General features: G+C 45.1%; 1 protein-coding gene across 1 annotated transcript; it reads right to left on the reverse strand.

Moving 5' to 3' along the window:
- Positions 1 to 4,166: 4,166 nt before the first annotated feature.
- WASF3 (WASP family member 3) lies at positions 4,167 to 55,360 on the reverse strand. The gene is made up of 10 exons (XM_040979909.1): positions 55,290 to 55,360; positions 41,251 to 41,393; positions 28,165 to 28,299; positions 25,784 to 25,937; positions 23,377 to 23,494; positions 18,721 to 18,896; positions 14,113 to 14,379; positions 6,393 to 6,763; positions 4,557 to 4,715; positions 4,167 to 4,518 (listed from the first exon to the last, which is right to left on the reverse strand). The coding sequence occupies exons 2-9, from the start codon at positions 41,381 to 41,383 to the stop codon at positions 4,558 to 4,560; spliced, it is 1,512 nt and encodes a 503-aa protein (XP_040835843.1). The 5' UTR covers positions 41,384 to 41,393; positions 55,290 to 55,360; the 3' UTR covers positions 4,167 to 4,518; position 4,557.
- Between the last annotated feature and the right edge of the window lie 16,729 nt (positions 55,361 to 72,089).

Raw genomic sequence — 72,089 nt, forward strand, 5'->3', positions numbered from 1 at the left:
TCCCTGGTTCTTGAGCGTCCGATGTGGACAAGAAGAAGCTATGCTTGAAAATTCATAACTTTGAGTCTCCAGCAATGTAAGACATGGCCTTTCCCCTGTCTTCCGTGTTAGGCAATCAACTTTCTAAACTGAAATAAATATATGAAAACAAAAACATGCAAAAGGCATACGTAAAAACATATGAAAAAAAAAACATGCAAAACGTATTTCCGATTCCTTCGGAGGACCAGCCTTGGGGCTGCCCCAGGCAGGAGGCCGTTGAGCTCAGCAGGAAGCCTTGGCTGCGAACGTGCAGAGGTGCTTCTGGATGGCCTCGAGCTCAGCAGGACGTGACTGTGGTGGTGTCTGCTGGCTCAGACCAGACCCCGCACTGTGCTCAGCGGGGGTGCCCCTACCCTCCCCACACCCACCTCACTAGGAGTTCACCACCCTGCGTTGTCTCTCCAGCCCGGAGGAGGAAAGGCTGCCCCCTCCAGGGAGCCAGTCCATTTCCTTTCCCCTTGCCCCTGGCTGGCTTGGTTCCTTCTTGGACCTGGGCTTCCCCAGCCTCCCAGGCAGGATGGTCACTCCTCACCTCTGACTGCACACCCTCCACATGACCAAAACCATCTCGGAGAAGAGGACACTGAGGGTCCGCTTTGGTCAGGAACAAGCAGTCCCCGGAGGGAGTGACTTGTGGGTGACAGTCACAGCTCGGGTTCCTGGAGAGGTGGCACAGTGTGGGCAGTGCTGACTTCACCCATACTTGTGCAGCTGAGCTCCTCCCAGGCCCTGAAGTAGGTCCTGCAGAAAGCACCCCGTGAGGGGAGAGTTACTCACTCAGTATTGTTGGCTGCTCATCAGGGCCAGAGGTGTGCATTCAATCCCCAGAACCTAGCAGCAAAAGACAGGGCCCTGAGCCTGCGTCTCGCAGAACCCTCCAAGGAGGGTGCCACACAAGCTCAGACAAGCCACTCAGGAGAACAGGTCTGTGTAAGCTGCACACTGCTTACTATTTGCTAAAATCGCAGCTTGGAGAGCCACCCGTTCCTATGACCCGTCAACAAGCAGTTGCTCCTCTGCGAGGAGCAGCCGAGCGGGAAGCTAAACAAGGACCAACCACCACCACGATGCAGGAAGAACCCGAGCACGCACGTGTGTGCCACTGACCGGTGAGGCCACACCTACCTGTCCAGTGTCTGCTTGCACTGCTTCCCGTGTCAATTCTGCTCCAGAGTGACGATTCGCATCCAGTGAGGTTCCTGAGGCACTTACTGATGTTTTCCCCAGAGAACACAGAATACCCATTTCAAACAATCACTCTAAGTGTGACATGAAAATAAAGGCTCTGGTGTCCTGGCTGATATGGAGGCTGAACGTGCCAGCCAGTGTCTAGCCCCGCTCCATCACGGGAACCTGCTATCCTCCGCCCCCACTAGGCAGTCTGAGCATCAGGTTACGGGAAATCTCCCAGCAAAGAGCTCAGATGACAACACTGGTGCAAATCAGCAAAAATCTTTTAGGGTTAAAAGTGTGATTTTTATTTAGATGTTACTTGTACATAATCTATAATAAGATATACAAACAGATAAAAATTGTTTAACAGGAATTCCTTTAATACCACTTTAAATTCAATTTACAACAGCATTGGTAATACTGCAACGACAGATACTCTGATTTATAAAACGAAAATTACTGCTACTCTGGCTGATACAGTCCCACTAGTGTTTAATGGATTAAAATGTATCATGTATTTCAGTTGCAAATTATGACAAAACTTTGACAGCCTGGACACTTGGTGCTCAGGAAAGATCTGGATGTTCTGAAAAAAAAATTTTTTTACTGAAGTGAAAATGTTAATTTTCTAATCGTAACCCTAGTAAAGAAAAACATCTAATGGTTGGGGGCTAACGATGCAAAACCAACTGTTGTTCTGCTCAGCCAGAAACCAGAACTGCGTGCAACTGTGTGACACCAGGTGGCACCGGCCACTGCTGCATCTCTCTCCCTACGTCTTTGCTACCAGGAAAAACAGGAGATTCAGCCGACACACACACGGAGAAATGGAAGACAGTCTAACACAGGCTTCCAATTTATACTGTAATTCGAAATGTAAAATTCATAGAAATGAAAATGTGCTTTTAAAGGTTATTCTCCACTTGCTTTGGTAAACACTTTTTTAATGAAGACTAAAAATTCCAGTCTTCATTTTTTTCTTCTCTTTTCATACAACATCTTAAGCAGAAAAAAAAAAATCTGGATCTCAGATTTAAACCAAACTTGCTGAAAAAAATACACTAAAAAATAAACAAACTTGGGTGCTAGCCATTGTTCCTTCCTGAAGTATATGAAATACCAAATAGGGCAAAAGCTTCCTCACGAGTCATAAAATCAAGTCGAAAATAACTTGGTGATTAAACTACAGCCAAGACAACCAATAGTTAATAGGCTCAGAACCTTTAGGAATAAAGTGCCACTGATTTTAGTTGGCTACAAACAGGAGAACTCCTGACGCCCATACTAGCTTTCACGCGCTCCCCAGAAAAGCCAAACAAAACCAAGAAGTATCAGGAATTCTAAGTTCCAGAACCTGACAGACAACTTCTATCACAAACATGACCAAAAAGTAAACTAGCATAAGAAAAACAAAATGAGATTAAAAATGGTCACAGTCCCAAGAATGATGCTTCTACATCAAAAAATTACAAAAAAAAAAAAAAAAAAGAAGAAGAAGAAGAAAGGAAGATAAAAGTGGAAACTAACAGAGAAGCTGAAAATTTTCACTAGCTATATTTAAGAACACCACAGTGGCCAGCACATGGTGGCCAGCCTGGGGCGGAGTGGCTCAGGAAGCCAGTGACTGACAGCTGGCTCCGCCCTGCAGACCCGGACACACTGAAGGAGGCCGCCATGGGGATACAGAGGTTTCTCAGAGCTCCAAAACCCATCATTCCACGGCGGTCCCTGCAGGCCAGACAGCTGTCACTCACAGACACGCGAGAGACAATCCACTGATCAGAACCCTATTTCTGTCATCTACTCCCAGTAGCCCTGAATTCTTCCCTTTCTAAGCAGTGCCTCTACTAACCGCTGTCTGCAACCCGGGTACTAGAACTCCGTCAGGCGCCTCGGAGTCTTTGTGCAGTCCTGTCCAGAGTTAGTACCCGGGGCACTTGTGTAACCTCGGCAAGCAGTTACCCTTCAGCCAGGATCACACAAACAACCTCCCAGTCCTGAGTTCCCCAAGGGCCCATCTTAGCCAGGGAAGTAAGATCCAGAGGCCTCTAGGAATCCAATGTGCACCATGAGGCAGGGAGAGGTGGGAACCAAGGACTCTGCCTCGGCCAAGGGTCCAGCCACGGTGATCTGGTGAGTGGCAGTTTACAACCAAATGTGCTGTGAGTGTGAGGAAAGAGAACGATGTGCTTTGAGGACGGGGTGCAGGCCCTGCTCATGGGATTTCTCCCTCATCTGGCCACAGCACCAAGAGAAGTGAGGAAGAGCTGCCAGCATCTACTTCCACCCAGAACCACACTCTGCAGATCCAGGCAGCAGAGCGAGGTGCCATCTGATGCCCTTCTGCTGGGCACGCAGGAGGAGTTGAGAAGCCCGTTGCTACACTGAGCTCACAGCACCCAGGGAAGCAAGGGAGCAGGGCAGTCAGTCCCTGCATCCCAGGCCCCAGCGGGCAGCTCAGGCCTGGCTCGTTTGTGGCAGTCCCAGCCGGGAGGCCCCTGGGCAGCAAGGGCTTGCCAGTGTTCTGACTGGCAGCCGCGTGGGCCCCAGCTCTCCACTTCTGTGGGCACTGAGCTGCTGACTCCTTGTAGTGAGATTGTCCTCCAGCACAGGGACCCCTGCCAAGGTCACGTTCGACAAGCATGCAAAGGCAATGAGATCAGGCAACAGACCATTCAGATTCACTCAGCCGCCACCACGCTGAGAAACCCAAGGTGGAAACGCTGGTTCTTCTGCGTTCCCTGGAGAGCTAACTTCTTCTGAAACACATTTTTTTAAAGGAAAGGGGGGGGGGGCAAAAGTCCCCAAATGGTAAAGCAATACCATTTATGGATGGGAAGACATCACACTGACACAGTTGTGAAATCTTGCCAAGGCCTGACACTAGGCAGCTTCACACACACTCACACACACATACACACACACACACACACACACACACACACACTCACACACACAAACGAGTCTGCAGAATTGTAGCGATCAACAGTTAACCCAAACTGCACTAAACACTTCCACGGCTGGGAGGAAAGCAAGGCGCTGTGCTGAGGACAATGCAATAGTTAGAGCGTACTTCCTCGTGTGCAGCAAGGCTGGCTATGCTGAGTGGCACTTAAGTATTACACAGTAAATACTGAAAAAACCCAGAAGTTTTGGATGTGCAGAAGCGATATCACATTATTAATACAAAAGGTGCTAAGCTACAGGATTAGAATACCACTACTGGGGGGGGGGGGTTGAGACCACAGGGAGGCCTCCAAACACTTCCCACCCGCAGCTGCCTGGTGGCCCGCCCGTCGCCTGCTGCCCCGCCTGTTGCCTGCCGCCCGGCCTGGCTCGACCTCAGTCAGACCAGTCATTCTCGTCGAACTCCGAGTCGTCGTCGGAGTCGCTGTACTCCACGGCGATGCGTCGGGACAGGATGGTAGCCACGTCGTCCCCGACGGGGCCCCGCTTGGCCTCCTGCTCACGCTGCTCCTGGACCTTCTTCAGCTGGATTCCTAGAGACACACACACACACGAGGGTGAGCACCAAACCCCTCTGCTCGCTCCCAGCCGGGAAGATGAATGCAAACAGCTCTCGGACACTGCTTTTCAAGTGATACTAAAAGTTTTGAAAACTTAAGAAGGAAAGTTTAGCAAATAACTAAGAAGCTTAATGCCATTCATTTGACAGCTACTATCAAGAATGAACACAGTACAATCATTCATTCTCTTGCTTAGCAACAAAGGAAGATACTGACCTATTTATCAACTCATTTGTTACCGCTCTCTTCTGGAATCATCTCAGACTTATGGAATTTCTGTGAGATTGGCACAAAAACATTCCCATGTTCGCCACACCTTGATTCCCCAATTGGTATAATCTGATCCCATGTGCAGGTTGGTCTGTCATTCTCACCCACACACACAGATATCCTTCTCTGGACCACCGGACACTAGGTGACATACAATGTCCTACCCTCTACTAGCAAGTCGACAAATACTACACTGATGTCACCAACAGACCCAATGTACTTGCAAGTGGAAACCATTTCTTCCTGGTTTAAAATCCAACAAAGGACCAGCCATGACACCCATGATTTATGTCATCAATGTGCTTTGCCCTGGGCATATGCACAGAAGTACCACCAAGGATATCAAGATACACTGAGGACATGGGAGTCTTCAAGGGGCTGGGTGCCACAGGCCAGGTTCTAAGGAGGTGGCGGTACCATCACAGCTGTGTCACTAACAAAGTTACTACCACGAGTTCCAGGGTCACTGCTGCAGGGGAAGTCTGTGCGGCCTCCATCTGGCAGAAAAGCCCTTGGCCTCTCACTCAACCTGTGTGGTGACTGGTGCCACGAGTAGCTCTGGGGGCAACCCACAAAACATGTGGGGCTCGGGCCCGGCGCGGTGGCACAGTGGTTAAGGTCCTCGCCTTGCACGCCCGGGATCCCATATGGGTGCCGGTTCTATCCCGGCAGCCCCGCTTCCCTTCCAGCTCCCTGCTGTGGCCTGGGAAAGCAGTCGAGTATGGCCCAAAGCTTTGGGACCCTGCACCCTGCACCTGGCTTTGGATTGACACAGCTCCAGCCATTGCGGTCACTTGGGGAGTGAATCATCGGACGGAGGATCTTCCTCTCTGAATCTCCTCTCTGTATACCCACCTTTCCAATAAAAACATAATAAAAATAAATCTTTAAATAAAAAACATGTGGGGCTCAGTGAGCCCCAAGTCCAGCCTGCTTTTCCATGTTGCAGGATCTGGGGAACAAGGCAAGATTTTTATCTGACAAAAGGGTTGCATGGCTAAATAAATTCTGCAAACTATTCACTTAGCACAACAAGCTGACAAGGCAAGTCCACGACATTCCTTAGATCGTGGGGTTTAAAACTAATTATTGATAAGAGTTTATTTTCTTGCACTGTTATCCTTAGCAGTAGAATGCAGAAAAGAAATCCAACAAATTGATCCCCCCTGTTATCTGGTTTTTATCCAGCAAAGCTCTCCTGAATTTCCGATTCTCTGTTGTCTTGTGTCTACTGGCAAAAACATATCTACTGTTTCTGAAAACATGAAACGAGGCTCCTTTAAGATATCACGTAGGCAGTCATCAGGTGAAGACAGCCAGGCTGTGTGACCTGCTGGGGACCCCAGGAAACCCACTTCCAGGAGGGGTTGTGGCACTTACCCATCCGGATGGCAGCAAGCAGGTCGCTTCGCGCATCGCTGATGGGCGGCTGCGCAGGTTCTGGGCGCTTGGCCTCAGCCACGGGGGGACCGTGCAGTGGGGAGGATGACAGAGAGGAACCAGGACCAGGAGGCCCTGGTGGGGGAGGCGGAGGGCCTGGTGGAGGAGGTGCCGTGACCAGGAGCCCAGTGGCAGGCACTGGATGAGGAGGAGTAGAGTAAGTGGAGCTGGCTGACGCGGGAAAGGCAGGCTGCACTGGGACCTGAAGGGGGCTGACGAAGGCAGTTTGTGCTGAAGGAATCATGGGCGGAGGCGGTGGAGGAGGTGGTCCTGATGGGTTGTAATACTCAATGATTTGGGCCGGGAGCATCCTGGTAAAGACAGGAGATACAGAGTGAGCAGAGTGACGCCGGAGGGCCATATCCTCTGAGAGCTGCTGTGCCCAGTTAGGGCTGCCCCAGACACAACGCTGTGGGCAACAGACAGAAACCCCCACAGGAGTAGACATCCATGCAGTGGGTCTGTGATTTCTCAGAGGTCAATGTTGCCATGGCAATGGGGATACCAGACCTTCTACTTTGTTCTAGAATGAGACAGTTGACTACAGCACCAGAATCTCAACCCCCATCACCCTTTATCTTGGGCATCTCTGAGGTGTATGGCTCACAAACCTGTCCTACACCAGCACAACTGGGGACATTCCACACCCCACAGCCCTGTTCAGTGGAACCTGCCTGTGGCCATGGGGCCCAGCAGGCTGCCAGAGTTTTACAAACCCTGGTGCCAAGAAATCTGCTGAATCCTAACCAGCCTAAACCAACGGGATCAGGGACTCGCTGTCTGCCTGACCACGGCAGTATCAGGCCACCCCTTTGGCAATCCTACCATCAGCAGAACCAAGAGCTAGGAGAGACCCAGGACGGTGTGAACAGAAAGCCCTGGGCAAGCCTGGGAACACACACTGGGGATAATCTCCATGGCACACCAGACTGAGAGCACTTGGGGCAGCAGGGGTGCATATGTGGCTCCCCTGGGCACAATCTGGAGATTTCTGTTCTTGAGAGACTGGGCTCGGCCAGAAAAGAGAATGTAGAAGACAGCCCATGGAACACAGGAAGGTGCACCAACCCCAGCACCCTGCACATGCAGGCCTTTGCATAGGAGGCGCCTGACCTGTACCTGTAAGCTGAAAAACAAAAGGGGCAAGGACAGAATGATGCCTGGGTGCCAAGAGGCTGAGAGAGGAAGCTATAGGAATTAACAAATGACACATAGGGGCCTGCAGGCTTTGCCTTTCTCACATGTGTTAAGAATTCCTTGTGGTAGAATCAAGATGGCAGAATAGGGTGAAGACACGTTGAAACAGACAGAGGAACATGAGTCATGGTGAAGCAGAGAGGGCATATACCAGGAAATAGAAGACTGTCAGCACAGGGGCACCTGGAGACTGACAGACACGGGAAAGCAATGGAGACAACAAAGTGGTGTTGCAGTGACCAGATATCCAAGCAGCATTCAGCCAGCGGTGATCTGAACAATATCAGTGGCTGGAACTCCACCAGCAACAAGGTGGGAAGCAGAGTTCACTGAGAACAAGAGAACTGCTCTTCCTGCTGGTCTGTTTGATTTGACCAGGAGCAGAGACAGAGCAGCAGATCCCAAAAAGGCGGTGTGGGAACAGGGTGGATTTCACAGCCTAAACCCCCAGCAGAGCCAAATTGAGCACCATCTTACGTAGGGAGGCAATGGCTGTGGGATAGGACTGCACATGCACTAAGCTCTGAACGAACTCATTTAGGGCTCAGTGAACCCTTAACAATGTGGTATTCTACAGGTTCCACCCAAGATAGGTCCCCAGACCTGAGAGCCAGCAGATCAAGAACTCCAGGAGTGGCACATCAGGCACCATTTTGTACAGTGTGGCAAAGACTTTGAGATTGTGGGGACAATAGTAAGCTGTGAGCAAGTTTACTTCCAGCTCAGTGCATTGTACACTGGTCACACAGAGAAAAAAATACAGACTTTGGCATCTTATAACTCAAAATAAGTCCATGTGGCCCTCAGACCTATGGCTGAAAGGCTCTGGCAAGATCACCATCAACAACCTAGCCATTTAGGACATGTGTTACCTCCCTAATCCTGGGAACTGAGTGAACCGGAAGTGGAAGAAACAGTGCACAGACAATCGTGCAGCCTGAGCACAGGATCACAGGAAGCAGAGTGCTAAACCATGAGCTGGGGCTACAGAGACCATGATGGAAATCTAACGTAAGAGCCCAGATCTGAAACTCACCAGAGGAAGTTGAGTGCAAACAAAGAATTGTGTACCAATCACAGTAAGTAAAATCAAACTGCAGGCCTATGGGTGACACAACTTAGAAATCTGCCCCAAGGAGAAGAATCTGCTAATCAGAAGTACAATGACCGGACCATGCGGCTGGGGGAGTTTGGGAGGAGTTCGGTCCTTGGGCTCTGGGGCAACTGACACTCCCTGCAGTGTGGCGACTGTGGGGGGTGCCCCTGCCAGGTCGGACCCAATGCGGGGGACTCACGCCAAAGACACTGCCGCAAGGCAGTGAGTGAGTCCTCAGCCTCCCCCAGGGCAGCCAGTGCACCAAGTGGTGCCAGGGATTGATTGCTGGCCGCCCGGAAGGGCGAACTCTGGGGTTTTCAAGATATGTAATTGCTGCCTGGGGTCACTCATGACTAAGACTAGGTTGAGTGTAGGTGCAAAGTGAATTTTCGGGTATTCTCAGTGACAGGGTCATGAAAGATTTAAGCATGCAAGGGGACCAAGACCTAGTGGTTTTAGGGAAGTATCCAGAAGATAATTTCAGTAAGACAGATGCAACAGCTCAATTATGAATGGAGATGGGATATTAGTATAGAACATCACTGATCGCCACACACTAGCCCACACCGGAGCTATGGATGGGGGCATCTTTGGCAGTGTTGGGTACCATTGACCGACTGAGTGTTGGAGTTGTGGAGTGGTCACATTTGGCAGGATCAAGACACTATCCAGCACGCAAGAGAACTTGGGCTGGGGGTAGACTCTGTGGGGTTGTGTGCGCCCAACCCTTTGGAATACAAGTCCCCCAGGTTAGCTTGCAAGCTGGGGTTGCAATGGTCTAAGCTAGATGTGACCACGCCACCTGCCATCACTCATGGGTAAAGGAATCCACAACAGCCAGGGTAGGTCAAGGCAGCAGCACCCAAATGTGCATCTTTAAACAGGATGTGTGGTGGGCCGGGCTGCCACTGGAAGGGCGCAGAATGGGCAGGGCTGAACAAACCTTAACTCACAAGAAACAACAGAAATCAGGTTGGAGCACAGTTCATGCCATGTAGGTCCTTGCATATACTGATCTGCATGAGGCAGAGGCACTAAGCCACAGCATCCAAGGAGCCAGGACAAGTGAGGGGCTCTGCCAAGCAGAGACAGAACAACCACCGGCCTACACCTGCTCTATGGCAGGGAAGAGGCCCGGTGGGGGAAATAACGGGACACCCTAGCTGGGTTGAGTTTCCCACCAAGGAGTGCATGGGCTGGAACTGAGGCTGCATTCTGATCAGGATACAATTGTAATCTCACTTGGCACAAGTGTGGACTGGGACGGGAAGCACCAAGCCAGGCCAGATTCCGACACCATCTGGTGCTCTGGAGGACCGGGGAGAGATATGTGACAGACTAGGCTAGGTCTCAGCCCTTACTGAACCATGTGTGAGCTGTGTGGGGGTATGGAAGAGCCATGGCTGGGTTGAAATATCCAACAACAAGAACCAGCTTGGATCGAAGGCCAGTCAGGAAAAGCCACTGTTCCTCCTAGGACAGGAGGCGAACTGAGTAGTGCTGGCTCATGGACCCACTGGTATGTGCGAAAACTGGCATTGGGAGAGGTTCTGGTGGAGGAGCCTGGGCAACTTCTCTGGCAGGATACGGTCCCATGCAGGTAAGCACAAGAAGCACAATAGGGAACAACCCAGAACAGACAATGAAAATTATCCCACTGGCATACACATGGCATGGGTGGGGGCAGACCAGCCTGAATCTGTTCACATTACCTTCTGGTGAGTCCGAGCACCAGAACAGAGTGTGGGTCGAGCCAGGTTCGGTTACAACACATACCAGTACACAACAAGTAATGCCAAGGTGAGATGAGCTGTACCAGATGTGGCTGCAGCTCACAAACAGCACATGTGACAATCGGGGCGGAGGCAAAGCCAACAGGGGAACGTGGGCACCCCTGCTGGATAACTACTTCCATTGGAAAGTGTGAATACGGATGGGGGCAGTTCAGACTAGGCAGGGCTATAGCACCTGTGGGCCTCACGATGAGCTGACTGTTCTGACTTGTGCGAGTTAAAATTAGAGTGGGTTAAGGGGTGTTTGGGCTTAGCCACAGCATTAGCTGGCAGAGGCTGGTACTGGGAGCTAATTCTGTCAAGTCAAATGCCAAAACCACCTGGAGACTGCATACTCTGAGAGTGGGTATGGCCTAGTAGGGAAATAGTGGGCACCTCCCTCAGGGTTACCACCCTTACTGGACAGCACAAAACCCAGGCTAGGAGCAGGGGTGGCTAGACAGAAAGGCACCTGCCAGTGGGTGTATGGGCTGGATAATAGGTTGGTTGGGTTGAACCAGGCTTCAATGTCCATTAACGTGTGTGAGAGCTAAATGGGATGTGGGACAGACTGGACAAGCCTGCGATGCATACTGGCAAGCATGGGAACCAGGGTAGGGGGCAGAACTGGTAGGGGTTTTGGGGAGTCGCCCCAACTAGGCTGCAGCTCCAACTGGTTTGCATGAAGACCGAGTATGAAGTGGGTAGAATCGAGCTGGACTACAACACCCGTTGGTTCACAAGGAAGACAGGGCTGGAAGCCGAACGGACTCAGCAATCGCAACGACCAGCATATGCATAAGCTGATTGGTGTGACGAACAGTGTTGGAGTCTGTACTAGCAAACTCACTCAAGAATCGGATCTGGGATCAACTCAGATGAAGTTTCTTTGGATATTTCTCCAACTGAACTGCTGATCTTGGAACCCCAACCATCAAGAGACTGTCAGCCAGTGGACTCTGAATAGGTTTCATTGCGGTTGGGACGGTGAGATGGGCAGCAATCCAGAACTAATGAACTATCAAAACTGTTTGAGCTGGACCCTTGGAGAGCACCTCAAGTTGGGGATCGGGGCTGGGTGGGAGGTAGGGTGGGGCTTTTCCCTTTGTTACTCCCCTAACCCCAGATACAGGGCAAAATGATTATATTAGTGTGGAAACAATGATATTACCCACTTTCACCCTGTAGCCCGTGACCCTTTGTACCCTAATAAACCAAGATTATAAAAAAAAAAAGAAGTACAATGACCAAGAATGAAAGAAGAGATAAAGGCACAATGAATATTACTGAAGATTCCCCTACAAAGCAGCAAAAGTCTTTGCCAACCTCAGAGTTAACTGAGGAAGACATTAAGAAAATGGGGGATACAGAATTCAGAAAACACTTGTCATAAAGCTTCTTATCAACAACAAGAAGCACATGCAGGAGCTAAAGGAGTATGTCACACAGGAAATAGCAATACTGAAACAAAATCAAGGTGAATTATTGGAAATGAAGGATGCAATAGAGCAAATTAAAAATTCTGTGGAAAGTGTCAATAATAGAATGAAGGAGGCAGAAAAAAATCTCAGAATTGGAAGATATTTCTTATCACAATGGGGAAACAATCAAAAAGCTGGAAGCAAAGTTGGGTCAAGCTAAAAAAAAAGTATTCAAGAATTGAAAGACACTATTAAAAAGCCAAATATGAGAGCTAACAGAGTCGCAGAAGGTGCAGAAAGAGAAACTGCGTTTAAAAAAATGTATTTAATGAGATAATAAAAGCTAATCTTCCCAATCTGGAGAAAGAACCGGGAAACAACATCCAGGAGGGGCACAGAACTAACAGGCTTGATCAAAAGTGATCTTCACCACAACACATGATCATCAAGCTCTCTTCAATCAAACATAAGGAAAAGATCCTTAAATGTGCTTGTGAAAAAAAAATCAACTGACATATAAAGGAATGACAATTAAATTCACAGGAGATCTCTCACAGGAAACTACAGGCCAGAAGAGAATGGAGAGACATATTCCAGATTCTAGAAGGAAAAGCTGTTGAGCTGTCGGCCCAGGATAACATACCCAGCAAAGTTTTCCTTTGTCTTTGAAAATGAAACAAAATTCCTCCACAGGAAAGAAAAGTTAAAAGAACATGCCTCTTCCAAACCTGTCCTACAAATGATACTTAAAGATGTTCTCTTGATAGAGAAGAGGAATAGCATCCACCAAAACCAAAGGCAAATGAGAAAAACATCCCAGTAAAATAACAGAAGACTAAATCAGTGAACAATGAAGAACCCACTGCTAAATGACAGGACCAAATTATCACTTATTCATATTAACCCTGAATGTAAATGGCTTACGCTCATCAATCAAATGTCATAAATTAGTAGACTGGATTAAAAAATGAAACCCACCTATCTGTTGCCTACAGGAGATACATCTCATCAAGAAAGACCAGCAAATACTATATCTCATGGATTTTGATGTGCTTGTTTTTTGTTTCATCATCTCTTCAAAACACTTTCTCATTAAATTCTTCACTGACTCACAGATCAAACAGCAGCATTTTGTTCAAAAAGGTTCTTGATTTTCTTTTTCATTTCTTCAGTGACACATTAGTCATTCAGTAGCATGTTATTTAACTTCATCGCATTTTTTATTTGTTCTTTTCTTCCTGTTGTTGATGTTGTTTTGTGGCTTTTCATTTAAGGGGATGTATAGTAACTGTGTAATGGAGACTGTCATATACAGTAGCATGTTGTTTAACTTCATGGCATTGTTGTGTAACTTTCTTTTTAAATTCCTGTTGTTGGCTCTGTTGTGGCTTTTCACTTAAGGGGATTTATAGTGAGTGTGTAGTGGAGACTGACACGTTCAGATGTGAGACACGTCCAGTGTGCATCTCTACTTCTGGGTTGAGGATTGATCCCCAGCGAAATTGTTGGATGTGTCTTGACAATGCGAAGCTGGACTCTCTGCCATTGTCCATGTGCGCAATGATGGACATATGTCTATGAGGAACTATGCTGTTCCTCATAAATATTCATAACTACACTCATGTTTCTCATAAACACACACACAAGTGTGCTGTTGTAATGATATGGGAGAACTCAGTTGGGGGCGGGGCTTGGGGCAGGGGAAGGGGAAATCCCAGGGACTACAGAATTGTATCACAAAATGATAATAATAATAATAATAATAAAACGATTTTAAAAAATGACAAAGCAAAAATAAAACTATAAAATAAAAAAGAATTCCCTGTGGTGCACCCAGGGTATATAAGGAAACTTGAGGGCTTGGGACAAATTCAGTCCATCCTCGTTGCTGTGGTTCAGGGATTCACTCAAACACACACATCTGTGTGTGTAAGGGACCCTGCACACCCCGGTGTGAACCTGACGTTGAGCTGTGATGAAAAGCGGGGAAAGGCATGATGCTGTGCCTGTCCTATTCCACAGAGGATTCTGTCCTGATGGATAGAATTCATATCCAATCACTTCTGACTTTATGCCGGCCTCTAAAAACATCAGTTAAAAACCCTCCCACATCCTACAGCAAGACTCAAACGCAAGAGTGAATGGTAACTGGCATATGAGGAGTGCCCACTCACCCGAAATCTGCTGAAGCCATCGGTGCTGAGGCCTGGGACCCCTCCGGGGCCTGGGGCGGAGGCGGGGGCGGGGGCTGCTGAGGTCTGTTGAGGGCCATGTGCCTGGCGGAGGCCGAGGGGGGCCGGTACTCATGCTCAGGGGCCTGGCTGGCAGGCCCATGTGGTGCTGCATCACCGGCTGCGTAGGACGGGGTCCCCGGCTGGGGGTGCAGAGAATGGTTGGGAGTGGCCGGGTAAGAGTAATCTGTGACATCCGACGCGTGAGACCTGGCATTTGAGAGAGACAGGGAGACAGGTACATTAAAGAAGGAAAAGAAAAACCCTTTAAGGCAAAAGCACACATCTAAATAATCATAACATTGCCAGTGCACAGAAGCCAGCTGCTCATTCCTTTACTACCAACCAGGTCTAGCCCATGAGAGCTTCTGAGCAGCAACGTCACTACTGTTTTAGCAGCAAGCCCAGTGTTACATGGAGTCAGATTCGCAGCTTTGAAGTGAACGAGTCAACAGACAAAACAGGCAGCTGGGCAACAAGAGGGTCCAGTTTGCACAGTATCTCAGCAGATTTGTATTCTATAGGAGAGAAGGCTACAAAGATAGATTCCACTGCATGTAGATGCGGCATCTAAGATAGACAGAGGTGGTCTGTGGCAAGGAAACTGACAGCATATAATGAGAAGACACACCAAGGCAGGTGAACGGAATAAGGATTAATAAGAACAGAGAAAGAACTAGAGTGCAATTGAGGAAATTGCATTTTTCACACAAGGACTGAAGGAGAAAGAAAACAACACAGTATGGCAGGGAAAGGCCTCATTTGCTAGGAAAGTGGAGCAGAGTACAGACTCTGAAAGGAAGAGAGCTCATGACTAGTTAGTGGAGCAGGGCTGAGAGGCACTGGGTGCTGGCACCCACTGCTGCCTGGCAGGAGACAAGGTGCGGCATGAGCAGCAGCTGCGGGCGTTAGTGGCACAAGGTCACGCTCAGGCATCCCACCAGGTTACAGGGGCCGCACACCCTCACAGGATGGCTGAAGCGGGGGGCAATCAAGGTGGGGAACCCAAAGAAAGCGAAAGGACAAACCCTCCGGGCACTCTGTCCTCCTCCACGCTCCCTGCCTGTTCCAGTCTCTTTGCGTCACTCATAAACTCAATGCCCATTTTCCTTCTCTCCCACTCTTCTCTTCTTGTTCTGACTTTCCTCACATGCACTTGCCGGTTTCTGGGAGGATTCAGCTTGTGTTTCTCTCTCTGAAGGAAACAGGCAAACACAGGTTGGGGATGTGGAGGGGCAGGGTTGGTAGAACCGAGTCTCTGGGTGTGGACCCGGAGCGGCCAGCAGGTGCAGGTGCTGCTCCACAGGACAAGAGGTTGTGTCCTGCCCTTTCCCTGAACTGGCTGCTGTGCCACCACTACCAATGTCTTCCTCAGGGTAGTGTGGTCTGCATACCATTATGCCTTTTCAACTGTGCAAGCTGGAAGCAAATGAGTTGAGAACATTTTTAACAGGGGAAAGAACCTGCCTTAGGCTGAGAGTCAGCAGATGTGTAAAATGTAAATACTCAGAACTCCAACATCATTGGTCACACGTGCTTGCCTCTGTGTGCCTATGAATCAGACTGTATGCAACTTCTAGCAGGTGCCTCCTGTACCAGGAAAGAAGAGAGAGTGACCAGAGCCCGGGTCAGAAGTGGGTATCTTGTGCTTCACTAAGCGCCACCCTTGCACAGCAGCTTCAGGACACTGGGCTGACTAGTCGGGGATGGAAGAAAGGACGAGACAGAATCAGAACAGCTTCCCAGAGGTGTGGCCACGGGGAAATGTGGGACGGGGGTGGGTGATGGTGGACAGCTGAGAAGAGAGAAAGGACAGAGAGAAGAAGGCAACTGCTGAGCTGGGAGACAGACTCCTGGTGCAGAGGCCGGAAGCAGCAGATCCCCAGGCCAATGTGGAGCAGCTGGGTGGTCCTAACACCAGATGATGATTACTAACTGGTATAGAAGACAAGACTGGAACGGACAGAATTAGGCACCCACTGGAGAGATGAAACCCCACAAGTACTCAAGCCCTTCTATGAAATGACACACTATCTGCATAGAGCCTACACATACCCTCCCGCAAACAGATCATCTCCAGGTGACTAGTAACACACCTAATGCAATGCAAATGAGATTTCAATTTCGGCAACAGTGCTTTTCAGGGAGTGATGACAAGACAAAAGCGTGCCCATATTTTAGACAACCCTGGCAGGCCTAACTACATTTTCTATCCCTGGTTGGCAGTGTACAACAGATGCCAGAGTCGGCTTGGGAATCAGTGGGGATGACTACAGTCAATCCTTCAGGGTCTTTCGGGCAGGCAGGCACAATCAGAGCTGCAACAGGGACCAGGGTTGGATGAGAAAAACAAGGACAGCCGGACATGGAGATGCAATACTTCCAGGAAAGAGGGCTGGTGACAACAGCAGGAAGGCATGTCCTCACTCCCACCCCTATTTCATACTCAAGAGACAACCCAAGGGGCTGGCGCCCTAGTGTAGTGATTAAATCGACTGTCTACAGTGCCAACATGTCACATGGGTGCCGGTTCGAGTCCCGGCTGCTCCATTTCCGATCTGGTTTCCTGCTGACGCACCTGAGAGGACAGCACGAGGTGGTCCAAGTCCTATCCCTGTCACCCGCTGGGAGACCCAAAGACAGCTCCTGGCCTCAGACTAGCCCAGTCGTGGCTAGTGTACACCTTCCTTCCTCCTCTTAACTCTGTGCTTCAAATACATAAATCTCAAAAAATTAAACTTTCAAGTGCCACGATGGACTACAGTCTGTTAGTAGAGACAGCATACAAATGAGAAGGCAAGAGAAAGGTATAGAGACAAGAGGAAATTCTGAAGCAATAAAACTTATAATCCTATCTGGTTTTTGAAAAATAACAGAAACAAAGATACAAACAGAGAGGAGGAAGACTAAATAATGTAACAATCATCAGCTTTACACCCAGTGTGGAACAACTTATTCCCAGATGTTAGACTGAGTTATCAACTGGGGGATCAGAAAACATTATCATCACTTTCCCATCTGCATCTGTGTAAAACAGGAAGTAGATATGGGATAAAGTATAGGTTTGTTTAAGAAAAGAATCAAAACAAAATTATTTGGGAAAGCAATAAAGCAGATTAGCATTGTAGGAGCTGCAATATTTGTGTATCTGTCCTACCCTGAGAACCATGAGCAGTATCTCACTTTCTATAGAAACAAACAACATGGAAATTCAACCTGGATGCCGGGAGTCAGTTCTGATTTCAATGATTCTTAATATTTGGGAGAAAACAGCATGTGCAGGGCCCGGCTTGGTAGCCTAGTAGCTAAAATCTTTGCCTTGCACGTGCCAGCCATCCCACATGAGCACCAGTTCTAATCCCGGCAGCCCTGCTTCCCATCCAGCTTCCTGTTTGTGGCCTGGGAAAGCAGTCCAGGATAGCCAAAAACCTTGGGACCCTGCACCCACGTGGAAGACCTGGAAGAGGCTCCTGGCTTCAAATTGGCACAGTGCTGGCTGTTACAGTCACTCGGGGAGTGAATCATCGAACAAAGAGCTACCTCTCTGTATATCTGACTTTCCAATAAGAATAAATAAATAGTTAAAAATTTTTATTTAAAAAAAAAAGCATATGTAGGAAAATTATCTAGAACTTGCCTCACACCCCACCAATGTCTTACAGGACCTTCTGGAGTAAATATTAAGGCACCGTAAGCACCCCAGGAACAAGCCTGGAGTCATTCGGTCATGTAGTCTTTCAGATGCTGTTGTAGCATCGAAACACTGAGATAAACACACACAAGAAGAAGACACAGATATAACACAAAGTCTGGGCTGCTGCTGGGTTTTTTCTTGCCGGGGGGAACATTCTTGCATCACGTACCATAAGAATCCACAACGGAAGACTGTGAGAACACAAGGTTAACAACTTCATACAATCAGAAACAGGAAATCCAACCAAAAGGAGGACTCATCAGGTCCTGCCACGGATCCTCTCCATGAGCGGTGTGACCAAGTGGCTACCTCCTGAACACTAACCAATGTTTAAGGTCAACTCTGACGGAATTCTTCTCTTGGAATTAGAATACCTAATATTGGTTACCTACAGTTAGCAATCCATCTGTCTTCTATTGATTAGTTTTTTTCAAAAGACAATCAAAAAGAACAAGAGATTTCTTAATCATGTTCGTCAACATTTACCAATCATTTTTAGATCCCATACAGTAATGAAATTCAAAGTCCAAAGCTAAAAAGAAAGGATTATTGAAATTTAAGTAATTGACGGTTTTCCCAAATTCAAAATACTAAACAGCCACATTAACTTAATAGTAAATTTAAGACAGAGCGATTACAAGAATGATCAAACAAAGCAACCCAATGTAAAATAACAGCCTCCAAATATTATTTCAAAATCAAGAAATACAGATGAATTATTCTTATGGAAAGCTTCAAAAAACGTTTGGTGGGCCATACAAACCCCAAAGCTCCAGGTGCATTTTCGGTTTACAGTAAAAGCAGGCAGTGCACAGTGGCCCAAAGCGAGACAGCAGGAGGCTATAACACGCACACACCTAGTGTCTGGGGACAGGGATCCCTCGGAAGACGCGCCGTGGTACACACTCTGAGACAACCTGTTGTCGGGTCTAAGCTCTTTGTCATATGCCATCATATTCCACTCCTGGCGCCTGTTTCTGGCTTTTCTAACCTTTTTCACCTCACGAGTGGTGCCATCTATACGCTTTTGCTCCTGACGTCCAGGAAAGGAAAGCAAGCATGCCAAGACAGAAGGGAGAGGAAAACGGCAGTTAGAAGCAGTCACAACGCATGGGAAACAAAGCTGCAGTGCTGTGGGAAACCGCTCCCCCTCCAGCCGCCTCCCGCTCTGACACCTGCCAAAGCTGCACGCTTCTCTCACCCGGAGGACTCAGCCAAGAAATAAACACTCCTTAGCACTTTAAAGAAAGAGAAAAGCTACTGTGCAGCAGCTACAGGGGTTGCTCACTGCCATTCCTGGTCACAAGGTCTCACTTTAACAGGCTGCTGCCCATTTTAAATACCCCAAACTTCTGGGCTCTGGATTAGGTGAAGTCTGGTGACACCATACAGAGATATTACTCCCCACCACGGTTCTGGTTAACACACAACGGCCTTGCAGAGGACAGCATTCGAAATGTTCCCAACTCTATGAGAAAATATTTAAGCAAACCTCGAAACCAAGGTGCACACTTACCTGCCCGTGCAGCCGCTCTTGCTCTGGCCCTACTTCACCAGCAAACACGCACTCAGTCACCCATGGGCTCTACACAAGGACTGCCTGATGGTGAGCACAGTGACTCTGTGTGTCCCTAACTTCGTGCTTGCCTCGCGACACCCTACGGCCTCTAAGGAAAAGAACGATGCGTTTGCATTTCCTTCTGATGGTTCCAAGTCATAGGGTATCCACACGGCACGCCCTGAGTCAAACACCGGCTCAGGGATCCGCTCCACAGCCAGGCTTGTGGTGGCAGCTTACTGTCCCAGGCACTGTGCAGGCCAGCAGTGACAACACAACTCACAAGCACACACACACTCAGGCCCTCTCTGCTGTGACGGGAGTTTGCAGTCCAGTAGTGGAGTCCTGTAAAGGTGCACACGTCAAGGTACTATTATAAAATCTGGTAAACACAAACGTATTTATAGTTCAAAATATATTTATATTATGAAATTATATATATGTATGTATATGTATGTTCAGATGTAAATGCATTTGTATCTTACAGACATGTACATCCTGCCATGTATATAGTAATGTTGGTTAGGTGGGCAAGATGAGAGCTCCACAAAAATAAACAGAAAAATTCAGAGCCTCTGAAGGCCTGCTGAGAGGGAGCATTTGGGGCGGGCTCCGGCACAGTGGTTAAGACTCCTAGTGGGACACTTCTGTGCCCTCCCAGAGTGTCAGTGTTGAAGTCCCAGTGCCACTTCTGATTCCAGCTGATAGTGTGTTCCCTGGGAAATGGCAGTGCTGTCTCCACAAGTGGGGTGGGCAGGACTGGGTTCTTAGCTCTGAGCTTCAACCTGACCCAGCTCTGGTTGTTGTCAGCATTTTAAAAGCTCTAACCTTCTGTCTCTGCCTTAAAAACAGTATAGACAACTTATTCCTTAAGGATCAAATATTATTTTTTAAAACAGAAAACTCGCAATCTTTTTGGTAACAATTCAACTTCTAGAAGTTTACTCTGGGGCTGATACTGCAGCATCATACGGTTAAAGCCACCATATCCACTGCCAGGATACCAGTTCGAGTCCCGGCTGCTCCACTTTCAATCCAGCTGTTACTGTGCCTGGGAAATCAACAGAGGATAGGCCAAGGACTTGGGAGAACACGAAGAAGCTTCTGGCTCCTGGCTTCAAACTAGCTTGGCTTCAGCCACTGCGATCGTCTGGGAGTGAACCAGTGGATGGAAGATATTTCTGTCTTTCCCACTCTCTCTCTGTAATTCTGCCTTTCAAATAATAAATAAATAAATCTTAAAAAAAAATTATCCTGAAGAAATTTCTGCACTTGACTATAGAAGCACGCATTACAGTGCTGTAACATCCACCATTTAGAGACAACTTACATTTATTACTATAGTAATGTGTAAATAATTTATGAAGCATCTGTATTTCAGAATATTGCACAATTACTAAAAAGAACATCCTTAATAATGTAAGTCATGTGCGATTCAACTTTATGTAGATAAAATCCTTAGTAAGCGTTCACACATGTATCTAAAAATACTTAAAAGGTTTGAAAAGATATATACCAAACTGTTCCCAGTTGGCATTCACTCCCAGGGAGGGGAGTACCTTTCCTTCCTTCAGTGTTATTACAGTATTTTACAACCAGCATATAGTGTGCGTATTTTTAACAATAAAAATAATAAAGGACAGGGAAGGAGATTTGAATACAATTCCAGTATACAACCTGATCAAGAGTCACTTTATTAAAAGAATTAATAACTATATTAAGTACTTCTTATTCTTCCATTAAGGTTTTACTTATTTGAAAGGCAAACACACAGATGGGGTGAGATCTCCTGTGTGTCATTTGTTCATTGCTCTAAATGACTGCAGCAGCTGGGACTGGCGCAGCCTGCATGGAGCCAAGAGCGGTCTCCCTTGCACATGTCAGGAATCCAACTTCTCCAGCTGAACCTGTGGCTTCCTGTGTGTGCAGTAGCAGGAAGCTGGAATAAGGGGAGCCAAGACTCAAACCTTCACATCCCAATACGAAATGTGGGCATCCAAAGTGTGGTCTTAACTGCTAAGCCAATGCCTGTCCTGAAACTAATAACTGCTATTCTGATTTCTTAAGTGACATGTATTGATCTATTTAGAACAAGTTGTGATCGCTCCAACTTTCTTTACAAAGGTTCAGCCTCCTAATCCACCTATCAACACACACACACACACACACACACACACACACACACACACACACACACACACATCAACTAGGACAGAATATTTACGGTAATGAATCTATACTCCAGCCACAACAGTTTACATCAAAATTCCTAGTAGATTCTACACGGTTTCCTAGGCCAGGATACTTTCATTCCTATCCAGAGGGCGCCTCGATTATGAAGGACATCTGTGTCACCTGCCCTGGACCCCTGCAGCACCCCACAGCCTTCCTACCCCTGGGCACACTCTGCATCTCCCTGTGTCTGATCTCCCTCCCTGGGCGCCTCATCCATGCTCTCTGTGCTTGAACCTCACAACACTTGGCCACAGTGTTACTGTACATTTAACACTTTGTGCTTATTTGTATTCATACTTTTCAATGCTTTAAACCTTTGGGCTTGTGAAATAACCAGGAAGAAAAGGGCATCCTGTCTCATTTTCCTATTCCTCACTGAAGCAGGTGCACACTAGCCTTTCAAACGCCCCCACCCCCTCTTCGGAGTTCCAAAGGGATACGTGGCTGTTGAGGAACACTACACTGTACCCTGCCTGAGGGCGATGGTCCTGATTTATCCCTCATTTAGAAGGCGTCCCATCATGATGTAAGTGAATTAATGAAAAAAACTTCATTAGAATTTTATGCTTTCGGACAATGTGAAATGGGGCCAAAATAGGAAGGGACAAATCAAGCTGAAGATGTAATAATCACACAGAAATTGTTTTCCCCTTAAGGAAAATGATCACAGAGAGATTTTTTTTTTCTTCAAAATGTGCCATTGATGGGGGGAACCTAGAAGGCCTTCTGGAAGGCATGACTGAGGAAGGTAACGTAAAAACCCTAGCCTTCTACTCTGTGACTGCAAAAAGGAGCGGGAATGAAGACAGACATGCCTTTACATCTTTGCTGCTCATCCATCCAAGAGGTTGCTATCTATTTTCCACACTTGGAATGTGGAAAAATTCAGCATGTCTTTCGAGGTTTCCCATCTCTGCAGAACATCAAGCAGCAGAAAGTACGAGCAACCCTCTCATGGCAGGGGGAATATCTTACAGGCCAGGCTGTTCTTCAACTCCAGTTCACCAGCAGCCCACAAAAACCCCAAGCCTTTCTCCTAATGAAAACTTTCTAGTACTTGTCAAGCAGGCAGTTTAGCACACAGTGAACATACAAAAACGTTGAATAAGAGTAAACCCTTGGAGAAGTACTCTTCTCAAAGGTCTCAAGCTAACTGCCAGCCCCCTAAAGGGCCATTCTGAAAGCAGAAGGCCCTCAGCCAGAGCAAAGCAGGCTCTTGAGAATCTGCGGGCTGTCCTTCCAAGGTGCTCAGCCTGCAGGTCCACAGGTCCCTAGCCTGCCACTGCCCAGGAGGGAGGCTCGCTGCCAGTAAGCACTGTCCCTTGAATGGACCATCTCAGCAAGATCTGAATTTGAACTGGGTGGAAACCCACCAACTGTTAGATAGAAGCAGACCATCCCATCTGACACGGAATATGGATACCATGTGAAAAGTTGACAGAGCCAAGGGAGCAAAGTTACAAAACATGGTCACAACAAAATGGAAACTTGAGCCACCACTTCTGTTAAAGCTAAAGTAAGTACTTTAACCAATGTTGACTATACTTCTAAAAAATAGTTTTATTGTTTTAGACTGAAGTTTTAAAACCCTCATGTAGAACATGTAAGAAAACTTTAGCACTAATGCCGCATCTCAACCACTTGAGGATTCAGGCCCTGGGTCTACAGAGAACTCCCACCTGCACACCGATACGCGCATTTCCCACACTGCATGACTTACCTTCTGACGCCTTTTTTCTTTCCTTTTGTCTTCTGTGTCCTGCAGCATTTTTTCTTTCCAGAGATCAAAGAAGTACGAAGGATCAGTATAGAACTTCAGCCCATCTTTCTTATCATCTCTGTGAATCAATGTTACAGGTGAGTAGTGGGGAGGGGAGAAGAGAGTTACTTTTTTATGAAGATTAATATTGATTTTCATTTAGGATAAAAATTAATGGGTAATCTAGCCCTTTTTCTCATCAAGTTTGCCCCAACATCTATCAACTCAAATAATAAAGTAGTAAAATGTTCCTGGGTCTAAATGTGACTAGTGAAAAATGATTAGTCATGGACTTTCAAAGAAGCTTCCCTTACAGCTATTTCCTTTACAAATACTGCTCAAGTGTATATGGTCTAAAGACCATTTCAAGTCTTAACATGTAAGTTATTTATTTATCTTAAAACAAATATTAATGCAACAAATATATGACTCAAATGATCACAATCTAAAGTAAATGCTCTAATCTGTCACTGTTTAAAAAAAGCATCTGGCCTACAGGTTATCTCTGAGAAGCAGCAAAATACATCTCATTGTGGTATTTCACTGTCACTTGGGGCAGACAGGGCAGTCACAGAGAGCTAACAGTCACTCAGGAGAAAGCCTGGCTTGTCCTTGAAGCTCAGCATCTCCCCAGCAGGTGCTGCGGCCTCAGTTCTACAGGGCTATTCTAGTAACTGGGTCTGAAATCCAACAGCACACCAGCCTGCCTCCACCTCTGTTTTAATGCTGGGCTCTTTAAAATCTTCCCTTGCTTGTCCTTGGCTCCCAGTTGATAAGGAACTTGTAATGGTGGAGGCTTTGTAATGACACTGGTGTGAGAAAGAGTTTATTCCCCTGAGATATTCAAGGCTTGCATAAAGGTAAAGATATAGGGGAAAAAAGAATAAGCTGAGCCAGGAACTTGCTGAAAATTTAAGATGTATAAAATGTACATTCTTTTTCTTTAAAAATGAAGTTATTATGTTAGTGAAGGCAGAATTCCTGAGATGAACAGAAACAGCCAGCCAGTATTTATTGAAACATTTTTTCAGTCACTTAGTATCTCTAACATTTATATACGACAGTTATATTCATGTTGAATGCAAAGGTTTATTCATCCTCAAATGTTGTGGTGCTAATGAGAAGAAGACTGAGTAGGCACTGCTATTCTTAAATGTTATTAAAAAGTAAAAAAAATACGCTTTATTTTCCACAGGACACACATGGGCATATATTTTTAGGTAATTCAAGATTGTACATCACCATAAACATCTAATCCTGATCCCAATTACTCCAATGCAAGTAGTCTCTTTGATTTCCTAAGAAGTTTTTTAGTGAGACGCCTTAGTAACATCAGTAAGAGATACTAGCACGAAGCCTCATGTTGTACTGTGTACACTGAGGCTGTAAATGCTAAGTCAAACTGAAGTTGCCCCGAAAAAATGCTGCCTGCATGAAAGCAAAACCAAAAGTTAAAGTATCACACTTAAGAGGCTAGCATAACACGTATATCCATTCATTGTTCCGACGGGTCTGCTAAAATCGCCAGGCAAGTAGGAAGGGCTTTCAAAAAGCTCATGGAAACGGAGCTAAAACAGCATACATTTCCAGGAACTTTCTGAAGCTGCCTGGATACTTATTCCATGAGAAGGTGGGCATCTTGCTCCTCTCCAGGAGGACTCCTCTGATGCCTTTCTGCGAGTGGGTGCAGTCGGGGGCTGCTGCTCACCACAGCCTGTGCTGCCAGGCTGCAGCGATGGGCTCTGGGGGCCCAGAGACCACAGACCAGTGATACTAATGTGAAAGGAAGGCTGGGAGGACGTGGGGGCAGACAGGGGAAAAAGTGTCAACAGGCAGGAGGCAGGAGGAGTGCTTCCGAAAAAACAACTCAAAAGTATTCTGGTGTGTACTATTGATTTCCTTGAACATTTGATCCTGATAAGGTGTTCTACCATTTTAATGATACCAGTAGGCTACTGTGTGGACTATGTTTTCATTCTTACAAGTTCCCAAGGCTGCAGAATCCATTTTCATAAATCAAGTAGCCAGTGTCTGTGGTGCTGAGATGTAGATTCTGACATCAGGTGCACTGCCAATGAATGACGCGGTTCCTGCACGCCGACGGACCGCTCTCCAGCCACAACCATCTCCGCCCACAACCTTGGACTCTCAGGTGCCCACTTCTTAAGTAAGAAATCTACATCTGAAAGCTAAAACACTGACACTTCAATAATCCCACCGCAGTGCTAACCTCATTGTGCAGAACAGTGTGATGACCATGTGACCAACCCAGGATGGCCTCTCACAAGGCACCGTGCACTGCCAGTGCTGTGCTCTGCTGACCCTGTCCCCTGAGCCGCCCCTGGCGTGCCTGCAGCAGCAGTCATACCTGTATGGTGTCAGGATGTTCAGGGGCGGTGGTTTGTCGCTTTGGTTGTAAATGTCAGCAACAGGGTTGGGAATGCTGTTCTTTGAAACCACCTGCTGGTCTTGGACTGTGGAACTTTTGAAAGCTTTTTTCATGTTGATATCCTGCAGTGACACTATTTACAGAAAAGTTGCCCAATTTCAGTTATGCAGAGGCAATTTTACTATTTAGAAATAACTCTCACTTGACCAACAAACTTAAATATCTTCTAGAATTATCATACAACGCTTTTTTTACTGTTCATTTAAAATAACCCTGCAGGCTACTCCTCCTCCTTTCAGCAGGCAGTTCTCTCTATGAAAGTAAGTCAAATTCTGGCTTTCACTTCTCCATAATCACCTCCTTATCTCATTGGTCCTAATGATACAAGAGCATTGTATTTTATAGCACACCTCAAAAACTACTCATTAATACAGTCTTGAGATGAAGAGGCATGTAAACACACAGAACTGGGTCTCCCCAAGAAAAAAACAGTCTAATCATTTAATTACTATTTAAATACAACACTTGAGAGTAATACTTGCCCTGGAATCACACAAATCTAAATGACATTAAGCTGTTCTGACATTAAGTTGTTGTTCTGACATTACCCTGAAGAAAAGCTGGTCAACACACCAGGGATCTCAAAAACATTAACAGGAAATAGGTATTATAAAAAAACTGCATAGGTTTCAAACTTTTTTTTTATACCAAGGAGGCAAAGTTATCATTTAATTCAATTTTCCCCTGAGCTTTCTGAAGTCCCCTTATTCCTTGAGCCATGATCTAAACGACACTAAGCGGTTTCGGCATCAATCCTGTTTATGCTTCATTCTTGTGGGTGCAACACTTCCCATCTCACTTATGAACACAATGACAACACGGACACATGACCGAGGCATCCAACCCCAGGAGTATACACTAGCATTTCCCAGCTCTGCTAGCAAACAGCTGGTCCAAAACAGAACATGGATTTCTGAACTCTGTCAAGAATTTTTTTCCTACGGTAATATACATGTGAAGGATAAGGCAGAATATTTATCATAAGGAGATTTTAAAAACATGACATACTGTGAAATTTCATAAAATTAATCTACAGATTAACCTTTTCCACTGTAGGGTTTTCCACAAGCAGTCCAACTGCAATAGTCAATAGAAAAAAAAAAACCCTAAAGGAGATGAATACATATTAAAAATCACTGTGCTAACAACTTTAAAAGCACATGCTTGATTTAAAAGATTTAGAATTCCCTATCTGAATAGACCACCAGATATCTAAAGTGTATTTTTAAAGTAAAAAGTAAAATCTAAAAATCTGATTGTATTTATTTAACTTCATAATTGGGAAAATTAAGAAAGTATTCATAATACAAAAATTTCAGTCTACATTTTTGCTAATTTTCTAATTCAGAAACTTTATTTCTACCTTCAAATAAGACCTGAACATGAGTAAACAAGCCTTTTAAAAATAATGAAATGCACATCACTCTTTAATAAGTAAATCTCAACTTTTTTTTGCCAGTGCTGTTACACAGATATACTGTAACACTAAGATACTAGAATTTTTTAAAGCAATAGTAGAAATCATAATAAATACCATCATATGTTAGCAGATTTTTTAGTCTAATCTTAAGCTTTCATTCAAACAAATGATGATGGAAGTAAAGTTTTTCAAAGGAACTGCTGACCATTTTACATATGTGGCTACTGCCTCAAAGTAAACAGTATCTATCAGTTAATATTACTTTAAAACCTGAAATGCAAAGGCCCTTGGTAAATGCCATTTCTGAGAAGATGAATACAGTTCTTAGAAGTGCTGAATCACCCGATGATCTACTGGCATCAATTCCAGCAGGAGGATCAGGCTGAAACCGTGCCTATCTTCAACAAGTCCACGGGAAGGACAGACCGTGAATCACCATGCAAGGGTTCAGTGGTTCTCTGCACTAAGACAAACCTGCCTTTTCAGGTCCTATTTCTATGGCCTCCTCTTACACACAATTCTTGCTAGCTGGACCATTTCTTGGAATAACTGTGATTTTTAGCTAAGAAGCTATTTCAAAAATAAATGCCAGTAACCTAAAATTAAGGCTATCATACTGAATGAATTCAAAGAAGCCTTTAAAACAGTTTTTATTTATAAGCTTCTTTGAACGAGAATATGGTATATGGGGTAGCTAAGATCTGAACCTTTCATCACTAATTAATCCAATCTTATGGGATTTCCCCCTCACTCTTGTAGGAAAAGACAGGCTAAAAGACCAGCATACTACCTCAAGGAAAAAGCAGTAATTACACTGCAATTAATTACTACCGTCTTGTCAACATCACTTCTAGCTCACTGCTTTCATGCAATTACCTACCCTCTTCCACTGTGGAATCCAGCTGGGTAACTTTGACAGCGAGGCGATCAATTCTGTCTTGCAGAGAATTGGCTCTGATGTAGAAGTTGTTGGCCTCATTAAACAACTCACCAAATATGTCTTCTGCATGTTTGCCTGCGGAAGAGAGTGAACGGACAGAGCTGTCTGCTCGGGAAGGAGCTGGGGCTGGCCCCGACACACACGCCTCCTTACTCCTGTCAATTTGTGGGGTCGCACATAGACAGGCACAAAGATAAAGGGCCTGAGAAGCTCTGAAGCTATTAGCAACATTCATCTAAATCCAAAATTGGCTCAGGACTGCCGAATATAGAAATATTCTACAAAGCATAGAACTATTATTGCCACATGGGCCACCACTCAAGCTGTTTTTCACTAAATGCCAACCTCTTCAGGGACAAACAGCTTTCATTTTTGCAAACTTTAAGTCAGAAGTGCAGTTTAAGGAAACCTTTCCCTTCTGCTGTGATCTGGATATGATCTGGTTCCCGAACTCATGCAAGGCTTTAACCGCCAAAGCCATAAGTTAACAGTGCTTAAAAAGGCGGAAACAACTGTGGTATTTAGGAGACGGCCTCAGTGGGAGTATCCATGGACAGTGGTTCTTCCCAGAGACTCACCCACAAAGCCCAAGTTGCACCCACTTCCTGTGTCTCTACCTCCTGGCCAGCCATGTGGCCTTTCCTCTGCATGTATTCCTTTATCAAATCTACACTCCTCTGAGTGTTAGATACAAGTCCTTCATTACAGAACATTTAAAAAAACAAGGTAGGCACTAGCATCTGCTAGTGTTCAACCTCCAAACCCTCCTGTCATTCTCTCCTTGATTAAACAGAAACATCAAAAGCGCCACTCTGAGAGCGTAAGGAACACACCTCCACTTTCTCTGACACACCCATCACCTCCTCTTTATAGTTGCTAATGCTGTACCTCCTGAACCTTCTAGGGGGAAAACCTCACTGGGGCAAGACTAACCTGACTATTTTCAGGATGTTCTGCAGTTTATTCAAGCAGCACTCGCACAGCCACTCCCCGCTCTCTAGGTAGAATTCAGGAGGCCATGAATTTCACGGGAACAGGTACCACACCTATCTGTCTAGAACAATGTCCCCCACACCTATTCAGTGGATGAGTAAACCCAGCAGGTAAAGACGGAGTTACTGTTTCCATTCTCCAGGTGACCAAACCGAGGATAAGAAAAGTCATTTGTCCAAATCCCACAGCTATTAACGGACAGAAACTGATGAAACGAAAACCTGGTACGACTTTCATACATCTCAGCGGACTTCAGGGCCGTAACGTGGAAGAGTGTGACAGTTCCTCAAAACAGCAAGCAGCATTATTACATAATGCAGCCATTTCACTCCTAGGTATATAACCAAAAGAAATGAAAACAAAGACTTGAAGACGTACTTTGCCCATTCATTAATGCAGACCCTGGAGGAGCAAGTGAGGCCTGGAGTACTTTAGTCCATAATCAACTCAGGAGAGTCCACTTGAGTTTCAGGCTCTCAAATAAGGGGGGGCTTTAACAAGGAAGAAAATCTTCAAAATACACGACTCTGCCCTGTAAACACTGTGGTAAGTCTCTCTCCTGCCTTTGCAGTGAAACTTCCCTGAGCCACGGCCCTGGCCCCGCAGGAGCCACCCAAACGGGCACTCAGTGGGGAACCACAGACCCTCGCCCCGCAGGAGCCACCCAAACGGGCACTCATTGGGGAGCCATGGGCCCTGGCCCCGCAGGAGCCACCCAAACGGGCATTCACTGGGGAGAGGGATTCAGGAACCCCTAACATCACTGCCATCAGACTTGTAAAAAACAGGGCTACAACACATTGGCCCTGGCCTGCCACAGTGAGTGTCCTGCTCTTTCTGCTACTACTGAAGAAAAAGAGGGTAAAGACGGTTGAGGTGGAAGAGCAGTTGTGAAAAAGACACGGAGGTAGAGGGCAGAAGTAGATGGGTTTACAGATCACGCCAACTCAAGCGGCAGCTTTCACGTCTCCGTGGCCTGCCTCTACTGACCCACCTGGCCTCTGCGGTCACGCCCCTACTTCAGTATTCCACTTCAATGACGCTGGTTTCCTTTCTCTCTTTCTCTTTGTTTAAGATGTATTTTATTTTATTTTTATTGGAAAAGCAGATATACAGAGAGGAGGACAGACAGAGAGAAAGATCTCATGTCCAATGATTCACTCCCCAAGTGACCACAATGGCTGGAGCTGCGCCAATCTGAAGCCAGGAGCCAGGAACGTCCTCCAGGTCTCCCATGCAGGTGCAGGGTCCCAAGGCTTTGGGCCATCCTCAAATGCTTTCCCATGCCACAAGCAGGGAGCTGGACGGGATTAGAACTGATGCCCATATGGGATCCCAGCGCTTTCAAGGCAAGGACTTTAGCTGCTAGGCCACCGCACTGGGCCCTTCCTCACTGTTTCTTAGGTGTGTCAAGCATTCCTACACCTTCAGGGCCTTGGCATGCCCTCCTGCTGCCAGGACCATTTCTACCCAGAAACTCACCGGGCTGCTCCCTCACTTCACTTTGTCTTCTATCCATGTCACCTGGTGAGGCTTTATCTGACAGCCAAATTGCACCAAAAAGGAAGTGCACCCTCCAAACACATATTCCCGTATCCCCTCCTGTTGTAAACTCTCCTTAGCGCTTTCCACCACACGATCATTCATTCACTTCTACCCATTCAGCTTGTTTCTTGCCTGACTCCCTCCACTGGAATGCATGATCCGGGAAGGCAAGGACCTCCTCTGTCTGGCATTGCTGCATGAAGTCCAGTGTCTATTTCATGGTGGGCTTCAAGCAGAAGGGTAATACTTAGGGATAAATGAACACAAACACATTAATGGAGTCGCTAACTACTAGCTAACTGCAACCTACCGTCAGGATGTATATTGGGGTAATAGCAAACACCCCCTCCCCTATCTCCCCACCCAGGACTCCCAGGGAACGACACTTGATGCTCATCATCCGAGCTCTCCACGGCAAAGCATGTAGGCGCTTGGCTTCTCTCAGGTACCCTGCCCGTGACTGCACGCTGAGCATACAGCACGGAGTCCACACCAGGGCCTTCTCATTAACACAAGCACAACAGAGTTCCCCGCTCGCCGAAGTCTGGGAAAGGCTGGGCTAAAAAGATGAAACCTGTTTCCATACCTTGGGGCCTCTCAAAATGTTGGACAGACAATAAGGATGTGCAAGACAACATCTCACATACCAGGTTCTCAAAGTGCCTGGGCCTGGAAACACCTCGTAACATCTTTCAGAACTACTGTGTCACAGAAGCCATTCAGTAAATGCTGGGTGATGTGCAGGGGAGCACCATGTATCAAATGCTTCACAACCAAGACTGGCAGTCCCTTATTTCTGAGTGCACAACAAATCAAGATGAAGCCAACGAACTTCAGCTTTTCCGCTTGATTATTCAGAGCTACACACACGGGTTTTTGCTTGTTTTCCAGTGCAACCCTCAGAACTTCCTTCCCTTCTCCGCTAGTGATGCAGATGACTAATTACCAGGGACAATGTATCACCAAGAATATCCAAGTATGTACTACGGTCTTTTCCAAAACATTAAAGCAGCATCCTCAAAGCACAACAACTATTGTTGACGATATTATTCTTCATTCTCTGCTGGATGCTACACAAGGAGTCTGGGAAAAGTTCACAGAAAATAGGTATTAGGAAAAACTATGCAAGGATTTCAACATGTTTTGCTCCAAATTTATCTTCTGAAGTACCCACATATAAGCACAAAAATAAATAGCATGTGTCCACCTTCAATTCTACTTAAGATGCTTGCAACTAATATCATATCTTTACTTGAAAGTTCTCAATTTATAGATTTATAGAGAGACAGAAATTAAAGACTTGCCTGATTAATATTTTGCCAGCTGCTGAAAGCTGACAAGCAACAAAGAGAAGGAAATGGAAGGAGCTGTCGTTTTTGATGAACAAGAATAAAGTACTGCAATTATGTAGTCTGCAGCTTCGTAAACAGCAACTGATTTAAAAGGCTGAATCCTACTTACGCTTTCAATGAGCCCATTAATAGCTAAACTAAAATAATTCTGAAATGAAGACCACATGGAGGTACGTGCAATTTACTCATTTTTTCCTGATGGAAGGTTCTACTTCTAGACTTGTCAGTCCCATCTAAACTCAAGAATGTCAGGTTAGGAAACAGGCCTCCAAATTTTCAGCTGCATTTTAAAGTGAACACTTAAGTGGAAACACAGTTTCTTAATAGGAGCTTTTCCTATAACACAAAAATGGTTATATTAAAGGCCTGCAAAAAATGACAATAATAATCATAATAATAATAGATGAAAAAATTGGAAAAAAACCCTCCCATATCCAGCACAAACCTAACTTGGTCTGTCAAGACTTGTACACTCCATTCCCCACTAAAAGAAATGAAGCTCTTTGGAAACAATGACCAACTCCAGGACTGAGCGTAGAAAAGGTGAAGATGAGCCAAGAATATACTGCTGCACTGAAAAAGTCAAGTTCTCCGAGACTGATGGGCAGAGGTCACACATCACAGGGACCAAGAGCCAACCCAAAAGGGCCACCACTGGCAACCCTAGCAAAGTGTAAGCCTTAAAGTCAGAAGACAGAGCACAGATCACGGCTCACAGGATAACCATCACTCACTCAGTCCTCACGGTGCAAACAGAGGTAAATGAATAAACACAGAAGTAAAAGCACTTAGCGCAACGAATCAATGCTGAAAAAAAATTGCAGCTCTCAATGGCAGTTACTACTGTAGGCAACAACCCTCACTACAGGGGAGGCTGCTCGGTAGGAGACGAATGGGAAACGGCATTTGCACAGTGTCATCTTGTAGCTCCCGGGAGTAAGACAGCTGGAGGCGGGGAAGGCGCAGAGAACACCTTCCCCAGTGTTACTTTACATATATAAATACATTAAGGAGTCTTTACTTTTTTTAACTTTGTGTGTTTATTTTTGCTTTTTATGTTTTTTATTTTAACTTTTTTTTTTTAAATTATCATCATCATTCTGTAATACAATTCCATAGGCCCTGGGATTTCCCCTGCCCACCCCCCCCCGAATTCCCCTATGTTATTACTATAGCATAGCTCATCATAAACAGTCACATGTTCATCATGTGGGCATGGACAGTGGCAGAGAGTCCAGCACCCTACTGTCAAGCTAATAGTTTCATTAGTAGTTTCATTTTTGGTCTGGCAGTAGAGACGCACACTGCACTGCATCCTCACATCTGGATATGATAATCTCCACTACACAGTCACCACACATCCCTTTTAACTGAAAGGTCACAATACAAAATCAACAACAGGAAGAAAAACAGAAATTTACAAAGCCAAGAATTTCTCAAGAGGTTTTGATAGTTCAACAGTCCTGAATTGCTGGCAATCCTGCCACTCCAATCATGATGAAATCTCTCCCGAATCCACTGACTGCTATAGTCCACCTTGGTGTCTCCGTCTGCCCAGATCTTCACTGCCAATGATTGTTTTGTCCTCCGTCCTCTGCCATGGTACCAGGTGTCCTCTGGAGGCTCCGATGTACTGCCGTATCCCCCATGTACATTTGGATATGCTGTCCTCTGCTCCATCTGAGCCACAGAGGAGGCCCAGCTCTAATACATCCACTCCCACAGTCAGCCCATGGAACCTGAAATTCTCTCCATGGTTAGGGTTCTGAGTCCAGCGGTTCCGTTGGTAAGGAATCGCCAAAGAAACCTCGTCTGAGGCCATCCCAGACCTGATTCTTGTCTGTGTTTGCCAATGCATGGTCCAGCACAGTCTGTCACCCAAATCAGCCAACACACAGTGGTAGTTGCAATTGCTGGGTCAGTTCTGTCTCCAGCCCTGTGTTTCTTAACCATGCAGGACATGTGTTTCCTGAGTGCAGCAAAATGTCTGGGTCCCATGCTGTCAGTGCCCTGAATGTGATCACAGGACATACACAACAATCCAGACCCAGAGCCACTCTACAAAATACATGGTCAGTTCCCTGCAAAGGGCAAGTGGCACTTTGAAACTCTGGATTTAGCAACCTGGTAAGGTTAACAAGCATGACTTCAAAAGAGCTGTGCAGGGTACAACAGGGGACAAGAGACAGTGAGGATGGCTGGAGAGAGAGCCAAGGAGTTTCTCTAAGGGTTCTCGCTGGGAAGGAAACTACGATTGGGGCAGGCGGGAACAATCTGAGATTCAAAGGGGCAGGGAGATTTCTTAATGTAACACATGGCAATGATCGAGGGGAAGCTAAATAACTGAGGAAGACCATGAAACTACTGACGGCAGAATACCAACTGCTTATGCTGAAGAAACCACAGGGGAACAAACATCACTAACCAGCATCCACCCCAGCAAGGACTACTTCAGGCCAAGACCATCATTGGATGCTGAGATCAGTGGTCAGCAGAGAGAAGGGCAGACGGGTCTGCGACCCCAGGCACCAAGGAAGGTGGGCTTAACAGCAGTCAGCACATCCTCCTTAAGAGGCTCTGTGGAGAGGCCAGGCCAACTTCCAGGAGGGACTTTAGTTCCAAGATGGCTTTTATTTTGCAAATGAAATAAGGGGCACAGTCATCTCCCAGTCAGGAAGTATGAAGTGGAAAGGAGAGAATGAAATAGGCATGCTAAAAGCCCCAAAACTAATTAACAAGAAAATCATAGCAGCACTACTGAGCCACACGGAGGGCACATCTGAGCAATACGCTCATGATTTTAAATCTTTCCTCTCTTCTAAAACAAGCATTTGAAGCCACAAATTTTACTCTTGAGCACTTTGTTAGTGAAGTCTCACAGATGAATTGGTGTTTTGTTGTTCATTACCACAAAATCAGAAATTGTTTCTAATTTCCCCTCTGAATTTTTCTTTGACCTAAGGAATCTTTAAGATATTGCTCGATTTGTTCAATATTTGGCAATCGTCTAAACTAACCACAACCGTTATCTCATTATCATCACCTTTTGCATACTGATGTCTTCAAACTGATTATGCTTTGGCCTAGTCCATGTTACATCTTCCTGACAAATTCATGGGAAATTAAAAGATTTATTTATCTTACAGTTTGGGATGTTAGTATACTGAAGCCAATTAAGTCAGACTGGTTAGTAGTGTTGGCTAAATTTCTTACATCCTTGCAGATGTTGTGTCTATCTGCCCAATTCCTGAAGGGTCCTAGCTGAAACCCCAGCAACCACTTTGGGTTTATCTAATTCAGTTTTTAGTTGTGGGCATGCTTTACCATGTGTCTCAAATCCTTCTATTTAACACTGCCAGGTTGTTCTTAATTTTTCATCGGCATAAAATGCCTTTTTTTCCCCTTATAACCCATTTGATAATATCTTTCTCGGCATTTCATAACTAGAATGAAATACTGAGACAACTTTATATTTGGAGACTCAAATGTCTTTTAGAAAGCCAACATTTGAAACACTGTGGTCTCCAGCATTTCAGAGAAGATTATTCAAAGCTAGAGCTTTCCAATTATATATTATGTCTTACCTCCCTTTGCTGACTTTCTCTGTTCATGAGAAGTGCAAATACTCAGTAGCCTGCCAATTTTTCTGATGCTGTGTTTCTTCTGGTCAATTTGTGCTCAGATACATCAGCATATTTCAATTTAATGTACTCATCCTGATCTTACCCTACAAAGAAATGTACAAAATCTATGTTCTTTTAAACTATGGCTTTATCCCTTCCTTATCCCACAAAAAACCATGTCTGACCCGCCTAGCTGCACATTTCAGATCCAACCACACACAAATGTAGCAGAGCCCAATTCAGCTTTTGGTTTGATATGAAGCACAATGTGCACCTTGATTTGGAAACAATTACTCTTTCACACCTTTGAAACCAGATCTCCTTTCTCACAGAAATTACTCTCTTTCATTGTGATATGCTGGGAGCATTCTTAGGGGACAAAAGGAGAGGACAGCTATTAAAATAGTGAGAACTGACCAATGGGCTATTATTAAAATGAACTGGTTCATCCTTGTCACAAATGCCGTATGTTCTTGTTACCTTTTCAAAGCAACTGACATTAAAATTGCACCCTTATGCTGTAAGACTATGATTGCAAGATACTGTGATTTTAATTGAGCAGCTAGATGATAGGCACTGGAGCATTCGGATCATTAATCAAGAATGATGAAAACGCACTCCTGACTTGAGGGTAATTGCTGCACGGCACTGTGATTATCTGAAGAGAAAAACTGCTCAGTATTCCCTAGCAGAGAGCCAGGTACAACACAGCAGAACCCGAGGCAGTCGTAGCGATGGCTACCTCCACTTCTCTCCCGCTGTCTGATATGAGGAGGAAGTAATGACCAAAGGTACAGAATCTGAATGTTAACAGGCTGTTTTAAAAATTGTATTGGACAAAAATTCAAAGGCTTGACCACTTAACTAAGTCGATCAAATTTCCACAGGAGTTAAAAGCAGAGAGTTTTTAAGAAAAATAAAAACAGACAAGGAAAAAAACTACAAGATAGGACTTTAAGGATTCTCAGCAAAACAAAGTTAAGTACTGGAAAAGACAGGTAGTTCCACCCTAAGTGGACAAGACACAGGACGGACACACACACACACACATGCACACACACACAGCATTCCACTTCTGTTTGGTTCCTGAACTTAATACGTTCCCAATGAAAAATCTCAATTCCCTAAGAAGCCTAAGGAAGGTTTCAATTCCCTGTTAAACATCTAACGCAGACAAATTTTCTGGCTCTTAAAGTCCAATGTCTGATTTGGACGTAGGGCAAGCATGGCAAAAGGTTAAAAAATGACAAATTTCCCCAAAGTCAGCCCAGGGCGGCAGGGGGTTCATAGGTCAGTTCAGTATCTAAAACCAGATTCTTCCCTTGCTTCATGCAGATTCACTTGCACCCCCGGTGCTCCTGATCTGTCCCCACATGTAACGGGAATCAGAACACCCGGGCAAATCAAGGCCTTGGCTGGTCTTCCTTACTGGAAAAGATGAAGAAACACAGTCTGTTTCCCCTCCCCCTACCAGCTACCCCCTGCATATCACTGCAGCGGGGCCAGCCTCACTCTGAGGCCCTGTGACCTGTCCTCAAGCTCCTATGGGACTGCCCCCGGGACAGAAGTAGCATCTGTCTCTCTGCACTGGCCATCACCTGTCCTGATCTGCACCTGAAATGAGTCTCTCCTGCAGGGATTGGGGAAGCAGAGGAATGGGTAAGGAGAGCGAGGGGAAAGAGAGAAGCGCAGATTCAGCCGGTCCATTCGGGATCTATTGAGTAAGGACCAAGTAGCCCCCAAAACCTTTTAAAGATTCTGCTTAATCACTAGAAAAGAAGCTTCTTAACATGATAGATTTATGCATTTTTAAAGATTTATTTATTTTTACTGGAAAGGTAGGTATACAGAGAGGAGGAGAGACAGAGAGGAAGATCTCCCATCTGATGATTCACTCCCCAAGTGGCTGCAACACCTGGAGCTGAGCTAATCCGAAGCCAGGAGCCAGGAGCTTCTTCCGGGTCTCCCATGCAGGTACAGGGTCCCAAGGCTTTGGGCCGTCCTCCACTGCATTCCCAGGCCACAGCCAGGGAGCTGAATGGGAAGCAGGGCCACCGGGATTAGGACCAGCAAACATATGAGATCCCTGCACATTCAAGGCTAGGATTTTAGCTGCTATCACGCCAGGCCCAGATTCATGCATTTTTAAAACTTCATTTGAAAAATATCTAATGAGGGGCTGACACTGTTGCAGGGCAGGATAAGCCTCACTCTGCAATGCTGGCATCCCAGTTTGAGTCCTGATGGCTCCACCTCCAATCCAACTCCCTACTAATGCGCCTGGGAAGGCAGCAGAAAATTCTGTCTTTGCACATGTGAGGCAGATGGAGTTCCAGGCCCCTGGTTTTGGCCTGGTCCAGCTCTGGCTTCTGTGGTATCAGGGGAGTGAGTCAGTAGATGGAAGACACTCTGTTTCCAACTCTCGCTTCTTTCTGTGTAACTTTGCCTTTAAATAAATATTTAAAAACCTAATGATCACAAAAAAACACAAAAGTATTCTTTTAATTTCTTTTCTAAATTCTTTTTAAAATTTCTTTTCTAACAACTTTATATAAAAATTTTGCATATATCCGTCCACCAACAGCAAGGATGCACCTCTGTGAACACAGGTGTCCTGCAGTAAGTGCCAGGGCTGGTTTGTAGCATGTTCAGCTCATTGCTTTACGGCCCTGCTGCTGTTATTTATAAGTTATAAACTGCAGACATGTTTAGCATCAAAGAAGGAAGCAATGTGAGTTCATTTGCCACCTGCAGCACTTGGAGAGGTACTTGTAGGATAAACACTAATACATAAATTATTGATAATCCAGTTTCCTATTCTGTTACCAACTAATAACTCAGTGTCTTAGCCATAATAAGGGAGCTAGAAGACTTGCAGAGGCAGAATCGCATTCCTCGTAGTTCTAGAGGTTGACAAGTTCAGGATCAATATATCGGCAAGTTCACAGCCTGGTGAAGGCTGCTCTCTGCCAGAAGGAGGTGCCTTGTTGATGTGTCCTCACAGCAAGGAATGGGCAAGGGTTCTTTATAGCAGGGCATTAATCCCACCCATGAGAATCCCACCCTCACCCCTGACCAGCTCCCACTGGCCCTCTAAAGCCCAAAATGCCATAAATTACCATTTAAACGTATGAATTTTGGAAAGATGTAAACATTAAAACCATTGTACTTAGTTATCCTGGTTTATTAAAATCACATCCATGGCACAAATGCCACTGCATTCTCTTTCTAAATGGCTCTCTGGGTTGCAAGCCCCAGATGTACTTCAGGAATTTAAAGACAAGAAGAGTTCAATGCAAGTCCCCTGCACTGTACCTCGAATAAGCGCAGCTGTCCGGGATGTGCCCAGAGCCCAGCTGCTGCCTCCACTCTGCAGGTCCTGCTGCTCTCTCCCCTTCTTCTTGCCCTTCCTTGCTGACTTCCTCTGCACTGACAAAGGTTCTCCCCTCTCAGGTACTCCCTCCAGCCGACGGCAGCCTTCATGGCTTTTTCAGCCCTGGGCAACATCTCAGCAGTAGGTTTTATGGCAAACCAGCAAATGCTCTGGCTTCGAGCTTGAGATTTCCCAAAAACATCAACCTGCCTTAGTTCACCCCCGCTAGGTGCCCAGGCTATCCATGTTCATGGGTCATATCACGGGTGCATACCACAGCCATAAACTCTTGGGTGGGGCAATTCCTACCATCTTGGCTGAAAAGATCCCCGTGTGACTCAGAGACAGAGAGAGGCAGTCACTGAGGTGGCCGGAGAGATGAATAACTTCAAGTAACATTTCCATTCCTGGATGCCCAAGACTCTACTGTGATTTCAGTGGTACAAAATGGATCCAGGCCCAGAATGGTATGTTAGTTCCTCCTTGCTGCTGTATCACATCATCATAAACATAGAAGCTTCAAACAGCACAAACAAGCATCTCATAATTCCAGTATGAGTTTCACCAGGTAGCACTATGTTCCCTCTGAAGGCACTCAAGGAGAACCCATTTGCTTACCTCCTCCAGCTTCCAGAGGCTGTCCCTAGCCCTTGGCTCATGGCCCCTTCATCCCGGTAGAGCCATACTCCTTTGATTACATTGGGCCCAAATGGATAATCCCCACAAGATAATGTCCTTCTCTCAAGGATAGCTGATCCACAACCTCACTTCCCTTCTTCCATGTATCACAACACACCAGCGAGTTCCAAAGGTAAGGCCATTTCTGGGGGAGACCACTATTTTGCCCATCATAAAGGCCATACAGGACAGATCAGTGGGGCAGATTCATTCCGAGTTTTTGGTCACATGAACACAAGTGAGACAACACTGCGCTGAATGTGCTTATCGAAACGCCAACAGTTTATGGTGGTTTTCATCACTTACATTTCATGCCAGTAGACACTCACGCCACGAAAATAAAATGAAAACATTGCTTCAAAAAACAGATGAATGCAAACAGAAACATTTTTATCTTTCCATATTTTATAAGGAATCTTCCCATATGAATCTGCATATTTTACCAATAACCTCTATCAAAAACCTAACTGCAATTAGTCCAGATGAAATTTGTTTTAAAATATATGTTAGGAAACTTCTGAGTTACTTTTGTCATAGCCAGTGGTTAGAGATAATTAAAAATACATTACTAGCAACATTAGCCTTTTGAAGACATACTTACTTAGCTGTGATGTTTCTTCTTCACAATAAATAACATAACTTCGGTTTCTTAAAAAACAAAACAACCCTCCATGCTTGAGGCTATTCCGGTATGCAGAATTTCACGAAGCATTTTCTAGTTATTAACAGAGCTTCTGAAAATTTCACTGTAAAAGCCTGTCACCAAAAATGCCACATAAACCATCTAAACTGAACAGGAGTGGGATGAAGTGAGAAAATAAGATCACGATATGAATGTGAAAGTTGGGGAAAAATACTGTAGCTACAAAAAGCTTTGACGCAGAAAGTATCTTCATGCACATTTGAGTACTAAAAAATAGACTATTCCTTGCGATCCTAATCTTAAAGTTCAAAATAAGAACCAAGTCTTGTCATCTTTCCTTGTACTTGCTGTAAATCCATGTATCCAAACACACCCACAGTGCCGTCCATATGCAACACTCACCCATCGCCACCAGGGTGGAGATCAGTGCCCGCACCTTAACTTTTGGGAGCTTAAGATCATAAAAGCTCAGTTGTTATGTTCATTTTGATTGTATGAATCACTAATTAAACCCCTACTATATCCCAGGCACATTGCGGATGTTAATTTTCAGCCTATTACATTGTTCAATCTACTCAAGGCAAGAAAAGGGGGAGGGTAGGCGGCAGTCACAGTCATCCAATCACCTTAAAACCATTTTAAATTTTAACACCACGTGCAAGCTATGCATTTGTTCTTGTTGGCACATTTACATTGGTCATTTACTCTAAAGCCAACATCCCTTCTTCAAGCAATCACATAACTATTTAAAAATCTGAGATCAACTTGCTAAATAAAACCAACAAAATGTCATCCGTAATCAGCAAACAGGTGACTTACTCAGACTGCTCAGCTGGCGTATGATTGCAGCAAGAGTGCTGTTGGTCACACACTCGAGCTCACTGCTAACTCCTTCAGGCAGAGCCCCACGGCACAAGTGCCGGGGTTCGATGTTCCTCTTCACTAAAGGCATGGCTCAAAATCTGGAGATTAAAATAATTTTGAAAAGGTCATATTCATAGCTTCTCAAATCTCGAGCAGCAATTCCTTCAAAAACAGATTCTCATTTTCATTTTCATATTACTGGTACATGAGACAATCAAGTGGATATGTAGCAAACGTTGAATTACTTTAATGAATTTCACAGATTCCAACAATAAGTGTATACACAATCCTCCAAGGACTAGACTGTGCTTTCATTTTAACAAACCTACTCTTCCGCAACGGGTTAGCAAGCAAACCAGTTCTGAAATGCCACTGTGAAATCCTTCAGTGGGATAAATAACATCTGTTAACTACAGTTGGGCAAAATTATGCCCAACTAGATCTCAACCATTGCAGGACAAGCTGCCCCTCAACAACCTGGGACGTGGTGAGCATATATCACAGTATGCTTTACCTGTTCCTTCCTGCATAACCTTTAGCTCATTCCTTCAATAAACATGCACTGAGCAGGCAGCAGAGAACAAAAGGATGAGCACGCCAGAGTGAGGACCAAGTCCCTCTCCCACAATGGAGCTTTATTTCAGTGGAGAGATGCTGAGCAAATCACACAGGTCGGCGCCCCTCCCTCCATGGTCAGGGTTCCAAGGAGGGCATCAGGGGCTACGAACCCCAATGTGAGGAATGACACCCTGTCTCAGGAGCCAGAGGCAGCATCTGTGGACACAGCTGGTGACTTGCCAACCTGGAGAAGCAATGAAGTCTAGCCCACAAAAAGCTCTGGGCCAAGGAAAAGCAGACACAGAAGTGGAGAAAGGCAAAACCATGCTGCAAATGTTAGTGCAAAGTGCTGTGAAATCTCAACATCTTCATCCACTATCGCTGCCCTGTATCCATCATAATGATGGCCGAGTGCCAGGCCTCTATTTTCAAATCCACATACTACCTCAGGCACTAATGGGCACACTGCCCCAACACATCATTTCAACTCTCTTTTCTCTCTTTACAATGGGAGCAAAATCATTTATCCAGGGACTGGTGTTGTGGCAAAGCAGGTAAAGCCAATATCTGTGATGCCACATGCCTTATGGGAACTGGTTCATGTCCTCCTGGTCCATTTTCTAACCAGCTCCCTACTAATAACCTGGGGAAGCAGCAGGAGACAGCCCAAGTGTTTGGGACCCAGCCACTCCTGTGGGAGTCCTGGATGAAGCTCTTGGTTTCTAGCATTACATTTGGCCAACAAAGGAATGGATCAGCACACAAAATTTCTCCCTCCACCTCTTTCTGTTTCTTCCTCTGGCCCTGTAATTCTTTCAAAACCAACTAAAAAAAGAAAACAGATCTTAAAAAGCAAACTGATGATATCATCAACACATTTTTAAAAGGTGGGCTACAACAGGAAGATTCCACTTAGGACTGAGTAAGAGTGTAAAAGGATTTACTATGGGCTGCTAATTCTTTCTGGAAGAATCACTTAGAGAAGCAAGACAGCAACTCTTCACAGTAAGATAAACCAGAAAACTAGAATCCTCATAAGGACAAGATAAAAGCATGCTCAGATCCTACTACCTGACAGAATGTTGGATCAGGGGAAGGGTCACATTAGGCAGGGCCATTGACATTAACCAGCACACAAGAGAGAACCATTTTCAGGGGTAGATTTTGTGGGAGACATGTGGGCCAAACCCTGTGGAAATACTAGTCCCACTGGTTAGCCTAAGAGTTGGCGTGGTGATGGGCTGAACTAGGTGTGACCAAGGAACCTGACATCGCTCACGAGTAAAGGAACCGACAACAGTCTGGGCTGGTCAAGGCAGCAGCATCCAAATGCGCATCTTGAATATGGTGTGGGGTGGGCCGGGCTGCAACGTTCACCAGCTCATACAAGCCCAAATGGAAGATCAGACTATGCCAGACACTGGCCTAACACCCAATGCAATGTATGAGAACTGGGTCTGGGAGTGGGTCAAGTGCAAGAACTTGGGAAACTCCCCTAGTATGTAATAGCTCCCACTGGTGAACACATGGTCCAGGCCTGTGGGTAGGGCAAGCTGGGAAAATTACCTCCAATGGCTGGCTAATGTGTGGGTTGGTTATGGAAGGGGGTGGATCGGACAGGGCTGAGCAAACCTTAGCTCACAAGCAAAAAATAAAAATCAGGCTGGAACACAGGTCATGCCAAGCCCTCACACTCCCTGCCTCTATCCTCCTGCCCTAATCATGCCACAGCCAAGAGCTGATTAGAAACAGCCCCTACTGGAGCCAGTCATGTTTACTCTGCCTTGCTAATCCTCCTTCTCAGTAACCACAATAAATGACTCCTGTCTAGTGTTGCCACACCCCCAACCCCAAGATCCTGGATGACCCCAAAGCATCCCCATGTGGCCCTGCCCCACTAGGACAGCATGACATGGCCCTCTTCTTGGGAACAAATTCTTCTCAATGGAAGTCACGTCCAGACCGCTGGTCTCACAATACCGTGAGCTACCTACCAACACAGGGTATTTGGGAACAGCAGGATGGTCTGAGAAGGATGAGGGAAGGCAACAAGTCAGCACTTCACTCATTTCCCCCTCTTAGATTCCCAGCAACCCACAGGCATCTCCGGGCCAGGCAACAACACAGCTGAAGAAGCATTCTCTGGGGTGGGCCACAAACCACCTGGATAAGGGGACTGAGTTCCAGAACTGCACTCCCCACAGTGCCTCCAAGTCCTCCATGCAAACTGTTACTTGTAAATGCATCTGCTGACTATACTCACTCCCCTCACCTTCCTCACCCCCCCCCCCCACACACACAGATATTTCTACTTGGACCGCTCTTGGGGCTCTCTGCTGGCCATTGTTCCAGTATTTCAGTCTTCACTTCTCACTGTCATTACACCTTTATTTGGAGCTCCCACACTTATCTAAACACAAAAGACAACAGAAAGAGGCCAGGCAACCTTGTCTGTAATTTCTGGAAAAAGGCTCCACAGCTCCTCTTTCACACTATAATCATGTAGCAATGGCTTTTGTGGCTCTTCGAAGCACCGTGAAATACTCCAGCAGATGTATCTTTTTTCCCAGGGAGTCTTTATTTGATCTGACACTAATTCAGTTTTAAATAAATGGAAGAGCAAGAAAGAAGTAAATATTGTTGGGTCAGTCATTATACTCATGAAAACTCTGTGCAAAAACAGAAACAGGAAATTGACCAGTTCAATTAGTCACCTTGAGCAAGCCTCCATCCCTTTTCCAGGAGAAGTACAACCTTCCAATCCGGCTTCCAAGTCAGCCTCTTTATTGAGAATAAACCAAAGGCTGCTCGTGGGGTGTCTGACGATTTGTAGAGGTTACCTAAGTTATTAGTGTTAGGACTGTCGTCTGTCCCACCTCTCTGGGAAACATCTCAATTCAACAAGGGGCAGCCCGGTTCACATAACCATTAGCTAGATTCCAGACGCAGATGAGACTGGGCCAGGGCTCTTTCCCAGGAAACTCAAGAGTAGGACCGCAATCTCCAGCCTGATCCAGCTGCTCTCCCTAACAGTGGAGACAAGACAACTCTGCAACCACGTGAAGCAGAGATTGATAAAGCTAACTGACTATACAAAATCAGAAGGAAATCACAGAGAAGCTGAGATAATTCCCCACAGCTTGGCTGCCTCTCTCCTGGATCTCATGAAAAACTGGGAGAGAACACATCCACCCTAAATTGACCTTGTCCCCGCAGGGTCAGGCTTACAGTGTGAGGATTCTTCCACCCATCTCTAGCTCCCACACTCTTTCCTGTCACACAGATTGTCTCCTCATCAGATCCTGTGACTGTGATCCCACCCAGACCCCAATACCAACTGAAAAAGCAGGTGGTGAGAGGGGAGACTGAGACTTGCCCACTTTCTGCCCTGCTGGTGAGAAGGCTGCTGTCCTGACAGGGCACAGAAAGCCTTTCACACAGGTCATGGTTCCATTGCAAAATATTTCACTAACTGTAGCCTGGAAAACGTCCTGAAGGGGAGGCATGATGCACACACCCAGAAAATTCAGATGAAAAAACACCTGCCATACAGCAGAGCCAGATAATAACTTCCAAGCTGCACTGTGGCCCTGCCTACAGATAATGGGAGATTGAAGACTAACAGTATGCAATGAGGTATGAAAATAACGGGGTCTTTCTGGTGGGTACAGAATGCCACTCAACAGGACATGCTTAGGAAAGAGCAGGCACAATGTAGAGACTGAAGACACAACTATAGGAGTTAGAGCTGGGCTACTGGACTGCTCAGCAAAGGCAGCATAGCACAACGGGCTTGGTGCTGGGAGGGAAACTTGCATCCTGAAGTTTGGTGGGGACTCACAGACAAGTACCCATGGTGCTGTACAGTCCAACATCTCCCCAAAATCCCCACCAAACCCTCTGGGATTGCACTCCACTGAGCTGGAGGATAGTGCAGAGGCCTCTTGCTTTCAGGGCATTTCTTTTTCTTGGTGACATGATAACAAGCTGGGAACAATCCCAGCAGAACCCCTGCTGGAGTCCTGCCTTGAGAGGAGGAGGAGACAAACAGCATCCTGACTAGGTACAGCAAGTATGAGTAGCTGGGCTGACAGAAGGACTCCAGAGGGCTGCGGGTGAACCCCGGGAAGATTCAGGGTCACAATCACATCGAAGCTTTTTTTGTTTTTAAGATTTATCTTTCTACCACAAAGTCAGGTATATATAGAGGAGGAGGAGGAGAGACAGAAGAAGTTCTTCCGTCCGAAGATTCACTCCCCAAGTGACCACAATGGCTAGAGCTGTGCCAATCCAAAGCCAGGAGCAGGGTGCAGGGTCCCAAAGCTTTGGGCTATCCTCAACTGTTTCCCAAGCCACAGGCAGGGAGCTCGATGGGAAGTAGGGCTGCTGGGATTAGAACTGGTGACCATATGAGATCCTGGCAGGTTCAAGGTGAGGACTTTAGCTGCTAGGCCACCTTGCTGGGGCCCACAGTGAAGTTTTAAGGGACCCAATAGCTAGAAAAGCAGTGGAATATTCCCTCCTGAGGGAAAGACAGATTGCTACAACTTATAGGGCCACCACCAGGAAAGAAGCCCAGTGTCTGACACATTAGTTACTAGATTCCTGCCTGGGCTTCAGACTAGGTGAGGAGGCAGCTGCAAGCTAGGCCCCTGCAGCGAGTCTCAGCTGTGGAGAACAGATGCTTGGCTGCATGGCCCAGCAGCACCTACAGGGTGTGGAGGTGTCCACAGAAGGAAAAGACGCACCATGGAGCTCACAGCGAGCTGGGGAGTATGGGGAGACATGAATGCAAGCCCCTGGGTCTCTGCCATTACATCACAGAAATATAGCTCTTCACATACTTAACCAGGCCTTGAGCGGTCATATAAACCAAGGAGCCAGGCACCCAAGGCCCTCTAGAATGAGCCGAACTCCATCAGCCAAGTTCTTCATTTAAAACAGCAGAAGTCTACCATGAGATGGAGTCAGAGTTGAACCAAACAGCCTACGTCAGTACCTCCCATGCGCAGCCATCCCACACTGACAAGTCCCCTCCACAGCGACAGGGACTTGCCACGGCCTTACAGCTAGACCTAGACTTTCAGCTGAAGGAAGCAGGACAGTCCAAGCTTGATTTTCGGATGGGTCATCTCAGCATTCGGGTGCCCGTCACAAATGAATCGTGCCTGCACGACACAGCAGCATTCGGGCTGGCCTCACAGCCAGGAGAGAGGCAACCCTCCCACCAGGTGCAATGCCATCTGCCTTGTGCAGAAAGCTGAAAATCCGAGCAGACATCCTGGCAGTGGCCAACGGCCTAGCTTGCTGCTCTTGGGGATTTAAGTTATTATTCCATAGATCATCTGACTTTTTTGCTTCCAACAGAAGCAGTGTTTCCTTATAACTTTTTCCATCCTAATTAGAAGTGAAATTCTGTCATCACAATAAGAACAAAATTAACATATCAGCTTCTCTGAGACTTTAAATTGGAACTATATTTGCAAAGGAAGAAAACCAGCAAACCGCCATTCTTGGTGTGTGCACATTCGGAAAATGCTCAGTATCTGTGTGTTCAAATCCCAAAGTGAGTAAACTGCCTCAGAAACAGAGCAGCATCACTACTGCATCGGCACAGATAACGGTTTTCACTGTAACAGGTTGTATAAATTAAATTGGAGCCCACAGCTATGGTCACTGCCCCGGGTACACTGCCGCAGCAAGAAGGCTAATGGGATCTACAGTGACAAATTAACTGCATTAAGTCCTTATTATAGATTACTAATAGCTAGGTCTAGATGGGTATAAACAATTGACTGAGCAGATTTTTAGGATGGATTCCTTCTCCACGATGCAGCCTTAAAGACTATCTTGAGAGCGGTGACAACATCCAGTTTGCAGATTTTGCTGGTGTTAATGATTCTGTCTTTCTACTGCCAGTGCAATGGTAACCTCTGCTCTGATTGCTGTGTGCTAAGCAATCAGAGCGCAGCACATGACAGAGCTACGCCACGTGATTTAGCAAAATGTGTGCGTGCTGCAGATGTTCGGGCTTTTAGGACAGATTGGCTCGTATGTCTGTGTTTTGTCCAAAGAATAAAAATGATCCAGACAGAGCAGTGATCCTTCCACAATGAGCACACCAATGGGGGGCACAATGCTGAACCAGGCCTTTCCTCAACCTTTGGACCTCACTGGACACTTTTCATTCTGCAGGGCCAGGGCTGTGCCTGACTAGCTGGGATTCACATATCCCACTTGGAGTCTAACACAACCCAGCAGGCACTAATAACACATTCCCACAGCAAACGGAGGGACCCGGGCTTTCCCTCCCCCCAAAACCTGTTACATTCCCCGCTGCGGCTACACTGCCTTGTTTCCCCTTGCAGATAAGCTTTTAGGCAAAGCCTGTGATACAAAGAAGACCGACCACATAGAATCTGGCCAAAGCTTTTCACTGGGATAACTGCTTACATTTTGCTCTCTGGAGCATGGTCTGTTAGTTTCTTTGTTTCTTTTTTGAAAGATTTATTTTTTTATTCAAAAGTCAGATATACAGAGAGAGAAGTGACAGAAAGGAAGATCTTTCATCCAATGATTCACTCCCCAAGTGGCCACAATGGCCAGAGTTGCTCTGATCCAAAGCCGGGAACCCAGAGCCTTTTCCAGGTCTCCCACATGGGTATAGAATCCCAAGGTTTTGGATCGTCCTCGACTGCTTTCCCAGGCTACAAGCAGAGAGCTGGAAGGGAAGTGGAGCAGCCATGATACTAACGCATATGGGATCCTGGGTGTGCAAGGTGAGGACTTTAGCCACTAGGTTACCACATCGGGCCCACTCTGTTATTTTTCTAAGGCTCTGAGACAAGAAGACACAGTGAACAATTAGGATTTCAAGTTTTAATTCTCAAGAAAGGGCTGGTCTTTGCTTCTAACCATTCTGGCAAGTCTGACAAAAAAGCAGCACTCCCTTGAAAAAACTTATGTATCTATTTGAAAGGCACAGCAACAGAGTGGGGGAGTGTGGGAGAAAGGGAAAGACAGAGGTCTTTCATCTGCTGATCTGCTCCCCAAATGCCCACAACAACCAGATCTTAGCCGGGTCAAGGACAAAGAGCCAGGAACGCCACTGGGATAACCAAATGGGTGTGCCCAACTACTTGGGCCAGCTTCTACTGTCTTTCCCAGCTCCATAACAGAAAACCGGATCAGAAGTAGAGTGGCCAAGACTCAAACCAGCACTCCCACATGGGATGTTGGCCTCAAGAACAATGGATTAATTGACCCAATGTGCCCACTGGCCCATCTACTCTTTCTGTTAGGAAAGAGCTACCACAGAGGCCAATGTCATGGTGCAGTGGGTTAAGGCAAGGCCTGGGATGTCAGCATTCTGTCTTGGAGCACTGGTTTGACACCCAGCTACTCCACTTCTGACTGGGGTTCCTGTTGATAATGAGCCTAAGAAAGCAACAGAAAATGGCCCTAGGGTTGGGTCCCTGCCACTCACAATACAGACCCAGACAGAGTTCTATCAGCTTCTGTGGCCATCTGGGAAGTTAATCAGCAGAAAGGAATATCTCTTTATCTGCCTTTCCCCTCTCTGCCACTATGTCTTTCATAAAACAAAGAAATAACTGTCACTGAGGAATAGCAAGTCAAGCTGCCATCTATGATGCCAGCACATCCCCTGTGGCACCTATTTAAACCCCAGCTGCTGCACTTCTGCTTCCTGCTAGAGGCCCAGGAACAGCAGAGGAAGACAGACCAAGTTTGAGATTCCTAGTACCCGTGTGGAGAGCCAGGTGAAGCTCCTAGTTTCCAGTTTCGATCTGGCCTAGCATTGGCCATTGCGGCCACCTGGAAGAGTGAACCAGAAGACAGAAGATCTGTGTCTCTCCCTCATTATAACTCTGACTTTTAAAATTAATAAACCCTTAAAAAATAATAAAACATTCTAAAAGGGCCAGCATTATAGCACAGTGAGTTAAGCATTGCCAGACTCCTATCTAAGCACGGACTCAGCCCCCGTTGCTTTACTTTTAGTCAAGTAACCTAACACTCCTAGGAATGCAGGAAAAGATTGTCCGCGTACGTGGACCCCTCCACCCACATGGGAGACCCAAAGGAAGCTCCTGGCTTTGGCCTAACCCAGCCTCAGCCACTGTGGTCAACTGGAGAGCGAATATGCAGATGGAAAAATATCTCTGTCTCTTATTCTCTATACATAAATCCGGCTTTCAAAGAAATATATAAATTTTTTTAAAAGTGTCACATAGTTTTCTCTGACTTACTCCTTTGTACCAATTGCACCAGAATGACATTCACAGTATAAATTACAAGGACAAACCCAAAATGCACTAAAAATGAATTTAAATCTTAAGGAAAACAACAAATGACAAAACACCAAACTGGATGACTTGAGCAGTGTGTGAAGTAAACACTGTCACCACGCCCTGAGATATCAAGTTGCTCCCTATGAAATCACCATTTTTGCTGAAGATGATCAACAACGATCAAATGTTGGCAGTTTCCTGAGAATGTGCATAACAAAACAGGGGGTCACGACAGAAATAGGGCTGGGTAATCCACTGACAGCTCCACAGCAGGCATGCTACAAAATGTGGGGCTCTGAGCTTTCAGAAACATTATTTTTGTTAACTAGAAACTGTGCAAATAAGCTAGCATAAACTAACTGCTTATGTTAGTCACCTACTCTTAAACCTTTGAATAGTTTCAAAAGTAGCAAGAGAAACACAAGTTATTTCAACTTTGCAACCTAAACACTTGGTCTCACAGGCGCTACTCCGGCATCCATGCAGCTCCATGTCTCTAAATGTCATGTCCCAAGACAGCGATTACCAACAAGAGGATCCATCAGAATTTCTTGTAACTGTATAGGAAATCAACTCTAAAAATTAAATTGTAACTTTAAAGATAGTCAACTTATTAAATGGTGAACCACAGAAACATTTCACTTATGTGTTTATACATATTGTGTCTTACCTCCCATGACAACTTCAGATTTTGGTACTGTGCCCAGTAAACAGATGAAGAAATTGGTTAAGTAACTTACCCTAGGTCACATAGCTAGCTCTATGTAGCACTTACCTCCAAACCCGGTTCTATCAGACACCAACATCTCAGAATCCTTCCGCAGCAAAACCCCCAGGGAAGTCACCATTGATGTGCCTGCTGTCTGAGAGATGCTTTGAGTAATGTTCAAGCACTCCCCAACATTATTGTTTCCCAGGTCAGGGAAATAAAGCTCAGGTACTTAATCGGATTGTGCACAAACACTGATGTGTGTATGACTTTCCAATTTCAACCCAAGGTTATCTTTTAACAACTGCTGAGTGTACAGTCCTCGCTCATTCTAGAGTCACACCACTCCGCTCTGCCAAGAACTCAGCTTTGTCCCTTGTGGTCAGTAACGGGTCATGAAAATGGAAAGGCACACAATTATTGTTCCATACTTTCATTGAAATGTTGAAGCAGTCTATTCAAGGCACTTATTAGTAATTCCAGTAAAACCACCCAGAGGTATTAGATGTGTTACCCTAACCATTCAGGGAAGACAACACTGGAATTCAAGTTTCCTTATCTGCTGCCACCCATCTCAGAGACAAGCCAATAACTGAAAGCCAATGAGCTGAAATCAGTAGGCAAAGCAAATGACTTACATTATTACACAAAATACGCCAATGTGTTGGAAACACAGGCAGCAGGTGTATAAAACAATGTTAATTCACTCAAAGTTAAATATTGGTATGATACATTTTAAAAATTAATTTGTGATCCTCTTAGAATTCACAGACCTCTTTATTTCAGAGAGCTCTTTAAGTATTTTTTTTAAACTATTTAATAGAGTTTAAGCAAACACATAATTTTTAATGACGACACATAGGTTTCCCACTGGAAGGGTACTCCAAAAAGTATGTGAAAAATTGATGAGAGAAAATTTACTTTGCTGAAAACAAATGTTTTTTAATCTATACAGTCTTATATGTATCTTAATATAAATTTTACAAAAAGTTGCTGAAACCTCCCATATTAGTACAAACAGGTACTAAAACAAAGCTCTCCCAACTACAGGTGCTCATTTTTAAAGAAAACAATAATTAAAAATTACAAGTGATACAAATGCTGCCTGGCCTGCAGGACTTTTGGACTCAGATTTCAGCCACCACTACCCTTGCAGACAGGGCCCGCAGGCACTCAGCACCACTCCCCTCTCCCCTGCATCGCACACTGCAAAGCTGCACCTACACTGTTCAGGCTTCCTTGTAAAGCAAATTCCGCATTTGGCTGATTTCTTCTTTCCCTCTCGGGGCACTTGTTCTGCTTTCCTGCCCTGACAAGGATCTCTGCACAACGTAAGGTAAGAATGAAAGAGTGAGAGGCCTTGCCTTGACCCTCAGCGCAGGTGAAAACATTCACTCTTCCACCAGAGATCATACTAGATGGAGCTCTTTCAAACAAGCTCCCTTCGTTCCCATTTTTTCCTGACATTTTCCTTCTATTCCTGCATTTCTAAGTTTTCATCATGGATGCATGACATTTACAGTTACATGTTTTTCTGTTGTTTATTCTGTCAGCACCATGAATTATACTGATTCTTCACCTATGAAGTCAATCCTCCAGTCCTGGATAAAGAATACTTGGGCATGAGGTACTGTCTCTTCCATATTAACTGCATTCAGTTTGCTAACATTTTATTAAATAATACCTTTAGTTTTTGTAGCAGGATAATAGGGACCTCATAAGGAAGTTCATCTTCCCTTCCTTCTATTTTCTGAACAGTTTATATGTAGCTGTTATTAAATGTTGGCAGGATTCACCAACGAGACCATGTGGGCACAAAGCTTCCCATGGGGGAGGATTTCAAACTGCAAATTCAGTTTCTTTAATAACAGCTACGCAGGTTATCTGGTTCTTCTTGAATGTAGCATGGTAACTTTTGTCTTTGATAAAACTTGTCCATTTAGTTATCAGAAGTATTAGTCCTAAGTGGCTCATAATATTCTCTTAATTTTCCTCCAGGTATCTGCACTTCAGCTTTCCAAAACAAACATTTAACACTAAAAACGTCCCCAAAGCATAGTGCTTTATACCCTCTGCTTTGATGTTTCCATTTTCATTCAATTCAAAATGCTTTGATTCTCCTTGTGATTTTGTCTTCGATTCATAGGTTTTCTAAATGTGATAGTGAATTTCAAAATACACGAGGACTTCCCAAAAGCCCTGGCTTCTATCTGAATTCCAGAGATATATTCCTAAAAACTAACGGGAAAGCTTGGAATCAGACAGGAAACAGTCAGCCTGGACTCACATATACCTTACTGGGTAGGACACAAAGACAAGTTACTCCCTACTAAGGCATTGAAGATTTCTCTGCACACCCCTCCTAAAACTGTTCTACATCTCAACTGTGGATATATGCCTTGTTAGAGTTATAAACCAGTTTGGACTACCCTAAAATCTGCCAAGTTCAGTAAAAATTATGCTTCAAAACTATAGACTGCTAAATACTGAAATGAAAATAGACACAAGAGAGCTGAATAGTACCCTATAGCCATTTTAAGGTGTATAGAAGCCGGCTGTTTATAAACTAAAATTGAAATGTCAATGAAGTAGTCATAGGAATTGGTTAAGAATTTGCACTTTTTTTAACATATTGGTTACTCAATACCATGTCAATGGATTCCATAATGTTGTAAATTGTTGTTGATGTTATGTTGGGGCTTTTAATTGGCCAGGATGATATTCTACCAGTTCAGTCTTCAGACCAGAGATGGTCTCCCCAAGAAATCACTGAATGTATCTGGACAATAAGATGCTGGACTCTACGCTTGGTATATGCCTGCAATGAAAGAATCTTGACTCAATTTGAACTGTAATACTGCAGTAAGGTGGAGGAATCTACCATGGGGGCAGGGCACGGGGAGGAGTTCAGGGAATCCCAGAGCCTATGAAACTGTGTCACAAAATGAAATGTATTTAAAAAAATAATAATAATAAAGTTGGAAAAAAAAAAACTAGCCTGCAAAGTGAAAGAAGTATGGAAATCGAACTCAGTTCCCCCAGGTCAAGATGAGGCAGGGCTGGCTCAGGTTCTAGCTTCTGGTGCAGTAACCTTTGCTTGCCTCATGTTCTCCCTCAGCCCCATTTCGAAACCAAAACACTGGTTACTCTGTCCCTCTCCATCCAAAAAGAGGCACCAACTGGGGTGGAGGGAAGGGAGGGATCGAAATTCCACACCTCATGTGAATTTCACTTCTCTTTAAGAGCGACAGAACACAGAAGCAAGACCTTGCACAGGGAGGGAGTGACAGAAAGCCAAATCACTGTCCTATTGGTCTGCCAGATGTTGTTGCTCCTTAATGTACTCCACAAAGATGGAGCAATACAGAACAATGAAATCTACAAAAAATCCAAAACCTAATTTTAGACACTTTTGTCTAAATTTACAGTTTAAGTAAATTAAATTACATTAAAACCAATTAAGATTTTTAAAATTTTGGTTTATAATAACTTCATATTCATTCACAGGAAGATTCAGATAATAAATAAGTCATTACACTCCAGAAAATTAAAAACTAAATGGACAAAAAATAAAGAGTGGAAAACGAGAACTCAGTTGAATAAGTATTGTGAGATCGCCCAGGATCTCTGCCTGCTTGGCTCTGCGGGAGGTAACAGGCACGGGAACACAGTATTCCCGGGGGAACCCCTGACAACAGTGTTGCTAACCGAAACCTCAACCTGGCCTGATCACTGGCCATACAGGCGAGGATGGTGGGTTGTAGCCCAGTCTCTCCTCTGTCCTTGGACAAGCTGTGCTGGGACTTCCTTGATAAGCAACTCTGAGGAGTCAGGTGCGGTCTGCTCTACCTGCCAACCTACCTGGTAAAGTGACCCACAGCCACACATGGTGAACATGACCTGGGTATACCTGCCAGCCGTGAGTGCTGCACATGACCTATGACATGATTGGAGGATCCGGACAGACAGACATGCCTTTTAGTCAATTACAGTATCATTGCTGGGTGGGGAGGACTGTTGGGAGACGCCTTTCTACCCTTCTCTTTCTCAGGCTACATAAGTTTGCTTGCATTACAATAAATGGACATGCTCAATCACACTGCCTCTGGTTGTTCATGCTACTGAACATCACTGCCTCACCCACTCAGAGGTCGCAGGGGGCCTGCTGGTTAGGAAACCACAAGAGGGATTGGCATTTGCTTTGCACACAAAAATTGCTACCAAATTACTCTTTTACATTTGAAAGTCTTCAATTATTAATTATGAGCTAAAGCTCTCTGCTGCTGATATTTACACATTAAAACATATTGACACCAAATATTTAATCTTAAAAAATATTAACATATTATACAATTTCTAAGTTACAATGTTACAGAAATTAGATGGCATTAAGGGTGAAGAGCACAGGTTCTTACCATGTAGCTGTTGACTCAGGGGTTGCAGAAGGCTGCCTCTGGTAGCATTACCACTACTGGCTCAGACATCAGCAGTGACATCAAAATCAAAACTAAAGAGAAGGAGAGAAATATTAAACACTGCTGGGCAAACCATACTCAAGTCTTCAAAATAGTATTCTACTCAAATTTCACATTTTTACAATTCATCAGTGGAACTCAGATCCCAGAACTAGTCCTTTTTAAAACAGTTTAAACAAGGAGCGAACAGAGTGTATGAATTTATGTACACTTCTAAATTCTAATCCCTAAAATTAACGCTAATAACTCAGCAAATAATAGCCAAAGGGCGGAAAAACAAAAAGTCAAGTATATTACAGGTATGTTCAACGGCGCTACTCACTTCATTTACTCAATAATGTACGCACTATAGGCTTTGTTCCTGTCGACGCAATGCATTGAATAATGTGATTGTTTGCATAAGAACTGCGCCTTCAAAGAGTTTTTTTAAATTCATTTTTCCCACAGCAATATATAAATTCAATTCAAATCTTGATGACAATTTTATAAATATTTTAACAGAACTGGGAGGGATAAGAGAGTAGTAAAATCTTCATGCCTGCTGAAAGATCCTCTAAAATGTTTCCAAGATGCTGGATATTCACAACAAGGCAACACAGAAATCTCATAAATATTGTTTATTAATGCGCTGCAGGGTTAAGGTAACAAAACGTATGATACAGTTTCCCACTGGGAATTACAACTGATTTGGGAAGAAAGAAAGGAAAAAAATGGGTGAGCGGAAAAAAATGGGTGAGCAGAAAAAAACGGCTTTACCTTAAAAAGCAAAAGCAGGGTGCAGGGTGGCCTGACAGCTACATGAACCAACCTGTGCTCAGCTGACCTCGGCTGCATCAGACCACCTCCTCACAAGCAGTTCACGTTAACCCTGGCTTGTACTCCCCTGTGCTCTGACCACACAAGTGACTGCATCAGCCGCACAGGATACTCAGTGGTGCCCATAGGACATTTTATAAGGTCTAGGATAATATGAAGTTTTCCCTAGCAACATGTCCTATAAATTATACTCATTTGCAACATCCAAAGTCCACATGAAATAAGGAGTTCTGTAATGTGAAAATGTTTCACCTGGGAACAGGTTGTGTCTAAGTGATTTGTTGCTAATCTGATTGTATTTGGATTTACTTGCTATTTTGGTCCTTGCTGCCTCTCCTAAGCCTCCAGAACTCAGAAGCCAGCACAGTTCCAGCACTCGCACATGCTCCAGATATAGCTCTGCTTCCCTCCTTCACGCCGCAGCACTCCCTCCTCAAGCAGGCTCAAACTCCACCTGCTTCTTTCCACATCTATCCACGAGATCACGCCACCAATGTTAACTACTCACACAGAAAGTCCTATTTATGGGACTGTCACGCACTATGAGACAGACAGCCACTATTAGCCACAGAGGAATGCATCTCATATGAATGTCAAATAAGAACATTCTAACAAGCAGCATATGTCTAACACGATACAACAGTAATCACCAGGCTTCTTCCCATAGTCATTTGGGCTGATCAAACAGGCTTCAATCCCCCAGACCTGTACTTTTAAATAAAAGCCAGTATGAATACATTTTGCTGGCCCCACTATTCAGTTCAAGAGCCTTTATAAGGAGTTGAGGCTAAAACGTTTAGTAATAATATAACACCCATGCTCATGAAAGCTTTATCTACTGGGCAGAAATAAAAAACATAAATACATATTAAATGAGTGGCAAAAGGGATAGTGCTCTAAGTTAACAATGTTAACCAGCATTCACTGAACACTGATACTCAATTAAGTGCATTTTTATTTGAATAATTAATAAACTGCATTAATTAGGAGTTGGCATTGTGGCACAGAGGGGCTATGCTGCCACCAGCAACACCACCATCATGTACGGACGTCAGTTCAAGTTCCAGCTATTCCACTTCTGATACAGCTCCTTGATATAGTGCACCTGGAAGATGACCCAAGCCCTTGGGTCCCTGTCACCCTTGCGGGAGACCCAGATGGAGTTCCAAGGCTCCTGGCTTTGGCCATTTGGAGAGTAAACCAGCACATGGAAGATTCTCTCTCTCTCTGTCTCCATCTTTCTCCCCTAAAATTCTCCATGTTCTGATTACTTTATTCATTCAAAAAATATGTATCGTGGACTTAAGTACAGGGTTATTTTCTTTCACTTTCAATATGAATAACAACTTGCCAACTAAACCTCAAAGAGAGATCGATCAATTTCTGATGTAATAAGCTTACGGAGATCCATGACTGCCCATACTTTCAGCTGCCAGTCCTGGCCACAAAATCTAACAGCTCATCATCTCACTCAAATGGTTACCAGGATTAAACAGTGTTATTACAGAAAGACCTCCTGTACGAGGCCAAGGAAGAAAGAATGCAGTCAGTCATGGTAAGTGCTGAGAAATCCAAGTGAAACAGGCTGGTACTGGTGCTGGTTTAGTGCATTAAGACTGCCAGCAGCACAGACATCCCTTAGAGGCACCAGTTTGAGCTCTGTCTGCTCCACTTCCATTCCAGCTACCTACTTATACATCTGGGAAACTAGTGGAGGATGGCCTAACTGCTTGAGCCCTGGCAGCCACCTGAGAAACCCAAAAGAAGCTCCTGGTTCCTGGGTTTATCCTATCCTTGTCTCAGGCACTACAGCCATCTGAATGGAAGCCATCTCTCTTTTTTGTATCTGTTTTTGAAATAAATACATAAAGTCTTTATTAATAATGTGAAACAGGAGCTTTCCAGCAACACATGAGTCATATCAGTCAGCATGTACGTGGGCTGGATAGTGGGCCCAGTTGGGTTGAACTAGGCTTCAATGCCCATTGACATGCATGAGAGCTGAATGGGATGTGGAACAGACTGGACTAATCTGCCACACATACTGGCAAGCACGTGAACCAGGGTAGGGGGCAGGCCTGGTAAGGGTTATTAACGGGTCGCTCCGACTAGGCCGCAGCTCCCACTGGTTTATGTGGGGGCCAGGTGTGTGCTGGGCAGAATCGGGTTAGACTGAAACACCCATTGGTTCCAGTGGAAGACAGGGCTGGAAACAGAACTGACCCAGCAATTGCAACCACCAGCTGATTGGGGTGATGGACTGTACCGGGCCCTGTACTTGCAAGTACACACAAGAATCATGTCTGGGATCACCTCAGACAAAGGTGATCTTTGATTTGGGGATCTCCCCGATCAAACTGCCAGACTCAGAACCCTAACCATGAAGAGAAGTGCAGGTTCCATAGTCTGCCTATGGAATGCAAGTGTCAGAGCCGAGCCTCCTCAGAGGCTCAGATGGAGCAGTGGGGAGCATAACCAGGTGCACATGGAGGATATGGCAGTCCATCGAGACCTGCAGAGGATACCTGGTACCACAACAGAGGACAGAACAAATCAATCAACTACCCTAACCATGTACTGGCAGTGAAAATCTGGGCAAACGGAGACTCTAAGGTGGACTGTGTCAATCAGTGGATTCTGTAGCGACTTCATCATGCTTGGAATGGCGAGACTGGCAGCAATTCATAACTTCTGAACTATCAAAACCACCTGAGCAGGAACCTCGGAGCATGCCCCACATTGGGGACCTGGGATGGGTGGGAGGCTGAATGGGGTTTCTCCCTTTATGTCCCCACTTACCCCAAATACAGGGGGAAGAAATGTGGAAATAATAGTCTTACCTTCTTTCCTGCAGCCCTTGACCCTTTGTGCTCTAATTAACTATGTAAAGATTGTAAAAAAAAAAAAAAAAGAGTCACAGCAGTCAATTAGACAAAAGCTCCTATTGAGCACAATAAGAAAATTCCATTTAAACCCTCTAAGAAAACCAACTTTGGAATGGCCAACCCACCTTTCATCCTCTGTTTGTGCTGTCTTCAGCCCTTTTCTGCCTATAAAGACAATCCCCTCTGCTGAGCTCATTTGAATAGACATTCTATTTTACAGAATGGGGTGTCAACCAATTCCAGAAACACAATAAGGCAAATTAGTTCTTTAAGCTAAATTCCTGCTCATTTTTCCCTTTGACACCAGCCTTCAACTGGGCATACAACCCTGAATCAGACCAAGATGAGGTTACACACAGAAAGACATCACAGTGTTAGTTCCAACTGCAGCAAACGACAAGGATCTAGAATTTGCATGTGGGATACTGAACTAAGAGACTGGTTTCAATCCTCTTCAGGTGCACAGAGCATGCAGAAGTTAACTAAGACAAATGCTTATTACCATTCAAATACTATGTTACGAAGTGGCACCATGGGAGTCCCAGCCACAGAGAGTATACCCACTCTTCTGTCCCCAGAGAGGCTACATGAAACTGCAGATAAACCGGGAGTTGCCAGGGCGCAGAAGACTGCACCCCATTCTGGGAGGGCTTGACACACCCCATCCACTTCTGCTACAACACTGTTGAGGAAGAGGAGTCCCTGCTGGGGAGCCCCACTCAGTAAGAGACATTATCCTTTTATCTTCCTGTTCTACCCTCCAAAGCTGAGCAATCTCCAGAATCCCCCAATGTCCCCGTTTCTCAGGATCTTCAGGTGAGCTCAGGAGCTCTGAGTGTCCCCGAGATGCCCAGCTGGAGCCAATGTGTCATGGGGGGTCTTGAAGGGCACAGTCCTTTCCTGTGGTGCCACTCAACATGGCCACCAAATACAGTGCAGCACACTCAGCTGTGTGAGACAGCAATGCCATCTGCTTCCTGGGCGCACAGAGACACAGCCCCCCCCACCTGCACCCCAAAGGCCACCCCACCAAACTGGGCAACTCACAGCCAGGCAAGTATCACCACCTGCCAAAATCTCTTCTGAGGCTTTAGGACAGCCTCTTGATCAGTGGGAGTCCAGAACAAAGCAAAAAAAGAACAAATGGGCACACAACACCCTAGAACAAAGATGATTTCAGAAGTCCAGATTTAGCTCTTTTCTTAGATTGCCGAGTTATTCATTTCAACAAACAGTGCTGAGATGCTGGAGATCAAAGAACCGAGATGTTCCAACTGCTCAGAAACTCACAGGGATAGGGCTAATTTGCAAAAGAAAAAATGCACTAGCTAATTGCAGGATGCTTCTGCCACATGTGCCAGTTAAGCTTTTTTATTTTTATGTTCATGGTAGAAAGGTCTGGCCCTGGCAGTCACCTTCAGTCCAAACACTTGTAAACTCATAACTCCATTCTTCGCTGTGACAAAAAAAATCTCTTTACTTCTCAGCACTTGGCACAATGCTTGGTACAGAGTAAAACTCGTTGCAAATTTTCTCAAATAACTAGATTTTAAAAAAAAAAATAATTACACTGCATTTTCCTGACCTACTTTAAAGGAAACAGGGCTTGCCTTGTATTTGGTGACCTCATATCGATTCTGTGGCTACCATTTATTTGTAAGTGCTGCACAAGCAAAAACTACAAGAATTTGAGTCAACAGAACAGTTGTTTCCATTCAAGCAAGCAGTTAATGAGCTTCTTGGCAATGGGCACAAAGAGATAAAATAATAACTTATTTCTGATAAAAATAAGAATTCTAGTTTGATGAGAGATTGCTGAGTAGGAGCAAATTAAAAAAAAAACTAGCTAGCAACATACAAAATAGTCTACAATCATTAAAATAAAATGTGGAGTGGTACCAGTTGGCATCAGAGATGCCAGTGACACTCAGAGGCAGCCTGCAAACTGAAGAAATGAAGGGGGCTGGTGGGGTCAAAGGGTGGCCTGGATAGAGGGATGGGGGTTCTGAGGATGGAAGCAAACTTGATGACAAGGAAGGGCTTGAGGCCGGATGAAAACAGGATGAGGCTACAGGGTCCTTGAACGTTCATGTAAAGCTCTGCAGATAACATAGGTATAACAAGCTTACACCAGTTCAGAAACTGCAGAATTCTTCAAGCTCTCATTTTTAAAAGTGGGACACCATGTCCTTGGCCGATCTTCCGGCACTTTCCTTGTTGTTGTTGACCCCACAAAGAAAACAAACAGTGGCTTCCAGGGAGGTCCCTGGAGACAACAGCTTAAACCTTGAAATGCATCCAAACCAAATGAAAAGATTTTCTTGCTGAAGCTACTTTATATTTTTCTCTAATTACTGAATCCTGTAACTGGAAATCATCCCTCATTGAAAGAGATGCTAAAAATAATCTGTTCCAGAATGTAGAATGAAAAGCATCATGTAATTTTGCTCTTAAATGGACTCTTTATTTTCTTCACAGCTCAGTAACATTCTTCAAACACAATCTTTCCGTTTTTCTTAACGAAAGGATGTAACGTACTACAGATACACATTAGACATTAATTTCCATGAGAATGCATTTATAAATTTAAAAGAGACTCAGACATATGCTCCCCTTTCTTGTAAGTAGTCTCCTAACTTGTTCCCTCACAGTTAATCACGACCTTAATTAAGCACTACTGATTACAAGTCAGGCATCTTCTTTGCAGGGCACGAGTGGCTGTCTGAAAAGCCATTATCCAATGGGCTCCCCTGTGCAAATGGCAAATTATTAATAACAGCTTACATTTGAGTCCACAGCACCACTTCAATCATCTCATGCAATCCACAACTACAACATCAGCAAAGTAGGGGTCCCTTCATATTACAAATGAGAACAGCCTCAAAGATTGGAACAATCCCCCCCAGGAAACCCACAAGGGGAAGGATCTCCTGTTTGTAATCCCTATCTCCATTCAGTTTATTTCAACTCAACTCAACCTCTGGCCCCTTCCGTGGTCCTCACCGCACTTTTGAAAGTACCAGGGAGGGTCAACAGCTAGCTCCTGCTTTGAAACTCCTGTAGCCCTCGCCACAAGCACCGCCCACCTGACACAACCGGGCACTGGGGCTGCCTTCAGAGTCCTGCTGGGCCCAGCCACCTCAGTTTCTAGGGGCATATTGCTTTCTGGACATGCAACATTTTGATCCACTGCTTACATGTGCTTTAATTTATTAATCTGACCTGTCTTCACTCCTGAATACTAACTTGGTTCCAATACAGGTGACAGATCCCTCACCTTTACTTGCACTCTCACGCCTTACCCTGTCCTCATGCCAACCACAGTCAGACTCCTGTACAGGATGTTCCTGGACTTTCTACACCTCACAGGGCCAGGGGAGCCCTGAGCCTTCTGTTTCCCCTTTAGCATACACCTGTAAGGAGTGCTGCTCTTCCACAGTGACCTGGGGAGAAAGACATATGCAACACGAGTAGCAATGACAGCAACTTCCACCTCCCCAAAACCCCATTTCCTTCCTCTGCAAACTCAAGACTTTAAAATCATGTGACGAATGACCTGAGCTAAGATATTATAATAAGGTATTTAATTATTATGTCTGTTGAATCTTAAATCTGACAAAAAAAATTATGATATAGGTAAGCACATAAAAATACTTATAAAATCTGCACATTATAAAATGGAATTAAGGAAAAGCACAAATGCCGCATTGCAGAGGTGGGTTTTATAATTATTACCATTTCGGTTTTTACATATTACAGAATCAAGCTGTATTTCAAAATGAGTTCTGTAACAATAAACCTGACCTGAAGATTTCATATGCAATTCACCAAGAAACTTTAAGAGTTTCCTCCACTCCCTGACAATAAAGCTGAGTAGTGGCCACTGTAAGAAATGGGTCCATAAACTTCTGCCCATAGGGCACCCTGGGTGTTCAAGCAAAACTGACAAACACAGTGATGATATTTTACAGCGTGTCTGGTGTTTGCAGCCAGTTCTAAGCCTCAAGCCAAACCCTCACTCACTATCCATCTAAAGTAACTGGGGAGCAGAACAGAACATGGGCGTTATAGTTTACAACAGAAACAAACCAACACAAGGAAAAAGTGATCACCTCCAGAAATGAATATAAAATTTCACTTATCTTGAAGGTAACTCACTGGTACCAAAAATATTTCTAGCACTACATTCTGTCTCTGATTAATTGTATGAAGCAATTCTTTAACTAGTAGCATCTAATAGTATGGCCCTGAAGGAAACACAGCAGGGTATGGAGGCCTGAGCACCTCCCACTAACACTAAGAGCTGTGCGCCTTGGAAAGCTCCAAGTGTCTGTGCACAACCTCCCTGTCTGTCAAAGTGAGTCCAGTGAATCCTGTCTGCAGTGCAGAGACAGGGCAAGGACAGGCTGTTGGAGCCAAAGAGCAGGCAGAGGCAGTGGCAGGGCTTCATGCAGGCAGCCACTCCTCCTTTCTGCTCAGAAACCCTCCCACCTGCGGGCACACCAGGAGCCAGACACAACCACCTCAGTCTGGCATCATGACTTGAACCACTCTTGGCAAATCACAAAGGTTGACTCTCCCCCTCTTGTGTGCACAGATGACAAGTCTCTTTGCCCCTCTTTGTGGTTAGGGTGGCGGCACCAATCAATCTGTCTCCAGATGGTAATGCTGCTGCTGGTCAGTAAGTGGCTGATATACTGGATGTCCCTGAACCGGCTAGCCTTTGATTTTTATCAATAAAGATTATGATGGCCAACTTCCCTGGAAGGGTACAGACATATGCAAACTCCAAACAGCAGAAGTTTCCACAATGGCAATCCTCTTATGCTTACTGTACTCAGAGCTCCTTTTGCTATCACCACATTCCCACACTAAGGAAAGACAAAAGTTGTGGGGTGAGAGTGAGGGTGGTGGGAAGACGCAGATGGTCCGACCTACCAGGCTGTGGCACTGTTCCTCCAGGATGGGCAGTATCCCCATCCCCCTCTGCTGAGGACCCCTCACAAGGAGAGGAACACTGTATAAGAGGAACAGAAACATCTGCACTCATGTCCTTGCCACCCTCTCTCAGGTACAGGGTGAGGATCCCAACTGAAAACATCTGGTTGTTCAGAACTTAAATCGGGAATCTCTGTTGGGCTGCTAGACCAGCCAGGCTGTGTCTGCCCTGACACTGGGCATCCGGAAGGGAACAAATGAGCAACATGGTGCCAGTATCTGCTACACCCTATTTAATAGTGCTCCACCTGCTCCGATCTCAGCTAATCCTCACAACTCTAGAGGCCAGTACTGTCAGTGTCCCCAACTGACACACAATCAGAGAAGTGGCTTGAAAACGGGTAACATCCCAACTCAGAAAACCAGTTCCCAGAGATTATGCTTTTAACCATCAGCTTGCCCTTCTTGTTTGAAATGTTCCCACAAGGAAAGACAACTCAGAAATGAAAAGCTATGAGTAGCGCCAAGCACAATGGCTCAACTGGCTCATCCTGTGCCTGCTAGTGCCAGCATCCCATATGGCTGCTGGTCATGTCCTGGCTGCTCCATTTCCCATCCAGCATGTGGTCTGGAACAGGAGTAAAGGATAGTACAAAGCAGTGGGACCCTACACCTGTGGGGGGAAACCAGAAGCTCCTAGCTCCTGGTTTTCTATAGGCTCAGCTCCAGCCAATGTGGCCACTTGGGTAGTGAATCCAAGGATGGAAGATCTTTCTGTCTCTGCTTCTCTCTGCAAATCTACCTTTCAAACACACACACATACACACACACAAATAAATCAAAAAAAAAAAAAAAAGAAGAAGAAGAAAGGAGGGAAGGAAGAAAGGAAGGAAGGAAGGAAGGAAGGAAAGAAGGGAGGAAGGAAGGGAGGGAGGGAGGGAGGGAGGAAGGAAGGAAGTCTACAAGTATCCACTGCACCTACCTTACTACCCACTCCACTATTACAGATAAACCTCATAACTTCTTTCTGCAGTGATTCTAGCAAAGCTGTTAAAGTTCCAGGCTATCACTACGCACATCGCAGAGTCTCCAGAACACAGACGAGCCCAGGGTGTCAGGCTGTACTCTGCAATGCACAATGAATCCTTTCAGAAATCAGGAAGCTTCTAAGTCTGTGTGGTGGAGCCCTCCAATGGCATCAATAGCTCTCCAAGACCACCAGACCCAGGTCTTTCCGTGTCATACCCTGTGCCATCTCAGGACACTACAGAGTCCCCAGCCCCAAGAGGACCCTCAGCGGCAGCAGCATCTGGACTATAGACCTTTAGAACTGTGAGCAATAAACTAATTCTTTCTAAGTTAGCTGCTCTATGGTACCCTGTAATAACAATAGAAAAGAGACTACCACACAAACAGAAGAGAATAAACCATTAAAAAGTGAATCAAAGTAAGCTCACATATAGCCCTGCTATTGCAATCAGCAGACTATAATAAATGTACTAAAAGACCTTATGAAAAAGATGAGCTGAGGAGTGTATAAATGTGAAGAATTTCAGCAGAATAAAACAGTTACATGAAAAAAGCCACAAAAGAAAATTGCCATTTTGGAAATAAACAAAAGTAAAGCTTCATATTAAACTAGACATGACAGAATATGGCTCTATGATTTAAAGACAAAAAAAGGTGAAGAAAAAATAGCACCCAACTTGCCCATGACCCATGGAATAGAACCAAACGGCTGAACACATGGACACATGGAGTCCAGGACACAGAGAACAGGGCAGAAGCACTATCTTCTGAACATTTTTCAAATGTGACAAGGACATCAACCCACAGATCCAAGAAGCTCAGTCAATCCAAGGAGCTTAAATGCAAAGCAAATCAGACGTAGGTAGAACATAGCCAAGCTGCTTAAAACCAAAGAGCAGGGGCCTGGTACGGGAGAGAGCAGTTAAAGTCCTTGCCCCAACCATGCACCGGGATCATGTATGGGTACCAGTTCTAGCCCCAGCATCCCCACTTCCCACCAGCTCCTTGCTTGAGGCCTGAGGATGGCCCAAAGCCTTGGGACCCCACACCTGTGTAGGAGACCTGGGGGGGATTCTGGGCTTCTGGCTTCGGATCAGTGCAGCTCTAGCTGTTGCAGTCACTTGGCCAGTAAGTCACCAGATTTTCCTCTCTGTCTCTTCTCTCTGCATTTCTGACTTTCCAACAAAAATAAAATAAATCTAAAAAAACAAAGAGCAAACACACAGACAGCCAGAGGAGAAAGAGACATAGTACTCACAGAAAACTGCAACACAATCACATTAAAGGAAGGCTAAAATTTACCAAAAATAGTGCAAGTCAACATAATGGACCATTTTATTCAAAATGCTGAGTAGCAGGGAAAACAGCTGTTAGGCAAGATTTCCTGCAGAAAATGCAGGCAAGCAACCCAATATTGAAATTAGCAGAGAACAAACACTTCACCAGAGAGAGGTATGGGTGGTAAATAAATACATGAGATGCTGTTGAACATCATCAGCTGCAGGAAAACACAAGTTAGACTACAGTGTGCATCCGTCCACCACGTTGCAACAGTACTGACAATATCAGATTCTAGGGAGGATGTGAGGAACTCCAGACGGTACAGCTACTCTGACAAGTGATTCACCAGGTCCTATCTATACACGTGCCTGCCATTCACTCCAGACATCAGACTCGCAAGAATTTATTTATCCCAGAAAATGAATGCATATTCATCCAGAAATCGGTGCACACTGAGGCCAGCGTTAAGCTGTCTCTTAGAAGCCTTAGACCTCCTATCAGGATGCCTGGGTACAAGTTCTAGTTTCCCTCTTCATTCCAGCTTCCTGCCGGTAATAACCCAACTACTTCAGTCCCAGCTAGCAACACAGATCTGAAAGGAGTTTCTGCAGCTTCTGAGTTAGGCCTGGCCCAGATCTCCTAGGATGGGTGCCCCTAAAGGAAGGGGAACATCTGCAGACCATTCCTGCAGAGGGAGGGCTCTCAGCAGGAACTGACACCTGCCTGCATCTACCTGGGTCTTCCAGCCTCTACAACTAAGAAGAAAAAAAAAAAAAAAGCCTCTTGTTAAAGTCACACAACACAGCCCACTGCAGGGTGCTGTAGCAGTCTGAACAGCCTAAGATACCGTACAGTGAAATTACTGTATCATTCTATGGTGACAACAAAACCCCACAAAGAAATCCCTAATATTCTAGAGACTGTCCTAGAAATTAAACACCATTCTAATTAACAGCACTTGTTTGTTAAGACCTTTACAATCAGAATGAGATATTTTTATTAGAGATTACTTAACTAAATAAAGTACTTTTCAGAGGCTGGTGACATCCTGAATTTCATTAAAATTACAAAGCAGTTTAGATTACCATTTGGCCATCAATCAAAGCCCCACTCTAGAATCGCCCAGACCTAGAAAGCAAAAGGGAAAAACCACGTCCCCATTCCCTTGAAGTTCTTCTGAATCTCCTGTCTTCCCCAGCCAGACATCCATTCTAGAATCACAGCTGGCACCGTGGGAGAGGTGGCAGTGAACCAGGCAGGGAAGGAAGTCCTTCCAGGAGCAACCCCACACCTCCAGTCACCCAACACCCAGATGTTGGTAAAGCATCTAGATCCAAAGCCCTTCCACCCAGAATCTTCACCTTTTCTCTCCTCTTTCTACACTCCCTCCACTGGCAAGCCGCTTCTAGCGTCTTAAATGCCACATGCACACTAACAAGTCTTAAAGTCACAGGGCCAGCCCACTCCTCTCAATCCCAAATCGTATACCTGGGGCAGGTGTTTGGTACAGCAACTAAGACGTCACCTGGGACACTTGGTGCCTGAGTTCCAGTCCCAGATCCTGTCCTGATTCCAGCTTGCTGCTAATGCAGATCGGAGAAACAGACTGGACAGCTCAAACAGCTGGGTCCCAGTCACTCATGTGGGAGACATGATCCCAGTTCTGGCTCCCAGCACTTAAAAAAGCCACTGGATAGGATCGCTCCTCTACCCCATTCTCTCCACCTCTCCGACAAAATTCAAAATTGCAAACCAAGAGCCAACTCAGCAACTATACACAAATGTCTAATGCATTCAGAAATCAACTCCGGATCTTTGGCTTGCAGGGAGAGCTCAACGTCTGCCCATACTCAACCACATGGCAACTCCCAGTCTCAGCCGCTCAAGTGAGAGCCCTGGAGCATCTTTCACCTTCTCTCACTCACACTCCCTCACATCAGACCCACTAGCAAATCTGCCCAGTGATCCCATCATCTGAATACCCTCATGGGTCTAAACAGGACCATTCCTGCTCTATATACGGCCTGTTCTCCTGCACATGGAAGCCACAACAGCTCCAGAGAAGTGAAGTAGTGTCTCCCCTCTGTTTGGAGTTCTCTAACAGTCATTCATTGTACTCAAGGCAGACACCAAAACCCTTGCAAAGACCTCAGAGCCAGGCAACCATCCCCTGGCCCCTGACATCTCTGCTCAGCCATTATTTCTCCTGATCCCACACCAGTGGCAAGTGCAGCATCAAGCTTTTTTTTAAAACTTAGCAAGCTAACAACATTTAAGCAAATTTTAAAAATTCACAATTGACCACAACAAGAGAACACAGGTACCCATTCACTTCACCCATGAAAGAGTAGACCGAGGAACATCTGAAGTCTACGAAACACCTACAAGATCGAATAAATGTGTCCCAGACTGCAGTCTTTGATGGCAACTGGAAATGCAAATCACTTCTGTAAAAACCTGAGACGGAGCTAGTTCCCTCTCACTCCTGACCACAGCTGGCCAGAAGGAAACACACAGCACAACACACCAGGACTGCCAGCCTGGGAACGTGGACTTGAGGCTTTGATTCTGACTGGGTCACTACTCCAACATACATGGAGACTTTAACCTTCAGACACCACTCCTGAAATATTCTACTCCACTTTGCACAAAACAAACAGCATTTAACACAACTCACATTGTGAAATTTTTCAGATGTATGCTCTAGGATTATTTATTGTTTATATTTGCACTTTTCATAGACTCCCTTCTCTCATCTTGATAATTTTAATAATGATAAATTTATATTATTCTAAGAACACTAAATAGATGATCTGTCATGGTCAAAGGCAAAAATTCTGTATCTCACTTTCTGCTTCAGAATATATTGAAGACACAACAGACTGCTGGTAACTTAAGATAAGCTCTGTGTCAACTTAAAATGAATGAATCCTTGAAACAATTTTACAAAGGAAACCAAAAAGCTTGTGGCCTCTATTGTTAAAATAATAATAATACTTTAATAATGACTGCCATTCACCAACAACTTTCTCTTAGAATTTGTCCTATTTTCCTTTTTTAAGATTTATTTATTTTTATTGCAATGTCAGATATACAGAGAGAAGAGACAGAGAGGAAGAGCCTCTGTTCAAGTGGGCACAACGGTCGTAGCTGACCCTGTCCAAAGCCAGGAGCCAGGAACCTTTTCCGGGTCTCCCACACAGGTGCAGAGTCCCAAGGTTTTGGGTCGTCCTCTACTGCTTTCCCAAGCTACAGGAAGGAGCTGAATGGGAAGTGGTCTGCTGAGATTAGCACTGGTGCCCACATGGGATCCCTATGCATGCAAGGTGAAGGCTTTAAGCCGCTAGGCTACAACACTGGGCCCTGTCCCATTATTTTCCAACCAGTTATAGAATTATACAAAGTATAAATGTAAAATTCAAAGGGTGACTTCTGAAAATCATCAGCCTTGACTGCCTTCACCCAGAAACCAAGCACTGTGCCCAACAGCCCTAGCCTGCCGCTTACCAATGAACATTCACAAGGGAAGAAGACCCAAGATTCTTATTTCAATCACAATAGTCAACTGTGACAAAACAAATAATTCCAGCTTTCAAAGCACTTAATTCTGCTGAAGATGCAATCATGGTACGTGGCTCAGAAACCATGTACTCCCTCATCCTGTTTTTGGAAAACTCTGAAAATCGAGACAATATGTTTCCTTTCAAAACACCAACTGGTGACACAGGAAAAGAAAGAAAACAGACAAATGATCTTGCCAAGAACCATTTCTGTAGTTTCTCCGGTTGGAATAGCCTTTCCGTGGCTCTGAACACCGGAATCCAACCCTGACTGCACTGATAGGCTATGTTTTCTTTATTGGAAACCAAATTTTAGAACAAAAGAGGAGCTCATGGAACTCTAGAACTCTAACTCCTTTTTTTCCAATTTCTCCCATTATGAAGATCCTGACTACAATCCTAGAAAAATCTTAAGGATTTTATGATAGCTAGGGACAGGAGATAACAACAAAAACAAACAAAAGAGTGTATGGGTGTAGTCCTTTAAAAGCACCAATAACAGAGACAAGTAACACACTAAAATTCATATTAAAAACAATGTTCAAAAAAATAAAGGATCTTATTGAAAGAACCACCAGCAGGAAACAACTATTTTGTCTTTAGGGGTCCAAGGCTCGAGCTATATTCCCCCTCTGCCAACTCAAATTATGAACTGCGCTGCAGCCCTAAATCTTCCCATTTTGAGCAAGATTAAAGTAAAAATAAGCATACAGGACAAAAAGCCCTAGCACAGGATCTGCAGTTCTTACAGAACTCACCCTGGTGCCATTTACGTGACTAAGAAGCTGAGATCCTTTCTGTGTCTCACCTGGTGGATGAAAACAATTCCCTTTTTTCCTGATCCTTGCTTAATCTCTTTGGAACTTCCCCCCACACGAATCAGGATTACAGAGTGGTTATAAGCAACATCAAATGAGATCACATATTGAAGACAGTAAGCACAATACATCATGATTATACACATGCTCTTCTATACAGGTATATATAAATCAGTCACCTCGTGATAAAGTACCACCTCTCCACTGAAAAAGACTCCAGATTTCAAACTGCTGATTTAACATTAATGTATCTCATTACAAATTTCATTTGTATATAGGGCATTACACAGGGAGAGGAAGAGAGAGACTGGGGAGAGAAACACGAGAAGCAAGAAATCAGAAACTCCATCAGGGTCTCCCATGTCAATGGCAAGGCTTAAGCACTTGGGCCACTTCCTGCTAACCTACCAGTCCCATCGGCATGGAGCTGGATGGGATGTGGAGCAGCCAGTTCTCACACTGCCACTGTGACATGGGATGCTGGCCCTGCAGAGGACAGCTTTAGCCACTGCACCAGTGTTGGCCCTTTGCCATTGATGCCTTTCCTGCTGCCATCTTAAGCATTTAGAGGAGCATCTGTCATCACCTTCCTTACTAATTATGCTCTCGAGGTTTGTTATTATAAGACATGTTAAGAGCCAAAAAAGACATCTAGCTTGTTTTTGTCACTCTCTTTCAAGGTGTGCTCTCAGCACACACAGGCAGATGTGAAAGTAGGCATTTTCTAGCTACTGTTGTTGTTTTTAATTCAGTCAGTAATCACACAATTTTCTAGTCCTGGTACATTACTCAGTCTTTCATGTCTTACTTACATTCTCTTTACAGCTCCTTACAACATTCTTGTACAACAGGCAGTCTTTGTAGATAAGAAAGCTGAGGCCCGTGGAAGCCAAAAAAAAATATTCCCCAAATCACACAGCTAATAAACGACAGAGCCAAGATTTGGACCCAAATCAGTCCATCAAATCCCATCAAATTCCTGCCGAGGCTGTTACTCTGCCTCATGAGGTCTCACAAGCAAACAGCCATCCTGGCCAGAGCCTGACCACTGCCTGCCCCTCCACGTCCTCCTGGGGTGTTAGTCTCATCAGGAGCCATCCTCACGTGACTGCACTCGCAGTCCACTGTGTTTAGAGAGGAAGACCAGTTACTAGAAATGAGAGAGAAACAACAGGAACAGCACGTGAGCTCCAAATGAGACCCAAGGTGGTGGGGGGAGGGGAGGGCCTTTAGATCGGTCCTGGCTTAAAGTGAACCACAACTCTGGTTCAAGAGCTCCAAGAAGGGAACCAGATTACAGAATTCAGTGTCTAGAAACCACAAATTCATCAACCACTCAAGGCAAGTGCCTTTATTGCTGACTCTAAGTCATTTAAACACACACACTCACACTCAGCATCCAATCCCAAAGCA

The sequence above is a fragment of the Ochotona curzoniae genome, unplaced genomic scaffold, assembly GCF_017591425.1.
Source record: "Ochotona curzoniae isolate NIBS_2020 unplaced genomic scaffold, NIBS_Ocur_1.0 contig_3332, whole genome shotgun sequence".
Classification (NCBI taxonomy): domain Eukaryota; kingdom Metazoa; phylum Chordata; class Mammalia; order Lagomorpha; family Ochotonidae; genus Ochotona; species Ochotona curzoniae.

Bases quoted from the DNA above. Each gene is read 5' to 3' on its own strand.
- WASF3 (XM_040979909.1), bottom strand. From the start codon at position 41,383: ATGCCTTTAGTGAAGAGGAACATCGAACCCCGGCACTTGTGCCGTGGG. The intron at 14,380-18,720 runs GTGTGTGCGTGT...CTCAAATGCCAG, and splicing joins TCCCTGTCCCCAGACACTAG to GTCTCACGCGTCGGATGTCA. The intron at 4,716-6,392 runs GTAAGTGCCACA...GTGTGTCTCTAG, and splicing joins GCTTGCTGCCATCCGGATGG to GAATCCAGCTGAAGAAGGTC.